The sequence below is a fragment of the Prionailurus viverrinus genome, chromosome B1 (assembly GCF_022837055.1).
Source record: "Prionailurus viverrinus isolate Anna chromosome B1, UM_Priviv_1.0, whole genome shotgun sequence".
In the NCBI taxonomy this organism is placed as follows: Eukaryota; Metazoa; Chordata; class Mammalia; order Carnivora; family Felidae; genus Prionailurus; species Prionailurus viverrinus.
In genome coordinates this window covers 149,320,198-149,390,683 of record NC_062564.1, presented here as the reverse complement: position 1 = coordinate 149,390,683, position 70,486 = coordinate 149,320,198, and the positions used below count along the sequence as shown (strand labels likewise).

The following is a 70,486-nucleotide window of genomic DNA, read 5'->3' as shown; positions in this document are numbered from 1 at the left end:
AAAACACCTTCAGTGGAATCCACATCCCAAGAGTCTGCTGCTTCCAGTGCTGCCACCTCCATAAACCCAGGGGCTGACTCCACAGCCCTCTTAACCTCTGCTTCCACCACTGCACCTGATTTCACCACAAACAGCTCAGAAGCTGAAGCGACCACAACAGATGACACCACTCTCCCAATGATTTATGATTCCACCACTCCAGCTGCCTCTACGACTTCGGCAAACACAGTCCTTGCTACTACTGTTGTCACCACTGCTGTGGCCTCAACTCCCACATATGTTGGAGCCACAGGTGCAACAGCCCTCACAACCCTGGAGACTGGGGCCACTAGCCCTGGTGCTACTTCATTATCAGCCAGTGCTACCACAACTCTTGCTTCTGCTACCATGGAAATATCCAGAACTTCGACCACTGCTTCTAGTTCTGTCACAACCCCAGCTACACGTGGTGCCACAACCACAGGTGCACCAAGTTCTGCAACCACCAGTGCACCTGGTACTGCCACCACAGCTGCATCGAGTTCTGCCATCACACCAATGGATGAGACTACCGCTGAAACAACCAGTGACACAACCACTGAAGCTACTTCCCCAGTGAATGAGGACACCACTGAAACAGCTGATGACACAACCACTGAAGCTACTTCCCCAGCGAATGAGGACACCACTGAAACAGCCGATGACACAACCACCGTAGCTGCCACCACAACTTCACTCAATGGGGTAACAACTGGTGCAACAGACTCCTCCACAATCTCAGAAACAGACTCGTCAATCCCTGCTACTACAACCGCAGGATCCTCAAACCCAAAATCTGTGGGGACAATGACCACCACCACAGCAGTGGCCTCTTCAACCCCATCACTGGATACGACCACCCGTGGTGCAGTCACAACTTCAGCCACTAATGATACAGCTGCAGCTGCCGGCACAACAGTAGCAGGTGTTGCCACTTCAAACCCTGTGACTTCAGCCTCCACTGTTGAACCAGTTGTGCTGACCAGTCTGGGTCAAACTACTACCCAGGCTTCTAGAACTACAACTCTAGGGGAAGAGGCTACCACTGAACCGACCAATGACACAACCACTGAAGCTGCGACAACTGCACCTGCTGATGCCATGACCTCCACAGCTAACCCTCCAACCTCAGCAATAGATTCCACATCTCCAGCCGTGAGTACAACTGATTCGGCTACAACCATAATATCTGGAGTAGTTACCAGCACAGCCAGAGTAGTCTCCATAACTCCAGGGGTTGATGCCACCACAAGTGTCACTACCTCACCTTCCATTGCTGGTACCACACCTCCTTCTAGTGCCACCACAGCTGTGCCAAGTGCTGCTTCTACTACTGAATCTGGTGCACTGGCCAACAGTGAAACCACCGTCCGGACCTCCGATGCTACAACCCCAGGGGATGAGACCACCCCTGAGTTGGCAAATAATACAACCACAGAAGCTGCTACCGCTTCAACTGAAGGTGCCACAACCCGTTCTGCTGACTCCACAACCTTAGAAGTAGGCACTACATCTGTTGCTACTACTGCAATGGCTACATCATCTGCAACCACAATTCCTATGACAGCTACCACTGCAACAGCTGCAAGCTCCACCAGGGCTGCAACTACACCGTCAGCCTCAGAGGCTACCACTACTGCCAGTACAAGCATACCAGCCACCACCCTCCCTGCTGACCCTGGTTCTTCAGCCAGTGAGGCTACAACTCCAGTGGATGAGGACACTACAGAAACTTTAGGTATCACTGCCACTACAACTCCATCAGGTGTCACCTCCACCACTGTACCTGAAGATTTAACCACCGAATTGGACTCTGCCACCACAGAACCCGAAACAGCTGTCTCCACTGATGAGGTCACTGCTGCCACACCAGATGATACTACTCTCGCCGCAACAAGTACCGATGCTGCCGCGACTCCTTCTGCAGAATCCACAGACCCTCCTGAGGTTTCCACACTTGCAGCAGATGCTACCACCCCACCTCCAGAAGGGATTTCCACAGCTCCAGCTATCACAACAGTAGCAGCAACTACCACACCTGAAACTAATGCCATTAGTACTGCCCCAGTGACAACCACCAGTCTCGCAACTACAGTCCCCACAAATACAGGCTCAGCTGGAACCACCTCTGTTGTTGACAGCAGCACACAATCATCACCTGCTACTGTGACCACAACCAGTATACCTACAACTGGCCTTGACACTACTTCCCCATAGTAAGAGCAATGCAGTGGTGCATCTCGAGCATCTTGAAAACAGGTAAATCATGCATGCAAAGAATTAGATGAAGAAATTCAATAGTGCTCTATATTTCTCTAAACACCTTACTTTAATAACTAGTTACTCTTGATATGCATACATTTTTATTCTTTGCAATTCTATGAGAGAAAGCAGTCTCTTATTTTGTATATAGGATATAGAGATGTGGAATTTGCTCAAATTCAGAATACATGGTGGCAAAACCAGGACTAAAATCCAAGTGTCTTCATACTTAAGCCAACAGTCAGAAAGCTTACAATTCTAGAACAGTAAGCCCAGAAGACAGTTTAGTAGATAGTTGAATCGCAGTCACTTGGTTTCTTTTCCAAAATAAAGATTACTGAGTTCCACTAACCTAGAAACTATACAATTTTTAAAGAAAATTCTTGGGAGGTGAGGAGCCTGATGAGGTTATGAATGTAAAAACACGCAGACAGTATTTCATAAAGGGAAACTGGGAAGTATACAAGCTCACACACAAGAATGAGTATCACAATCAATTTACTGTAAATAGTTGAACTTGACTATAGCAAAATTGCCACCTCAGTTAAGCTTAGATGGAATTAATAAGAAAAATCCATGGAGAACAAAACAAAATCAGAAAAATGTATAAAGTAAATTTTTATCAAAATACAACACAATAAGAACACCTAAGTGGCTCAGTCAGTTAAGTGTCTGACTCTTGATTCCACTGAGGTCATAATGTCCAGTTGTGAGATCAAGCCCTCCCTCCATGGAACCTACTTGGGATTCTCTCTCTCCCTCTGTCTCTGCCCCTCCCCCACCCTCTCTCCCTCTCAAAATAAATAAACATTAAAAACAATACAACAAGGGGCACCTGGGTGGCTCAGTCGGTTGAGCGGCCGATTTCAGCTCAGGTCATGATCTCATGGTGCGTGAGTTCAAGCTCCGCATCGGGCTCTGTGCTGACAGCTCAGAGCCTGGAGCCTGTTTCAGATTCTGTGTCTCCCTCTCTCTGACCCTCCCCTCTTCATGCTCTGTCTCTCGCTGTCTCAAAAATAAATAAATGTTAAAAAATTTTTTAATAAAAAAAAAACAATACAACACAATGAACCATGTGATTAGAACCATGATCTAAAACTCTAAAATACAAGGAGCAGGTCTAAGATGATTTTAGCAGAAAGGATTGCTAGAACACATAATATCAAAATTTTTTACAAGGATTTTTGATTTTTTATTTTGTTTTGTTTTTTGGGTTTTTTTTTAAGTTTTTTTAAAGTTGGATAAAACCATTTTAGGTTGTAATAATGATGAACTTGGGCTTGAGTACAGCAGGTAGCTATGCTTTAAACACAGGGCATCTAACTAGATATGTTTTACTTTACAATAGAATCATGAACTATCATAAAAATAAGAGAGTGGTGCTGGGGCAAGGGAGGGTATATAGACTGGAATTTATTTCAAATAATTAATGGAAAATAGTAATTTTAAACTGACTAGGTGATATTTATAGGACTGTAGAAATTAATTTTATATTTCTCAACATTTTTCCTAGGTCATAACTTTCCTAAATATTAAACTTCTCACCTTAACCTCTGCCAATATTGCCTCAAGAAATGACTGCCATCTCACTTCAGAAATAAGACAACTCTAGAAATTCTACTTTCATTCTCTCACTTCTTATGTGTGTTCAATTTTAATTTTTCAGCTTTTGTTCAATAAATCATTTTGAAAATCATTTGTTCCCTGTGCATATTTGTATCACTCTCATCTGTTTGGAAATGAATGAAAAGATTAATATGCCTGTCCCCCTAAAAGGGATTCCAGTTATGAGCAATACTTAAATATAAGGTTGACCTGGGCACCTGAGTGGTTCAGTCTGTTAAGCAGCTGACTTCAGCTCAGGTTATGATCTCGCAGTTCAAGAGTTCGAGCTCCGCATCAGTCTCTGTGCTGAGAGCTCAGAGCCTGGAGCCTGCTTCCGATTGGGTCTTCCTCCCTCTCTGCCCCTCCCCTGCTCATGCTCTATCTCGCTCTCTCAAGAAAGAAAGAAAGGAAGGAAGGAAGGAAGGAAGGAAGGAAGGAAGGAAGGAAGGAAGGAAGGAAGAAAGAAAGAAAGAAAGAAAAAAGAAAAGAAAAATATAAGGTTGACCAAGACCTTAAAATTCTCCTCAGTGTGACTAAATTTTAGACAGGTTTCTTCCTGACTCTGGGTCCCTGGAGGTTTAGAATACTTATTTAGAACACTTGCAATTGTAAATTCTTTCTCTAGTTTTTTGAGATGTAAATATTTTTAAAAGCCTCTTTTCTAATTTTACAACCTAGAAATATCTTTCCTAAGGACCTGGGTGCCAAGGAAGATAGTGCCCCCTTTCCCAGTCTCTGCAGTAGGGTAGGAGCTTATTTAGATAAGCACCAATTAGCAAGCACATACTGTCTAAATCACAGTTAAACATTTGCAGGCTCCAGAATTACATAATTTACTCTACACCTTCCATCAATCCACATCCCCATAACATCCTCCAGGTACTTTTCCACTAGCTCACCCTAGCTCTAAAATACCTCTCACCTTTGTTTCTGCAGAGTTGGCTACTGAAATAGTCTTGAATGAAGTCTTCCTTGCCTGTTTAACTTTATCCTGCAAATTTTGCTTTGACAAGGTAAACATGTGGAATGCAGAAACTATAAACAAAGTTTGGGTGAAAACTTCCATCGGTCAAGCTCCACAAAAACAAAAGAAATGAAAAACAGGGTCAGGCTCACTAACATAATCTGAAATGACTTTCATATTATGTCTACTTTTAACACCATGAAAAATATATATTAAATTTTTGAGGCTGAGAAATTCTGAATTAAGTATAATAAATATAATTTTGAATGTATAGCTGACTTTGAAAGAAAGTAATAGCAAGGAAAACTCCTATAATGCAAAAACAAAATGAAAATATAATCCAGGGAGGAGCTGTACATGGACTCTAAGGTCATCCTCAAGGATGCGGCTGGTCTTGGTAATTCAAGGGCTTCAATTTTAAAACTTAGATGAAGACAAAAGAATGGGCATTGAGCCCACTCCAAACAGTTGGAACTGAGTCTCTCTACATAAACCTGGGACTCTCAGAAAGCCACATCCTTTAAATGGATTCAAAACATTTTGAACACTGGTAGAGGCAATTGAGAAACACTGTGCTATACACACTTGAGTCTAAAAGATTAAAGAGAATTTAAGAGATAATGGATGTAGATTGAGATTGCCTATTTTCCTTCCAATAACATAACAAAGACATAGGAACAGAGGCAATAATCAAAGGTATAAGGACTGAGAACCAGTCATTTCATTCACCTTTTTCTTAAAATAACAAACATGTTGACATTTTTATCACACAAAGAATATGCATAAATCTTCAGCTAATCTTCCCCTTGAGCAGCATCTTATTACAGATCTTCCTCAACTTATGATAGAGTTATGTCCTGATAAAAACCATCATAAATTTAAAATATCATAAGTTGAAAATTCATTTAATACACTGACCCCACCAAACATCAGAGCTTAGCCTAAATGACCTTAAACATGCTCAGAACACTTACATTAGCCTACAGGTGAGCCAAAGCATCTAAACGAAGCCTATTTAATACAAAAATGTTGAAAAGATCCTGTAATTTATTGAATACAAAAGTGAAAAACAGAATGGTTGTATGTGTATACAATGGTTGTGTGTTGGTTGTTTACCCTTGTGACTGCATGGCTGACTCAGAGCTACAGCCCCTGTCACTGTCCAGCATCAAGGGAGAGCATCTCTAGTCCAGGAAAAGATCAAAATTCGAAATTCAAGTACAGTTTCTACTGAATGTGTATCACTTTTGCGCTATCATGATCGAGCCATCATAAATTGAGGACCATCTACATTAATCGCTCTAGTGAATCCATTAGACCAGGCCTGACCCAGAGACACCCTCTTCACAAATAAATCAACATCACAGGAATAATGGCTATCCTGGAAGTTTTAATATTGCCTAGCTTGTCTGTGTATCTAAATACTCTCCAGGTTAATATTTACTTTCCAAAACAATAACAATAATAGTTGACAATCACTGAGCACTAATATGTGCAAAGCATTTTACATATTCATCAAATTTCAATAGATCTTAATCACAACACTATGAAGTTGGTTCTACTGTTAGGCCCTTTTTACATATGAGGAAATTGAGGTTTGGAGAGTTTAAGTGTTTTGTTCAAGGTCAAAGAACTAGAAAGAAGTGGATCTAGCATTTATAAAATACATCGACATTTAATATAAAATAAATGAAGATTAACACACAAGTAATTTAATTGCAGATAACATCTTTGGCTTAGAATAGCTGACTCAATGCATGTGAAGAAGTTGGGTCCTCCCTGAAAGAAATAAGTGTATAAATTAAGGTATTTTTAATACATGGTCCATGGCAAGATGGCTCAGATGATTACACTGGATACTCAAATATTTTCATCCCACTAAAGGACTAAAAAAAAGACAGCTGAATATAAGAGAAAGTACCTCAAAAAATGGCATTAAGAAAATATTACTTAGAATTTCTATTTCCTGAAAATCTGACAAACTTAGATAATAATCTTTGAGAGTATAAACATTAATACCCAGGGCACTGAAAGGAGCAAATCTGATCCCGGAATTTATTCAATATAAAAGAAGAATTGTTTGTGTTAAATTTCCATTTAAAACACACATGAAAAGAAGTGTCTTGTAACATCCATTTCGAAATTACAGAAATTCACATCTAGCCCTTGATGACATGGATATTTAAAAAGGGGGGAAGTACAATCAAAGTGCCCAATCCAATTAATATTTCCAAGGGAGCATACCATGTAACAAGCTACCACCCACATGAAGAAATAGAACCTGACAAGCACACCAAAAGACTGCATGTGCCTCCTTCCAGTCACTGCCCTTGACAAAAAGCAACCGTCATTCTGATATACATTTTTTCATTCTTTTTTTTTTAATTTCAAGTATAATTAACATAGCATTACATTAGTTTCAAGTGTGCAATATAATGATTCAACAGTTCTATACATTTCTCAGTACTCAAGATAAGTGTATTCTTAATCTCCTTTATCAATTCATTCTTTTTTAAAAAACATGTTTATTTTTGAGAAAGGGAGAGTGTGAGAGTGCATGGGCAGGGGAGGGGCACAGAGAGAGGGGGACAGAGGATCTGAAGTGGACTCTATGCTGACAGAAACCCACAAACAGTGAGATCATGACCTTAACTGAAGTCTGACAAACAACTGAGCCACCCAGATGCCCCATCAATTCATTCTTTAGTTCTAAATCCCCACTTCCAATTGCTTTATGAACTGAAAGTATCTATCCAGATCTATCTCAAATACTACACATTGGAAAGGAACATGTTATCTTTGCCTCTCACACCTTTCTGTCCTATGGTCCATCTCTACCATGATCTGTTATGCATCTGGTTACCCAAGCTACAAATCTCAATATTATCCTCAACTCCTCTTAATCCCCACTGTATTCTGTTGATTCTCTCCCAATTATTTTGTTATTTTTTTTAAATAAGTGATATTTTCTTTTCTTGCCCTTTACAGAGACTCATGACCTCTGTCATGATTAATGATCTGAAAATTAGTCTTCCTGTTTCTAATTATTCTCATTCCTCCTTCTCATCATTAAGGCCAATAATGACTGAAATATTCTAGGTACCACAACAAGGTAACACAGCTGGACAGAGTGAGAAATAGGGAAAGCAGAAATTGAGTTCTGAGTGGTAATGGGGCATAATATTCTCTAGGGCCTTTAAGAGTTTAGATTTATTTGTAGTAAGATGAAAAATGACTGGAGGCTTTGAACAGAAGAGTAGCATAATCTGACTAATATTTAAAAGAAACACTATATAAGAGAAAGTGGAAGCAGAAAACTAGTTTAAAAAGCAGCAAAGTGAGAACTGATTGAAATTTGGACCAAGATGGTAGTGGTGTTGCTGGAGAAAAGTCACCAGATTCCAGGTATATTTTGGAGACAGAGCCACCCATATTTGCCTAAGAATTGGATTTGGGGTATAAAATAGAATGAATAGTCAAGGAAGACTCCAAAATTTCTGAACAACTGGAATTATTGACTTGCTATATTAGTTTGTTCAGGCTACTATAACAAAATACTATAGAGTGGGTAGCTTAAACGATAGAAATTTGTGTTCTCACTGTTCTGGAGTCTAGAAATCTAAGATCAAGTTGCCAGCCAATTCAATTTCTGGTGAGAACTCTATCTTGTAGATGGCCACCTTCTCATTATGTCTTTACATGGCCTCACCTCTGACCATGCACATGGAGGAAAAAAAAATTTTTTTCCTTCTTATAAGGTCACCAGACCGAGATTAGGGCTTCACCCTTATGTCTCCAATTAACTTTAATTATCTCTTAAAGACACTATCTGCAAACATAGTCACATTAGGAATTAGGGCTTCACATATAAATTTTAGGGATGCTCAACTCAGTCTCTTAACAGTTGTCAACAAACAAGATGGAGAAACCATAGGAGCTTTTTTATTGGGTGGTATTTTGAGTATATTAGAAGTTTTGTTTGGACATGGCATCTAATTGGCTCTGTCATATAAGAAGTAGGATATAATAGTCTAGAATTTAGGTTAGATGTTTGACCTGGAGATATTAATTTGAGGGGTGCCTGGGTGGCTCAGTCAGTTAAGTGTCCAACTCTTGATTTCAGCTCAGGTCATGATCCCACAGTTCATGAGTTCAAGCCCCAGGTCAGGCTCTGCGCTGACAGCACGGAGTCTACTTGGGATTCACTGTCTCTCTGTATCTCTCTCTTTCATTCAAAAAATAAATAAACATTAAAAAAATAAAATAAAAAGAAATCAAGGAATCGATCCCATTTGCAATTGCACCAAAAACAATTAGATACCTAGGAATAAGCCTAACCAAAGAGGTAAAAGATCTGTACTCTGTAAACTATAAAACATATGTGAAAGAAATTGAAGAAGATACAAAGAAATGGAAAAGTTCATGGATTGGAAGAACAAACATTATTAAAGTGTCTATATTACCCATAGCTATCTACACATTTAATGCAATCCCCATCAAAATACCACCATCATGTTTCATAGAGCTAGAACAAACAATCCTAAAATTTTTATGGAACCAGAAAAGACCCCAAGTAGCCAAAGCAACCCTGAAAAGGAAAAACAAAACTGGAAGCATCTTGATTCCAGATTTCAAACTATATTACAAAGCTATAGTCATCAAGACAGTATGGTACTGAGACAAAAACAGACACATAGGTCAGTGGAACAGAATAGAAAACCCAGTAATAGACCCAAACTATACAGTCAACTAATCTTTGACAAAGCAGGGAAGAATATCCAATGGAAAAAAGACAGTCTTTTCAACAAAGAGTGTTGGGAAAACCAGACAGCAAGATGCAGAAGAATGAAACTGGACCACTATCTTACACAGTATATAAAAATAAATTCAAAATGGATGAAAGGCCTGAGACAGGAAACCATTAAAATTCTAGAGTATAACACAGGCAGCAACCACTTTGACCTTGGCGATAGCGAGTTCATACTAGACACATCTCAAGAGCCAAGGGAAATAAAAGCAAAAATGAACTATTGGGACTTCATCAAAATAAAGGCTTCTGCACAGCAAAGGAAACAATTAATAAAACTAAAAAGCAGCTTACACAATGGGAGAAGATATTTGCAAATGACATATCTGATAAAAGGTTAGGATCCAAAATCTATAAATAACTTACAAATCTCAGCATCCAAAAAAACAAATAATCCAATGAAGAAATGGGCAGAGGACATGAATAGACACTTTTCCAAAGAAGACATCTAGATGGCTGCCAGTCACATGAATAAAGTCTCAGCATCACTCATCATCAGGGAAATATGAATCAATGCCACCATGAGATACCAGCTCATACCTGTCAGCATGGCTAAAATTAACGTCTCAGGAAACAAGTGTTGGTGAGGATGCAGAGAAAGAGAAACCCTCTTGCACCATTGGTGGGAATGCAAACTGGTGCAGCCACTCTGGAGAACTGTATGGAGGTTCCTCAAAAGGTTAAAATGGAACCAACCTATGATCCAGCAATTGCACTATTAGGTATTTACACAAAGGATACAAAAATACAGATTTGGAGGGGTATGTGCACCCTGATATTTATAGCAGCAGCATCAACAATAACCAAACTATGGAAAGAGCCCAAATGTCCATCTACTAATGAATGGATAAAGAAGAGGTGGGATGTTTATATATAATGGAATATTACTCAGTGGCCAGAAAGAATGAAATCTTGCCATTTGCAATGACATGGATGGAGCTAGAGTGTATTAGGCTAACTGAAATAAGTCAGTCAGAGAAAGACAAATACCATATGATTTCACTCACATGTGGAATTGAAGAAACAAAACAGATGAACATATGGGAGGGGGGAAATGAGAGGGAAACAAACCATGAAAGAATCTTAAACATAAAGAACAAACTTAGGGTTGATAGAGGAAGGTGGGTGGAGCATGCACTAGATGGGTGATGAGTATTAAGGAGGGTACTTTTATGATGAACACTGAATGCTGTAAGTGATGAATCACTGAATTCCACACCTGAAAACAACATTGCATTCATTGTATGCCAACTAACTAGAATTTAACTATTTGAAAAGAAAAAAAAAAAGAAGATTGAGAAGGTGAATGAATTCAAACTGACCATTCTGATTACCAGTTAGCATTAACAAGCACTTAGAAGTCATAATCAAGTATTGTTTTCTCTGGGCACAGGAATAAAGTGGATGGAGAGTTACGTTTACTCTGAATTGATGCTTTACAAGCAAGTACAATAAAGCAAGAAAAAGGCAAAGGATTTGATTTATGCAGAAGGGAGAGATTATAGTAATTGTTTATAAAATGTGAACTGGATAAGGAGAACAGTGAGAACTCGGGGAATAACAAAGTGTTAAAAGCTGGTAGGATTCACAGACTGTAGGAATCCATGAGGTTACAGAAATGTTAGAATCAGGGCACCAGATAGAGATTAGAAAGTGAGCTGTTTGTCACAGGAATTATTAGTAATGGTATGTTTTAGTTATGGCCATGAGAATGAATAGTTTAAAAAAAAAAGTAAACAGTAAGCATATAGGAAAAAAGGAGTCAAGGAACTGAGAGAACAAAATATTGAAAGGACCTTCTATGTCATTGAAATCACCATGAATTGACAAAGCAGTGGTATGACAAAAAGTTACAGCATAAAAAAAAGTTACAGTAAGCCAAGAGATGAAATCTGTGATAGTTAATTTTTTGTGTCAGCTTGATTGGGATAAGGGGTGCCCAAATTAAATATTATTTTTGGTTTTGTCTGTGAGGTTGTGTCTGAATGAGAGTAGCATTTGAATCAATGAACTCAGTAAGGTTCATCCAATCCAAAGGATGGGTTCATCCAATCCTTTGAAGGCTTGAATAGAAGAAAAAAGGTTAAGGAAGAAGGAATTTGCTCCCTTTTGCTTCCTACGACTGGATACAGTTGGGACATTTTCTTCTGCCCTTGAACCAGGATATATACTATTAACTGGACTGGAATTACACCACTGGCTTTCATGAATCACCAGCTTGCAAATAGCATATCATGAGACTTTTCAGCATCCATAATCATTTGAACCAATTTCTCATAATAAATATCTCCATATATTTATGTGTGTGTGTGTGTATGTGTATATATATATATATATATATATATATATACACATACACACACACATATACACATATATATGTATAGATACATGTACATATACATACATATGTATATATATGTATATGTACATGTATCTATACATATGTGTGTGTGTGTGTATATATATATATCCATCGGTTCTCTTTCTCTGGAGAACCATAATGAATACAAAGTCTTTACATGAAGAGGGAGAGTGATTTGAGCATCCCTAGATGACTAACTGGATATGTAGTGGAAGATATATAATGATGCAAGAGTCTAAGCTGGTAAAAGTTTGAAAAGAGATGCAAATGGTCTGAAGCATCAATAAGGAACAAGGAAGATTCTTAATTCACCTCCAGGTTCAAAGGTACTGGGATATGGAAAAGCAAAGAGGCAAGACTTAAAATAGTGACAGGTAAAATTGTGTCTTCAGATTGGGGAAGCTAGGTTTGGGATATCATAAGGGATAAAGGACAAAATAAGATTAGTTTCATGATCAGTGTAGAGTTTGGGACTAGGAAGGGGTTGAAGTCTTGGAGCCTTGAATTCACTCCTATATATTGAGATTTGAAGGCCTGTATTATTGCCCTTGAGCACCATGAGTGTAGTGACACGGGGAAGGGAAGACTTATTCACTACAGAGTTCCCAGGACTGCCTGTAGGTCTCTGCTGATCTGACTCTTGTCCCAGGCCATGGATGCTAGGAAGAAGTATGGGAGATCAGACATTCACTCCTTTTAACCCCAGTTGTGTGTGAGCATTCTCATTTCTGTGCCATTTTTCATACTTTTTCCTACACATAATAAGTCCCCCTGACCCCAACTCCAGTCTCAAACACCCAAACTTCAAAGCCAAGAGCCTTTCAAACAATCACTTCTTCTCTGGTAAAACCCCAAAATTATAGTCCTTTGATTATGTGACTCATAGACCAGATTTTGCTTATCTTATTCCCCATCATGTCACTCAGAGCCTCGAGCTGAACCTTAAATAAGCAAGCATTCAATTAATGTTTCAATAAATAAATACATAAATAAATAAATAAATAAATAAATAAATGGCAAGAAACATGGTTATCTGTATATTCCTTTCCTCCTAGAATATATCATAAATTCTTTGAGAATCAGTGTTATATCTTCTACTTCTGTTTTTCCACCAGTGCCTTTCAGACACTAAATAATACTTGTTGAATTGATATGTATCCTCATCCATTAAATATATGGTACCAATAAGCTTGATGATTCAATAAAATAAAACAAGCATTTTATGAAAATTAATTAGAGCCATGCATGTAGGTTTCACTTTTGCCATGTAAGAATGATAACTGCATGTGGATGTCAATAACCGGTTTTCTAATCTGTGGTTCCTCCTTCAATATAACTATTGTAGTGTATGGAAAAGCACTGGTGTTAGCCTACTTATGCATTATAGATGACAACTTCCAGAAATAGTGAGTAGATCATAAACCAGAAAGTATGTGGAAAAATAAATGAACTATTCACCTCAATGAAGGGTAGCAATGGGTTAGAACTTCTTGGACTGAGAAGAAGAAGGAGAAGGAGAAAGAAGGAGGAGGAGGAGGAGGAGGAGGAGGAGGAGGAGGAGGAGAAGGAGGAGGAGAGGGAGAAGGAGAAGGAGACAGAGGAGGAGGTGGGGGAGGAGAAGAGGAGGATAAGGAAGAGGAAGAAGAAAGAAGAAAGAAGAAGGAGGAGGAGGAGGAGGAAGGAGGAGGGAGGAGGAGAAGAAGAAGGAGGAGGAGGGGGAGGACGAAAAGAAGAATTTTAAGGATGAAGTTTCTTAACAAAGCCTTGATTTTATCGTCCCAGGTTCAACTTTGAAAATCATGATGCAGAAATCTTTGCTACCTTAGATTTTATAAAGATGAATTAGTGCCAGCCAGAGATTCTGAATCTGAGTCTGGCAGCCTACTGGAATAAAAAGACCTGCAAATATTATCTCTAATTGAATAAACATTCCATCTTTAAGTACATATTACTGCACTAGCTTTCCAACAATTGCTTCAAGTGCCATAAAGAGCAATATTTAATGTCATGGGAATGGTATTTCCAAGCTACTAAAGTGATAACATTATACTTGTTCAACTCATGACACATTGCTTTTGATCTGAAGGTAATTATGGTGTACATAGAGGCTTTGTACATCAATACTCTGCCTGATTAAAAGAACAATCCAGTGACAATCTGGGATATAACTTGGGGATTCAGTATTTGTTCCAATGCATAATAAAAGAATGTCAGCTACAGAAAAGTATTAAGATGAGCCAGAGAATAGGGACAATAGAGGAAGCCTAAACAAAAAACAAAAGTACAAAAAGCTCAACTTTGTCTTTCTACTTAGTAACATCCATACATCACAACCATTACAGAATTTTAGGGTTACGTGATATGAAAGAAGAAGGTAGGATTAAAAAAATGAAAAATGTAATTGCCGGTAAGTAAATTTTTGAGATGTCTTCAAATGAGAAGAAATAGCAAGCCAATTAAGTTCAGACTGAGTCTCTGTGCCTCATAGAAGTTCTATGTATGCCTTGCATAGCATAAACTGAAAGTCAGTAACAACTTAAGTTCAGATTTTTATGGAGGTTTTAGAATATATACCAATGAATCACCTCAGCAAGTGACACAGCAGGGATGATGGATTTTGGTGGATTCCATGTAAATGGACAATTAGCTTCAGAAACTGGAGTTAACAGCTATATCAGCCAGGAATTTGATGACTGAGGGATCAGCACTGTATCTATATAAATCATGTAGAAAAGAAAAAACAAGATTATACTGGGCATGTTATTTTTTTTTAATTTCTTCTTCTCCTATAAACATATTTTTCAAACACTCAACCAAACACAATTCTGTCCTTACAAAAACCACAGCCTCATGGGGTTTTTGTCACTAATGTAAACTAACTAGTGACAATACATGTTAAATGCAATTATAGTGAAGCAAAATTTTGCTGTGGAAGCAGAAGAAGGAGCAATGTTTTAAAAAAAAACAGGAAAAAGGAGGAAATGACACTAGATGCTAGTGCCGTTTTTTTTACTATTTTTTTATTCTATAATTTCTTTTTTTATTTACATTTTAGTTAATATACAGTGAAATATTGGTTTCAGGAGTAGAATTCAGTGATTCATCACTTACATACAACACCCAGTGCTCATCATAAGTGCCCTCGTTGTGCCCATCGCCCATCTAGCCCATGTCCCACCCACCTCCCTCCATCAACCCACAGTTTGTTCTCTGTCATTAAGAGCTTCTTGTGGTTTGTTTCCCTAGAGAGTTAATTTTTAAAAGACTTCATAATATTTAAAATATGAGCCTTGGCCCTTTCAATTTGTAGATAAGCTAATAGGTTCACTTTGTGCCTGAGAGATACATGCACAAAAGCCAACAGACACCTCCTCTCTTTTCTTTTGTTCTGGGATTAGCTCAGAAGAAATCCCTTATATAAAAAGCTTTTTCTCTTCCCCATTGAAATAAAGAAGGAGGAAGAAAGAGGAGCTTGTGTTTCTGTCTGAGATTTAGATGTTTTCATCATGAAGTTGATCTTCTTCGTGCACTGCTGAGCCAGGCTGATTTGATCAAGAGTCAAAGCTAGAAGGCGGCTGACAGGAAAAACTCCTTTGCAAGGTAATACTTGAATAAATCAGAAGGTTTGGAGCCATTCTTTCCTCAAATACCTACACTTTCTTTAAACTCTTATGTAAAGGGATCTACTTAGATAAATTTTAAACTCTGGCTGAAGAAAGATTCAATAAATTAACTTTTGTCTAAATAGTCCTGAAAAAATGCAACAAATAGATATCATCATGAGAATAAGGGTGAATTTGTATGATGAAGTCCCCACTGAATAACTAACTCTGTCCAAAATGTACTTGCTATTTAAATATTTACTCCTTGATTCTCTGTAAGTTATAAAAAAAAATAGCCAAAATTCTTCCTATTCTTACTGATTGGTTAAAATTGACCTTAGCAAACAGTATTCTATCCCACATATTGTCATTTCTGATAATGCACTAGAATTAGCTGGGCATTGTCTATCTTATTAGCAAGCCATCATTTAGTTAGTGTTTATTTAATTAACTAATAATATTAGAATATAACAGAGATTATTTTTGATGTTTTTTAAATTGTCATTCAAGTTGTCAATGAGCTAATGTAACATAGGACAATCTTGCACTTAGTTGCAGGGAATAGCAGGACAAGATGAAGATTCTAGTCTTAATTGTGACCATCTTGAATTCTGTGGCTTGCTTCACGGTAAGTTTCAGTATTTTGAATAACAGTATCCTTATGAAACTAAAAATTAGATGGAGGGAAAACATGGATTGATATCATTAGCTTATGTTTAATGCAAGAAAGAATATTTTGCTAAACAAAACATCATTGTATTTTTAATGTTCTATTTTCTATTTATAAACTTCCTTCCCTTAAAATAAATAACATACATAATGAAGTAAAGATAACAGAAACTATAATGCATGATAGTATATAATTTAAAGGGCTTCTCTATACTTTTCATACTTTAAGAGATTCTATGCTGAAAGTTTGCTATGGGACACCTGGATTTATATTTGTTATATTTGCAGAGGCTACTTAACCCTAATATGCTAGCTGTTCCTTTTTACATTGATATTGTATATTTCTGATTTGATTAAACTAACAACTAAGGGATAAAAAAGAAAGCAGAGACCTTCAGAATGTTGCTTTATTTGATCAATTTAGCACTGTGACTACTGACTTCAGGTTTTTAGTAAAATATAATCAGCAAGAGGAACCTCACCAAAATGTTATACTTCTTTCCCTTTAGTATTATGGGAATGAGGAAACATACAATCACACAAATCATTTGTCTGCCAATCCACCTTTGTCTGCATCAGAGAGCCACAGAGCAAGTCAACTCTCATCCATCCTCAGAACAAAAAATAATTCTGCACCTACAGATGATCCAAATAGCTACTCTGAGTCTACTGATACAGTAACAAGTCACTCTGGATCTCTTTCAAAGAGAAACCACTCAGAGACTCTTCAAGCTAGGATATATAACTTTCCCCCATTTGGGGACGATATACCAAGTAACCCTTCAACTAACCAGACTTCAGCTAACTTTGTTAATGTTGAGGGTATAGGAGGCAACTCTACTCAGGCAGAGGCTCCAGGGAGCAATGCTTCACCTTCATCTGCTGCTGTGCAGGATACTTCTGCTGTCAGCATCACAAATTCCAGATTTGCCCCCAACTCCACAATAACACAGAGCAGGATGGCTGTTTCTGGGGAAAATAACATCTCGGCCCCTGTGTCCATAACCACCCACCAGTATAAGTCTGATTCCATTGCTATTCCCCACTTTCAGACAGACTCCAAAACAACTCGGAGTCTTGAACGCTTCTTCCCACCCACTGGAAGATCTAAACCATTCTTTGTCCCTAATCCTACTGCACATATACAAAATGCTAAGAATGAGTTCAGTGCCTCTGCAGATGAGAGCACCACTGTCACAACAGATGCAAACAACCTCCTTGGAACTTATACCACTTCTCATGAGGAAGAAGCATGGCCACAGAGTGTATCCTTTACTGGTGCTACCGCTCTTATGAAAGAAAGTGATACAGCCACCATTGCTGCCATAGACATTCTGGAAGATTACACAACTCTGTTTGATGTTCCTGACATGGAGGGTGAAAACGTAATTATAATTGACACTACTTATCTGGAAAAATATGGCAAAACTGTGAGCAGTACTCCAGATGTTCCACAGAAAGACCATTCTATTGTACTTGATGCCAGAGACAAGAAGAATCATCATAGAACTACAGCTAATGCTCAAACACCTAGCATTTCTCTTGCAAAAAATGGCAATGATTTTGAATCTTTTCCTATTCTGATTACTTACAACAAGGCTGATACCAAACCTAGCATGACTGCCACTGACACTGATGAAGCGGCTTCCAATATCAATCCCATTAATACTACAAATTCTCTTCTTCATTATAGAACATACAAGGAAAGCAATAATGCTATCGGTAATTTCTATGAAACCAAGACAATGTTGGAGGTAGCTAAAAATACTATGCAACCAGTGGATTCAATTATTTCCAAAACAGATGGCATCACTTCTACAAAGCATTACACTAATCCTAACTCCATGGAGCCAACAACGAACACCAACATTAACTTTAAAATAACCTGGCCTTTGAATAAAGATACAATAATAAGAGGCAGACACACTGTACAGGTGGAAAACATCACAACACCTAACAATAACAATATTGCTGGAGCAACTGGATCTAAAGTCACTGATTCAGTAATTAAGCTCCATTCTAATATTCCTGCCAGTGTACATTTTAAAACTAACAGGAATAATTTTAAGGCTGTGAGCAGTGATGAAATTGAGGAAGTCATTCCTATGGTCCAAGAAATTGTAAATATGGATCAAGATGATGTAGTTATAGAGGAAGTAATCTTTATTCATCCAGACTCTTCCACAACAGAAATTAGAAGAAAAGTTTACTCTCATAACCCTGATGCAGATTATGCCCAAACATCAAGAAACAAAATCATCTTCCTTTCTGACATCCCTGAAATGTTCAATCCCCTTTCCAAAAATAAAATAAAGCCCTTTACAATAGATAGCACAAACCTCATCACCAAGAGAGCTAACCATAGAACCCCCACCTCAATTACTGCAAATGATGCCAAAGTCAAAATGGATATTGAAAGAACTAGTGTGTTTAAAAGAGCCAATTTTCAGAGCAATATCACTCCTATCATCACTCACCCTGGAACTACCGGACCTGTCTATTTTAGTGAAGACAGTGTAGCTGACAGGACCTCACCATCAAAGCTCAGTATCACTTCTTCAGATAAATCTACTGACTCTGTGGGTGAAACAATTAGTTTCTCAACTAATAATAATCATGCCAGTGGTGGTACAGGTCCCAACCCTGAAACAAACTTTCCTATGAACAAAGGATACATTCTTCCATCAATAGCTGAATCACCTACCCTAATGCCCAAAGCCCAAAATAATCAAGCTCAAAACTCCCTGCTCATTAAAGATGATTCCTTGGCTGATGCTTGGATATCAGATCCTGTGGCTAAAAGTCCTCATCTCATTAATGATGCCATTATACAAAAGTGGAAAACCGATAAAGTACCAGTAAATCCTTTGAATATTCCATTGGAGTCTACTTTCCTTACAGCTAGTTCCACCTCTCCCACCGATGAAAACAGTACCACTGCCAGTGCAGGTAAGAGGACCACAAATATGACTGACAGCTCTGAATTGATGATTAAGAAGGCCAGCATACCAGAAGGAAGGCCCACCATAGCCATTAACTCCTTGCATACAAAAATAGCTGGTTTTCTTATACCAAAACAAAGATTTAGACATTTGTTAGACAAAGAAAGGGATAATGAAGAGGAATCAATTCCCTATGTGGAAGTAAAATCTTCAATGGAAGAAGATGGCATTTTTCAGATAAAAGAAGACCTTCCACCTTCAAATAATTTCAAGTACCCTGAATCAGAAAACAGTGGCTTTGAAAGGAATGGATTTGTGGCTATGGAGAGCACAAAGTCCCTTTCCACATTAAGTAGTAGTATACCTACTGCTGAGGTAACAATAAGTGACGGAGACCTTACCACTCCTGGGGAAGAAAATGTTGATGTTCTATATGAGGTCACTAAACCTGGAAATGGCAAAATATATTTTAATACTATAGCCACCAAAACAGTAACTAATGGTGTAGGGGAAACTGCAGCTATGAAACAGAATGTGGAAGCAGCAGATGGAACTGAATTCCTTCCATCTAGCAATTCTATCCCTCAAAGTAGAAGAGATCACCCTACATTCTCTAACTTATACTACAATATAATCACTGATAATCCTCTCCATATCACCAAAGAGAACCCAAATGTTTCTCAGAACATTAAAAAACATAAACTGTCAATCTTCACAATGCACAATGCAGACCTTAGTGATTATAGAGATGGCTATCAAACCCTTGCTGCCATAACATCAAGCAATGCTAAGAAACTGCTCAATAAAGGCAAAACGTCTGGGACTGAAATAACAAATATCTCTCTTGGCAGTCCTACTATAGTTGATTATATTTCCAAAGAGGATAAAAATACTGAAGCTGTGACAGACTTGGCTTCAATAGCTGCCACCTCGCCAATAAGGAAAGGCATTCTGACCATGAATGAAGTTAATACTCTTAACAATCAACCTAATAAACCAGGAGATGACTTTACCACGTCCAGAAGAGGTCCCAGTGTGTACAGAGATGATGGAACTTTATTAGTAGCTAGTTCCTCTGCATCTATGCAGTCTGTTGCCCCTTTCAATCATCCTCAAGCAACAAACCCTATAAAAAAGATCTCCTCAGCAGATACTATAGTACCAAAGACTTTTCATAATAAGTCCAGCCCTGCAGCTTTGACAATAGCTGTCACTGACACTTCTCAAGATGTTGACACCATGCTTTACAGTGAACAGTATGAATCTAAGGACACTTTTAAGGAAGATATAATAGTGAACTATGAAGCATACCCCCAAAAAGACATAGGTATTATGGCAAAGGAAGAAGATATACTTAAAGAAGAAAATGTGAGGGATAATAATTATGTTACACCTATTGCAGGTGATAATGTTCCTAAAGGCAACAACTTGACATCTAAACATTATTCTCTTAACTCTGATGTATATAATTCCACCAGATTCAAAGGAACAACCAAAACCACAGCTGACCAACTTGAATTTGAGACTCCTGCATCAACCTATATGACTAAAGTCTCAAATGCTCTACTTAGAAAATTTACTCCTCAGTCTCAAGGAAAAGCAATTATAAGAAACACTAACAGTAGTGCTGAACATGGCACATTCTTTAGTGGTGATATTCTTTATCCAATGATGAAAGAAAACGTCCCCAAAGGCTTCTTTTCCCCTGAAAGAAGATCGACCTTTACAACACCAGAGTTTAGAACTCCAATGAAAGATAATCTAAACCCTGCTCTGGAAGACACTGTGTTATTAGGTAAAGAAACCTCCAACAAAAATTATGCATCCTATACTGATGAGCAAACTGATCCAGGAACAGAAAAAGACCAAACTGCCACAGGTAGCACAACAAATTCTCCCACAAGCATTATACCTGTGACCGTCTTCATTCCTATCTCCTCTGAAGACTCAAACGTGAAAAATTATTACCATATATCTGGAACAGGTACTCCTCTATCACTGGGATATGCAAATACACTAAGAGATGATTCCTTTATTCTTAGGCCTGAGACTACTCTGGCAAAGGAAAATAATCTAGATGCTATGGACTTGATCATCATTGAACCTGATAAAAGTGATTATGAATATATTTCAAATGAGCATCCCTTTAAACTAGAGAAGGAAGAGAATAGTTCTATTAAAAAACCTATTCCATTTATACACGGACCAAATGGATTTGTATCTCATACAACCTCCCCGGAAGGTGGGGCCTCAAAGAGTCTTCTGTATAGAATAACTCACCCTGAGTTTGAAACTGAAGAAAAATATCAAACTATTATTCTCAAAGAAGAAAATTCTGACTCCGGTATTGTTGCCACTTCTTTCAAAAACTTCAACACTCAACATCTGAAAACCATGGCACCCTCCCTAATTGATGCTACTGAGACTTTTCCCTCTGAGTTTCAAGAAAGATCATCTGCAGAAAAAACTCTAAGTGAAGATGATACCATCATCATTCTCCCTGAAGTTTCTGACTTAGAAAATAAAAAAAATGAGTATTTCTTTGTACCATACACAGAAACAATTGTTACTATGAGAGAGAGAACTGTATTTGGCACTGTGCCCACAGATCATGCTATGATCACTTACCCCATAAAAAGTCAAGGTCATTCCTACAGCAATGGCATTTCATCCAAAGTTGGTAACACAGCTGCCCCAGAGTTGGCAGACACCATCAAATCAGAAAATTCAAATGTCAATGAAAACAAATTGGACTTAGCTGAAGTGATGCCTTCACAGGATCACATTTACCCCTTGGCTCAGGATATTGCCTCCCAAGCAAAGAATAGCTCCTATGTTGGTGAAGTTACTAAGGGTATAATCAAAAAAGCCTCAATAGTTTCTCCTAATCCTGTTAGGGACACCGAAATGTCAATAAATGTTACCACGATTTCACCTAATGCTCCTGCCTTTGACTCTAAAGAGAGCAATGAAAATAGTGACTCTACCATACCTGAGATAGATGATGTTGTGTCCATAAAATTAAAATCTCTATTAATTCCTAATCAGAAAAGACCTAGAATTGCAGATGCTCTTAGTCAAAATGATGACTTTTTACCTAATAAATCAGTGTCCTTAAAGCCATTGGGTGAACACTTTATTATCACTGACCAAAACTGGGAAATCACCAAGGTGCAAAGTAACCCTCAGCCCTTCTCCATGGTCGCCTCTGTTCTTCTGGAAGATCCTACTACTTTTTCAGATAACCCTATAAATGTAGCCATGGGCATACCCATCACTGAAAATGAGAGCATTTATGATAAAACTGGCGTCATAGCGTCTGTGCCTAATACAGTTCTTCAACCTGTAATCCACAAAAAAGAGCAGATAAATGAAAGTCCTGACTATGCTATAAATCACCATATAAATAAAGCAGTAATCAATCCCTTTGCAAAAGAAATCACTACCTCAGGAACTGGGGCTAATACATTCCTCAGGAAAGATAAGGCTATTGTAGGGGATGAATCCTATATTTCTGAAGCCAAAATTCCAATAATCTTAAAACATGTAAATTCAGCGAACACTAATCCTTTCATTCTTAAGCCTCTTGTTGCTTCTGCTGAACAGAAAGCACCTGGAACTTTAAAAGAAATGTTTTACCCTGCTTCCACAATGAGCACAACAAAGCAGACAAAGGCCAGGGCTAGGGGTTCATTTTCTCTTGGTAATGATAACTTAAAGAGGTCTATCACAAACTCTCATAATAAACCACATCTATCCGTGAAACCAACTCTTCCTTCTACTGATTTTATTGCTGATTTTATTAAAATCAATAATTCTGCATCTAATCCAGTGCTTGTTAAAGGAGAGAGAAACATAAAAGTGACTGATGAGTCTATTATAGCTAGAGATATCATTGTTCTACCTGACAAAGAAATCATTTTGTCTCACAATATTATTTCTACTGATGATATAAGAAACATTATAAATGAAAAAAAGCACGTAGATTCTACAGAAAATGATAATGTAACTCAATATGAAGTCATTCCTTTTACAAAGGACTTTTCAGCAGAGTCAGATGTGGTTTTTCTGGCAGAGGAAAACAATGTAAATAATAGGAATCTAAAGACCACTAGGCTTGATGACAATACCTTTAAATATATATTGGAGAAAAATACCTTTTATGTTGGAGAAAAAGGAGAGAGCTCCACAACAAAGACACCTACCTCTGTTCAAGGGCTCCATAGATATGGATCTCATGCTGTCTTCCCCACTGCACATGTCACTGAGAGTCTCCTGAATGAAAATCCTGTAGAACCCAAAACTAAACAAAAATACCAAATATTGATCTCCAGAAAAGGAAACCCTGACTCTGACAAAGATGACACCTTTCTCAAAGATTATTCTGCCAAATTCAAAAGCAAGTCACCTAGAACCATGACTCCTTTACCCACAGATGGAAATAGAAAAATTTCCCTCAAGCTTCCACCAGATGACTTAGCTCTGGAAAAGGACACCCTAAGTGGAAATGACATCATCATCACTCTTCCAGAAGGCAAACGGATTCAGCATATCAATGCTCCAGATCCAGAATCAATGGAAACTATAGGACAAAGCAGGATGTTCACAGATGAAATGACTGATCTCACCATTAGCAAAATACCGGTAATAAACAAAGACCAACTCTATAGGAGATATGTCACATTCAGTACTCTTTATTACCAAAGGGAACCTGCAATGTCACCCAAATCAGAATATAATCAAGATAAAAATTTCAATGTGGAGAGCTATCATTCACAGAATGCCACTGCTCCTTCAATTACATTCAATGTCAACCTTGATAACAATGAACTTCCCTTTGTTGATGAAAATTCTGGGAATAAAATAAACGGGGCTTCAATTTCTTCTTCACCTGTGAGGACAACTCACACTGTTGCTGATACCACTTATCTTTCCTTTAAGGACAGTTATGAAGGGGGTGATTCTATACAACCTAATGAAAATAATGTTAGGTCTAGAGAATTTCCATTTCTACTAACAACTGAAAGTATCATTCTTATGCCTAAAGTTTTAACGAACAACTTTGTGCTAATGAGTGATAACTTATTGTCTGAACCCTCACAGTCAGTATCAGTAGACTCAGAGACAGGGACTGAATACCTTGACTTCATTCATGGAACTGATATTTCAAAAAATCAGGACATTGAAATCCAAACGGAACTTCAGTCCCACTCATTGGACACAAATATTCCTTCTATTGATTCAGTTACTTTTATCAGGAATTCCACAGATGATGAGGCTTATTCAGCATCCACTATGGAGAGAGAAACTGTCAACATTTCCAAAATTAACACAGATGCTCAACCACTGGGTACAATGATGCAAATTCCTTTGCCTACAGAAATAAGCTCCTTCCCTTCTGAAATCAAAAAAATGCCTAAACTCTCTGCTAAGGAAGACACAGGTGCTAAATTGGATTTAAATCACATTATAAATGCAACAGTTCTCATTCCAATTTTGGAAACACTTCCCCCAACCCTTGAGCCCAACGCTCTTTCCGAGACTAATAACAAGGAGGAGAAACTCAATAGTTATGAAGCAGGCAATTTTGTTTTAGGAGATTCAAGGATATTGAAAGATAATCCTTTCTTTGGTAAATTTAATATTCCTGCTAGACCTCAAGCTCCACCCAATTTAAAAAGAATCCTTTCAGCTGATTCCACCATGTTTCTGGAAAAGACTTTAAAGCCTAAGTATAAAAACTCCACTCCTCCTGATGAAGATGCAGGCACAGCAGGTTTGCTTCATAATGCTCCCACTGGATCCTATGTGCCACTGCGGAAATCAATCCTTTCTCCTGATTTCATAATGTCTGTGAGTTCTGAACTTGACCCAGTTTTCAAAATGAAAAGTGATACTACAACAAACATGTATAATAATATTCCATTTGAGGAAAGAAATACTCCATCTCACAAAGCCACCATTTCACCTAATATTAATACTTCAACAAAAGACATGTTGAATACTGTTTTTCATAAAAGATTTGTGCACAGAAATTCCCTACAGAAAGATATAATCACTGAATATGAAATAGTTCCTATTACAGAAAATATTTCTGACATTACTTCAGATGGTGAAAATATTCCAAATATTGAGGATGTGATAAACACTGTGCCTGACAACAGAGCTCTTAAGTATGTCACAAATCAATATATCCTAGAACCACAGGAAGAAAAATACAATCCTATTATGAAAAAAACTACTTTCACTTACGACCCCAAAATAGTTGGGCTTCATCAACTCTACTCCAGTGCTGATGTCTCTAAACATTTATTTCAAGGAGCCCCAAATGAGATTAAAACTAAAGAAATGTTACAAAATTTGGTATCTAGAGAAAAATATACCAGTTCTGATATTGATGCTGTTTTTCTAAAAAGTTCCACTGACAACTCAAATTCTCAGGCTCCCAAATCTGTGACTCACCCCCTAACTCACACAAGTGAAAGTACTCACAAATTTCGAGGTAAAGCAACTCTTAAAAGGGACACTTTAAGAGGAGATGACACCATCACTGTTTTCCCTGAAGACAAAATGATGGAATACACCCTTATTCCAGACCCAGAAAAAACAGTAATCATGGTAGAGGGAAGGATGTTCCCAGATGAACATACAGATCCCATTGTTATCACCTCTCCATTAAAAAGTAAGAATCAGTTCTTCAGGAAAATCATTTCATCTGCTATGTATAACACTGATGCCCAAGGTAAAGCAGAAAACATCTTATCATCCCAAGCAGACAATGTTAAAGGTAAAACTAATATGGCAGAGATGCAATACTCACGGGATAGCATTATTCCTTTGACTGACTTTAATGTCATCCCTAAGGGCAAACTTTCTTTCATCAATGAAGATACCAAAACTTTAAACAAAAAGGCTTCAATCTCTTCTTTATCTAGGAATACAGTAAACATTGTGGATGACACCACTACTCCCTCCACTGAGAGTAGTTATGAAAGAGGTAACTCTATGCCACCAGAAGACAATATTGGGTCCAGGGGATTCCTAGCTCTACAAATCCAAGAAAAGTCCATGTTCAATCCTAATGCCTCAACTGAAAATCTTGAAATCTCTGACCCAGTGACAAATAACCCCTTGGTTAATTCTTCAATTGCATTGTCAAACATGTTTAAGACAATGATTGAATACCCTAATTCTGTTAATGATGGTGATAGTTCCACTAAAAATAAAACTGATCCCAAGCCCAACTCCTTAACCTCAACAAAACTTCCCATTGGTTCTACTACTTTTTCAGACAATCCCACAAACAATGAGTTTGATTCACTGCCCTCAGTAAATACAGAAACTACTGATGTCTCTAAAACTGAGACAGATAAAATATATTCTGAGCCTCAGAGAACAATCATGAATGCCTTTTCTCCTACAAAAGTCTCTCAACATATGGTCTCTCAAAGAAGAAAAATAGATATTTTTTCTGATCAAGAAGATCCAGCCACTAAATTTGATTTAAGTCACATTGCAAATGCAACCATTCTCAATTCAGCTCTGAGGAAAATCCTTCCCTCAGTAACTGGGTTTAATACTCTGTCAATGAGTAACAACAATGTGGAAGAGGAAGTACATATTTCTAAAGCAGACAATTTTTTTCCAAAAGATGCAAGTACATTGAAAGATAATTCTTTCACTGTTAAATATGATGCTACTTCTACTAAACCTCAAGCACACCACAATTTAAAAGGAATCATTACAGTTGGTTCTGTATTAACCCTTCCAGAAGTATCTAGGTCTAATGATAAAAGCTCTTCACTTGAAGTTGCTACTGGAGAAAGGATCATCACAAACACTCCCATTGGGACATATGACCTACCACCATGGAAGTCAATTATTCCTTCTGATTTCACAACATTCATGAGTTCATCTAAGTATTCTGAACTTGATCCAGTTATCAAGAGGAAAAAAGATACCACAACAAAGACTAATAATAGTATTCCACCTGGAGAAAGAAATACTCCATCTGACAAAATCATTATCTCACCTACTACCATTCTTTCAAAAAAAGACATGAAAAACACTATGAATACTACTACTACTAATAATAATAATAAATTTGGAGATGAGACTTCAATAGGGAAAGATATATCCACTGAAGTAGTTCTTATTACAGAAGACATTTCAGAAAAATTACATGACACCTTTTTGGCAAGGGAAAATATTCCAAGTGATGAGGACATAGTAACTATTATACCCGTTGACAATGCCCTTGAGTATGTTGCAGATAACTATGCCTTTGAACTAGTGAGGGATGGAAATGGTCTCCTTACAAGAAAGACCACACTTAGAAAAGACTCCAAAGTATTTGACTCTCATTCACCCCATGCCAGTGCTGCAGCCTCTGAACATGCATCCCAAGGATCTCTAACTGTTATCAAAACTACCAAAAAATACCAAGGCTTCATTCCCAAAGATAAAAACCTTAATTTTGACAATGATGCTACTGTTCTCAAAAGGTCTTCTGTCAATTTTAATACTAAGGTTCCCAGATCCATGATTCATTCTCTTACTGATTCAAGTTGGATTTTTTTACCTGAGTTTCTAGGTGAAACAATTGTGGAAAATACTTCTCCAATTGGTGATAACACCATCAACATTATCCCTGAAGGCAAAAGAATGGAGTACCTGTTTGATTCAGACCCAGAACTAATGATAAGAATGGGAGGGAGCAAGATATTCACTGATTCCACTGATCCTGCTGTGATCACCTATCCTATAGATTATAAAAACCAATTCAACAGGAAAGGTGTACCGTTTGCTTATTATAATAATGATGTACCCGAAGAAGCAAAAGCCACTATATCAGCCAAATTGGATGCAAATAAACGTAAACCAAACTTGGCAGATATACTTCATTTGCAGAACAACATTATTCCTTTGGCTGAGTTCAATGTCATTCCTGATGATGATCTTCCCTTCATTGGTAAAAATACTGAGAAAGCAACCAAAAGAGCTTCAATCTTTTCCTCATCTATGAATAAGGCAGCCAGGACTATGGCTGATTCCATTGTTTTTCCCACTGAACGTAGTTATGGAGGAGGTGATTCAATGTTACCTGGAAAAGATGTTAAATCTAGAGGATTCCCATCTCTGTTAACACCTGCCATACTTATCCCGAATTCCTCACCTGAAAATCCTGAAACTTTTGGCTTAATGACAGATAAATCTTCATCTGAATCTTTACTAAATAGGTCAGAAATGTTAGAAAGAACAAATGAATATGCCGATGCCATTAATGGAGATGATGTTTCAGGGAGACAGGTCATAATAACTCAAGCTGACATTCATTCCTATCCATTGGCTTGGAATGTTTCTCCAATTGGATCAACTACTTTCTCAGATAGTACCACAGATGATGAGGCTGACTCATTTTTCTCTCTGAATACAGATACTCCTGAGAATTATATACCTAAGACTGACAAAATATATTTCAAATCTCAAAGAGCAATGATGAAAGCATTTTCCCTTACAGAAGACTCTCAAGATAGTGTCTATGAAAGAAAGAAAATAGCTAATCTTTTTGATCAAGAAGATCCAGCTTCTAAGTTGGAATTACATAATTTTACAAATACAACAGTTTTTATCCCAGCTATGAGGAAAATCCTTCCATCAGGAACTGAGCCCAACCCTCTCTACAAGGGTAACAGCAATATGGAAGATTCTTTTACTGTTAAATTTGATGCTACTTCCTTCAAACCTCAAACACCTCCCAATTTAAAAGGAATCTTTTTAGCCAATCCCACATTAACTCTTCCAGAAGAACCTAGGCCTACCTCTCATGATAAAGTTACTAACACAGGAGGGTCCATCACAAACACTCCAACTGGACTACATAGGCTTCGATGGAGGTCAAATTTTCCTCCTTCTTATTTTACGACATCCATGAGGACTTCCAAATATTCTGAACTTGTTCCTGTTACTAGTATGGGAAAATACAGGACCAAAAAGATTGATCATAACATTCCACATGAGAAAATAATTATTCCATATGATAAAGGTATCATTTCACCTATTATCATTACCTCTGAAAAAGACATGGCGAACACTTTACAAGGGAATATATCTGAGCATAAAGACCTTCTAAAGAGAGAGATGGCAGCTGAATATGAAATCATTTATTTTACAGAAGACATTTCAGAAAGAGTGGATAACATTTTTTCTACATATAAAACCACTCCAGCATATTTGGACCATACAGCTATTATGTCTGATGACAGTGGATCTGAATATGTCTCAGATATGCATACTGCAGAGTTAGAAGATAGAGCAGATAATTCCCTGATAAAAATGAGCACACTCATATATGCCCCCAAGACACATGTGTCTCATGCACCACATACCACAGTTACTCCTCCAGACAGTCTATCTAAAATAATATTACCAGTGTTCAAAGCCAGAGAAAACTACCAAGCTACGATTCTGAGACAGGAAAACAGCACTGACACTGATGTCATTGCTTTCAAGGATTCTAATGCCAATGCCAATACCAAAGCTCACAGACCCACAACTCACTTCCTAATTGACGCAAGTGTAAATTTTCCTTCTAGTTTTTCTGACAAAACACCTGTGGGAAAAGGTACCATAAATGATGATGATGGCACCATAATTCCCTCTGAAGGCTTTTATTTAGAACATAAAATAATTGAGCATTCCCTTTCTCCAGACATAAAACTCGTAGCTGATAGCAAGACATTCACAACGGATACTACTAATCATGCTTTTAAAAACAGTGCTAATTTTCTCAGGAGAAACATAGCACCTATCATTTATAAGACATTTACACCCCAGAGAGGAGACACTACCACATCCAGTATATCTGACTTTACTGAAGATCAAACAGGTATAGCTACAGTATATGATTCAAGGTTTAGTAATTTTCCTTCAGCTCAGCCTTCCAGTGATGTCATCTCCAATGTGAAAGAAAACAAAGAAGATGCAATCAAGACGGCTCTTACTTTCTTTTATCCTTTGAAAAAGATGTCTGCCAACATGCAAAATGCTCCTGCTACTTCTACTAAGAACAAAAATAACATTGACCATTATAGCCTTCCATCATCGGGGAGTGTCAGGTCTCTAAAACTTGCATATATGGGACTACCTGAAATTCTCATCCTAACTTCTAAAGTCCCTACTAAAGAAACCGCATCTTCCAAACTTATAAAAGGCACAAACCTCTACTACCCAACAGTGTTAATATCAGAGCCTGTGTCTATAGACTCACCTTACTTCAATAAAGGCATTGTCTCAAAAGGAAAAAATACTAAAAGTCAAATAGTCCCCTTTGTCTATACTGTCCTCCAAGCTGATTCTACAGGTTCTTCAGACAACATGGCTAATGTCAAACCTAGCACATCTGCTACTGTTGTCCCCAAAAGCAAAATTTTTGGTACTGATGAATTTCGTGATCAAAATGCAGAACCCAAGAAAACAACCACCAAGTTTTCCTAATGAATATAGTAAACCAAATTTCTATTACACAAGGAAAATAACTAAAGCTTCTGCAGTGAAAGACACAGCTGAATTGAATCACCTTACAGATGTAAATAGAATAGGAAATGATCCAGTTATTCAGGTGGAAACAAACTCTCTAAAAGATGCTGACCTAAAGTCTTATCTTTTGAATAAAAATGTCATTGCTGATAATAAATCAGTGAACAAGGATTCTGACCGTGTCCCTGTAGCAGCTTACTCAAGCTGTCACATGCCAAAGGATTCCCTCCCAGATGGATCTGGTCCTCAGGGTCACGTCCTTGAGTTCATTACTGGGAACTCAAACTTGCTAACAGAAGTAATTACCACTATTCCTACTGATGAAAAATCTTTATCTTACACAGAGATCATTTCCATGGTAGAAGGAAATTCTCAGTTGGAATTAAATTAGCCAATTTCAGAGCAACACATACTGAACTTCAAACTTCAGAAAGCACAAATGATACACATTAATCCATTGTCAAGATAAAAAATATATATTATTTAGGTTTCAATTCCTATTGTACCACAAGCTAACAAAGAAATTGAAGGAAACATTTCTTCAGTGCTGATATTCTTCAGTCACAGGAACAATTACTCCAAAGGGTATCCCTGAGAAGCCTACAAACAACAAAGCAGAAACGAGGGTCATATCTAACCCTGCTATCTACACCATCTTCCTTGGAAACAACAACAATAACAACAACAACAACAACAAAAATAGTGACACCACAGGCCAACACATCCTTCAATTACAATTTCTTTACTCATGCACCCAGCATTCCAATCACTGGAGGGGCAGAGGCCAAAAATGTGGATGTTGCTATAACCAAATCTCAAGATATAACTGTTCCTCTCACCTCCCTGTTTCTGAAGCTGAGAATTCTCTCATGAATGAAGATATTGAACCTGAAACTTCCTCAGCCGCTACATTCCAACAATGATGATAATCACCTCAACTAAGATCAATAACTCTATTTTCTCCAATAAATTTACAAAATCTGAAGATACACAGACTCTTTTTAAAGTAGGAATTCTAATGTACACATTCAATGCGATCCCAATCAAAATTGCACCAGCATTCTTCTTGAAGCTAGAACAAGAAATCCTAAAATTTGTATGGGACCACAAAAGACCCCTAATAGCCAAAGTAATTTTGAAGAATAAGACCAAAGTGGGAGGCATCACAATCCCAGACTTTAGCCTCTACTACAGAGGTGTAATCAACAAGACAGTATGGTATTGGCACAAAAACAGACACATAGACCAATGGAATAGAATAGAGGACCCAGAATTGGACCCACAGATGTATGGCCAACTAATCTTTGGCAAAGAAGGAAAGAGTATCCAATGGAAAAAAGATGGACTCTTTAGCAAATGGTGCTGGGAGAACTGGACAGCAACATGCAGAAGAATGAAACTAGACCACTTTCTTATACCATACACAAAAATAAATTCAAAATGGATGAAAGACCTAAATGTGAGACAGGAAACCATCAAAACCCTAGAGGAGCAAGCAAGCAACAACCTCTTTGATCTTGGCCACAGCAACTTCTTAATCAACACGTCTCTGGAGGCAAGGGAAACAAAAGCAAAAATGAACTATTGGGACCTCATCAAGATAAAAAGCATCTGCACTGCAAAAGAAACAACCAACAAAACTAAAAGGCAACCGACAGAATGAGAAGATATTTGCAAATGACATATCGGATAAAAGGTTAGTATCTAAAATCTATAAAGAACTTACCAAACTCCACACCCAAAAAACAAATAACCCAGTGAAAAAATGGGCAGAAGACATGAATAGACACTTCTCTAAAGAAGACATCCAGATGGCCAACAGACACATGAAAAGATGCTCAACATCACTCATCATCAGGAAAATACAAATCAAAACCACAATGAGATACCACCTCACACCAGTCAGAGTAGCTAAAATGAACAAATCAGAAAACAACAGATGCTGGCGAGGATGTGGAGAAACGGGAACCCTCTTGCACTCTTGGTAGGAATGCAAACTGGTGCAGCTGCTCTGGGAAACAGTGTGGAGGTTCCTCAAAAAATTAAAAATAGAATTACCCTACAACCCAGCAATAGCACTATCAGGAATTTATCCAAAGGATACAGGAGTGCTGATGCATAGGGGCTCATGTACCCCAATGTTTATAGCAGCACTTTCAACAATAGCCAAATTATGGAAAGAGACTAAATATCCATCAACTGATGAATGGATAAAGATGTGGTTTATATATACAATGGAATATTACTTGGCAATGAGAAAGAATGAAATCTGGCCATTTGTAGCAACATGGATGGAACTGGAGAGTATTATGCTGAGTGAAATAAGTCAGGCAGAGAAAGACAGATTTCATATGTTTTCACTCATATGTGGATCTTGAGAAACTTAACAGAAGACCATGAGGAAAGGAAAGGGGAAAAAAATAGTTACAAACAGAGAGGGTGGGAGGCAAACCATAAGAGACTCTTAAATACAGAGAACAAACTGACAGTGGATGGGGGCGTGGGAGAGAGGGAAAGTGGGTGATGGGCATTGAGGAGGGCACTTGTTGGGATGAGCACTGGGTGTTTTATGTAAGTGATAAACCATGGGAATCTACCCCAAAAACCAAGAGCACATTTTACACACTATATGTTAGCCAACTTGACAATAAATTATATTAAAATTAATAAATTAATTAAAATTAAAATAATAATAATAATAATAATAAAGTAGGAATTTTAATGTCCATAGGAGACACCACTTGTCTCAGTTAATTCTTTGAAAATTGCACATTACATTTCATCTGATAGATCTGAAGATATTCTCCATACAAAGACAGTCTTAATGGTGGGCATCAGTATGACATCAGCATTTTCAAAGTCTGTATCTGAGGACTCTTTCTAGTCAAGTATCGCTGAAAATCCTAAACTGTCAGATAACATTCCTGAGGCCTTATTGCAAACTCACCCTCTTGCTAACAACTTCCTTTTTTTTTTTTTTTTCACTTAACAAAAGGGTTTTTTTTCATCCTGGACCTGAAGAAATTGCTACTTAAATATAAACTTGATGCTCTTCTGAGAAAAGACAAACTGTTTCCATTAGTGTAATAGACACTACAATAATAGAGGAAAGTATTATTCAGATAAAGTGAACCTCACCTATAGAATCTGATCCTCTATCCTTAAGTCAGCTAGTATCTTTGGTGGTAATGACCTATTGGTCCAATAAGAGTGTCCTATGTTCCCCAGAGCAGATGATTCCAGTTCCACTCTCAAAATTGCTAAAATTCCAGCAGTCCCACCAGGATTTTCACCATATGCTTCTTTCTCTTTGATAGATGACACACACTTTCCATGTAAAGTGTCCATGTAAAGAGGTCAATGGTTAAAAAAAAAACACAAGATAATGGTAATAATATTCTCTATAGCCAAGAAAAGTCTTTGTATGCTATAATCAATGTGATCCCACCTCACAGTTATATTAGTAGAAGCAGAGTTGATGTGAGCACAATAGTAATCCCTGAAATTAAAGACTATTTGACAAATTAGTGTCTACAAAGATGGTATCATTTCACCTGACATTTCTAACCAGGAACTAAATGCCTATAAAAATGAATATTTTGCTCCTTATTCTAACTCTATTCAATATAAGAAATAGCAAGTACTCCAACCTGACTTCTAGCAATTATACAGTTAACACCTCCTTTTTCCCACTTTTTGTACACAGAATAAAAGAATTCCTGCCACAAAGACACCAATCTTCTGTTTATACCATGCTTATTCTGAATTAAACCTCATAAACACTAGATAAGGGGGAGGGGGTGGAGTAGAGGTTAAATCAACCCAGTTAATCAACCCAGAGAATAGGTTTACCTTCTCATTTCCTTTCCTGCCACTGCAAATGACTTAGAAATAAAGAGCCATGCCTGTCATTAACTTAAAAGACTTTCCTCCTTGTCCCTGATGCTGACAGCATTTCTTATGTCAATAGAGACACTGAGACCCTTCATAGTGACATCTCCTTGAAGCGAAAACATAGCTGGAGAAGCTACCTGTGTCTTTAAAATGAAAAATTCCCATCTTAAAACCTATCATAGTTCTACAGAGAGTGGTCATGTATATGTCTATACCAGGCCAATCAACTAAGAAAAGACACTGTAAACTTGGAGGTTGAGTCCAAATCTAATGAAGAGAAAGCATTTGCTCTTGAGATGGAAACCACTGCTCTGACTGATACTGCTGCCCTTTTTCATATTTAGTTGTATCTGAGTCTGAAAATTCTCTTTCTTCTAATAACACTTGGAAAATATTAACACCAGACTATAATCTCCTTTCATCTAAATAGCTAAGTATTAAGAATGATAACAAAATGACAATGGTTGAATTAACTAACATCATTATAGGAAACATTCCCTCTGAAATTTGAGGATAAAATTCTTAAGGCTAATACAGTTATTCCACATTTTGATTTTGTTTCTGGGTGAATTATGACATATAATGCCAACTCCCTGGCATTAGGTTGAAGTAACACACTCTACAGAAAAATATTCCTGAAGAAATTAAATCTACAAGACCTGATATCGTCCTTGTTAAGCGTGTTAATTCACAAAAAAAGTAAGAATTGTAATGAAGAAGAAAATTACAGGAACCCTAAATATTATTTACTTATTATCTTTACTGAAAAAGTGAGAATTCACTCTCTGAAGAGGAAAACTAATTGAAATCCTTGCTACCTAATTACCTTCTGCATGCTACATTCATTGCCAAAACTGCCATCAATGTTTTTAGACATTTAAATAACCATAAATCTCAAGAGAAGACACTTCACCTCAAAAACATACTGTTAACTTACTTGAATGACAGGCCACTTGAAACTAATGCTGATAATCTCATGGCTTCCAGAGTTCTCCCCACTGACCCTCAACCCACAAAGTACCTGGCAGACTCTGCTATGTCTGTTTCAAGTGACACTAGCTCCATATTGGAAGGCACATCCCTTATAAACAAAAAAGACAAATCCAGCTGTGAATGTTGATTTCACAATCAGAGAGGATTCTACTGCCTTTTAATCTAATATCCATACTCTTGAAACTAGTTGCCCAATCAGAGCACAGAAACAACCTCCAAGGAGAGCCAGTGCCATTGGCTCTATGGTTGATGCAACAATCACCATGATGACCAATGCTTCAATCACTATCATGAACATCACTCTCCTGCCTAGGGAAACCACTGGGCCCAGAGAAAGACCTGTGAGTGTGCATGGTGCCATTTTGTCCCATGGCTGAAGATGGTTTGCCAAAAATTTGCTCTCATCCTCCAACAGAAAGCAGCAAAACAACAACTGAAGCAACCATTTTATTTGGGGATGACAACACTATTCCTAAATCAGAAACAACTATGACCTCAGAAGGAGACCACATTACTTCATTAAATGACAATACAATAGAAAGTGATTTTTCAACAACAGGCAACAAGTTTACATCTCTGAAGGAAAAACTAAAATCAGAAGATGATGCTGAGTCTCATCTTATTAGGTCATCAACCCATCTGGAGAAAGAAATTACTAGTCTGATAGGCACAACAAACTCCACAGCTAATGACTCTATTACTGAAAACTGCATTCCAGTGAAAATTGGTAATATCTCATCACCAAGTGCTACTGTTTCTTTAATAGATTTTTCCACTAACATAGCAAAAGAAGATATTCTCTTGGATACCACTGGCCCAGGGAATGAATATGTCTCTATAACTTCTGAAGTCTCTGGAACATTGAAGGATGGCACCGCTAGCATTGTGGACACCCCTGCCCTTCCAGCTAAGAAGGATGAACCCGATGTTAACAATTACAGTTCCTCAGTTAAATCCAATGTCACTGCTGATGAGGCTGTCCAGATCACCACCTCGTCTATTCCTGAGGCTGAAATCTCTTCTGCTACTGAAAAAGACTTCACCACTATTCCAGATATAGCTGCCCTTACAGAAGAGAAAATGACTGAAATTGACCTCAACATTCCAGAGGATGACCCCAATGCTGTGCCTAAACTAACAGATTCTGATGAGGAAAAGTTCATCACTGTGTTTGAGCTCACTACCACTGTTGAAAGGTGCGAAGATAACCCAGAAGATGTTCTGATAACTGATGAAGAGTCTAAGGATGAAGTCAATGTTTGGATGGCGAAAGATATTACAAATGAAGCAGAGAACCATCCCATTTTGCTTACTGCTGTTGAATCTAGATATGACTTTGTAGTCCCTATATCAGTAGATGTGAACCTCATGGAAGATTCATCTATTACGACAAAAGATCTGTCTGAAAATAATACAATGGAATATGTAACTAAGGACAGTGAGCCACTTTCAAGAACTACCTCTGATCTAGATACCCTAAGCCACGAGGACGATGCTTTTACTACTGAAATGGGTGTCTTTAAGCTACTGAAGGAAGAACCAGATGAGTTCCTTATTTGAAAGCAACAAAACATATGCCACATAGACTTGAGTAATAGCCTGGAAAGCTAGTTTTAACATCTAAGAAGTTTGTTCAGCAAAAATCTTATTAAGTTAAAGAATGTGAGAATTTAAGGCAAGTATTAGACTCAGAAAAATGCAGACGTTTAGCAATAGAGGTCATGCAGTAGAATATATTTATGGAAACTTAAAAACTCAAATACAAGAGTTCCCCTTGTATCAAAAGGTTTAATTTAGTTATCTATTTACCTTAATATAAAAGTCTTTAATCTCAGCCTTCAGGGATATGAAGAGAGAGCAATAAAGAAAGCTCACTTCCTACTACATTTAATGATGTATGTCACTTTAGTTAACCCTGAATAGCACATTTTAGTGTGAGTTGAAGAGAACTGAATTAACTTATCTCAGAAAAACTGTTGTATTAAAAGTTTTGAAATGCTAATTCTAAATGGATTTTTTTCATGCAACAATGATTCTCTTCTATTAAAAAATATATTTGCAATAATTAAGACTATTCAGTAATTGTTTAGCACCCACCTGTAAGAAATGTAAGAAATCTTATAGGGTTCCTGGCTTGTGTTGGACGCAAACTAAGAAAAAATGATTATTTCATAAACATGTAAATTTGTCAGAAACAATATTTGTATAAATGTATGAATCAATTTAATTTTCTTTCTGTAAAATTTCTTTCCTGAATTTTTGTCAATTTTTTTCAGGTCTTAATCATTGATATCATACTCTTCTTGTGCTTTTGGTTAGCAGTTCAAGGACATGTATCTTCATTTTTTTTCTGTCACAGACTTTTAAAATGGGTCTGTTTTCATCTTGCTGATTTTCCTTCAATAAATCTTTTGACAGCAACTGATTTACTGTGTGTAGATGTGTTTGATATTCCAGTACAGAATTCTGAAATTACGAGAAACATATAAGCACAGTTGACCTTTGAACGACACGGGGATAAGAGAGGTAAATTCCTCTGCGAGTCAGAAATCCACCTGTAACTTTTGAGTCCCCCAGAGCTAAGCTACTAATAGTCTACTGTTGACTGGAATCCTTATCAATAATATAAATAATCAATTAGCGCATATTTTGTGTATCTGTTATATGCTGCATTCATACAATAAAGTATGGCAAGAAAAAAGAAAATTTTATTTAAAAAAAACACATGGAAGAGAAAATACACTTACAATACTATACCATAAAAAATCCGTAGATAAGTGGTCCTGCACAGTTCAAACACGTGCTATTCAAGGGTCAGCTGTAAAATTAAAGTCCATTGTTTGTTTAAAGAACAACTTACGGGTATCTCAGTGATTCAGTCATTTAAGTGTCCAACTTTGGCTCAGGTCATAATCATGCAGTTTGTGAGTCTGAGCCCTTCGTGGGGCTCTATGCTGACAGCTCAGAGCCTAGAGCCTGCTTCAGATTCTGTGTCTCCCTCTCTTTCTCTCTGCCCCTCCCTGCTCGCACTCTGTCTCTCTCTCTCTCACTCTCTCTCTCAAAAATAAACATCTTTTTAAAAATTAAAAAAAAAAAAAAAAAAAAGAACAGCTTAGCTCCGGACACCAAGGACAGAATTATTATACAGAGGCTCATAATTTTATTAAATTTTTAAAAAAGAAAAAGTCAAAACAGTAGGTAAATAGTAAGTGGTACACTCGGGGTGGGGGAGGAGGAGGGATTTACACCATTAGATAGAATATAGACTAGCATAATTACAGTAGCATGTTAAAACTCAGAAACACATTTTAACTAAAAAATTTATTACATGGTAAAGTGAACTTCAAAACCATGAAATATGATAAGTAATTAAGCCTTCCTTGACAGTTGACTATTTGAGAAAAATTAAGCGACAGTGTTAAGACCACAATCTAAAATAAATTCTACATGGACAAGAAGCTTAAATATAAAACCATAAAAAAGTGTAGAAGGAAACATGTATATTTATTCAAATGGAGTCAAAAAATTTAAGCATATAAGAAATGGAAAAAAGAAGATTCATAGATTTGATACCATAAATAGCTAAAATTCTGTACAAAAGAAAATCAACATAAAATCAAAAAGCAAATGATAACTGTGGAAAAATAATTGCATTATACATGGCAGTGAAAAGATTACTATCCTTATTCTATGAAGAACTCCTAAAAAGAAAGCATTTTAAATGAGCAGTAGAGATAAATAATTCATGAAATACAAATTGCCAGTAAACATAAGAAAAAGTCAATGATTATAGTACTTAAAGAAAGTGAAACTATTACATATATTTTGTAATATATATATATTTATTTATTTATATATATCCATTTGACAATTGACAATGATAATTTTAAATATTCATTGTTGGCTAGTGCAAATTTCTCCACCCTTTCTGGGAGGCAGTTTAAAAGTACACGCAACATGTATTAAAAATATTTAAACTTTTTGGCCTATTTTGCAACTAAGAACTTTCTTAAAATTTTCTTTAAAATAGCTGACAGTTGGGGCGCCTGGGTGGCGCAGTCGGTTAAGCGTCCGACTTCAGCCAGGTCACGATCTCGCGGTCCGGGAGTTCGAGCCCCACATCAGGCTCTGGGCTGATGGCTCAGAGCCTGGAGCCTGTTTCCGATTCTGTGTCTCCCTCTCTCTCTGCCCCTCCCCCGTTCATGCTCTGTCTCTCTCTGTCCCAAAAATAAAAATAAACGTTGAAAAAAAAATAAATAAAATAAAAAAAATAATAAATAAAATAGCTGACAGTTATTACAGGTTTTGTTGGGTTCACATTTAGAATAACACTGGCTTTTCATGACAATCCTATAAGAAAGAACAATATTATACCCATTTTACCGATAAAGAAACTGAGTCAGCAAATCTATATAACATGCCCAAGCCTCATAGTTACTATGTAGTAAAGGCTTCAAACCAGGCAGTCCTTCATAGCTCATGCTCTCTTAATCACTATGCTCTCCTGGCTCTCACAGTTTTACAAAAAAAGGATGTTGGCAACGGCATTCATTTAATTCTATATGTTTATAAAAGAAAACACTAAAAGTAATAATCTAAAATTCCAGTGACATGGAACTGGTTACATTTCTGTATACCCATATAAAGCAATAGTATGTATTTTTTAAATGGTCTATAAAAGATTTAATCACATAGGGGAAAAGGGAAATTTCACACTGAACTTCTAAATGAAGTTTAAATGCATTATTTCATTCTCTGCTTTTGTGCATTTACAAATGCATGAAATCCAAAATATAAAGTGTACACCAGGGGGATGAATGATTGTCAACATCATTTTTCATTTATAAAATATTTTTTCTGTACCTGCTATGGTCCAAATACCTCAAAAGCCTCTTGTGGATGCTATACTGAACCAAATGACAAAGCCTCCCCCATCATGGAAATTAATCCACTGGAAAAGAGAAATATTAAACAAATAGTCTCAATCACATATGAAGCAATGCCAACTACAGACTGTGTTGGGTATTACAAACAAAAATAATAAGAGATTATAGCTGCAGACTTCACATAAGTTTAGATCCAGGGAAGTTGTCTCTGAGAAAATGAGATTTAAACAAAGACTGACAAATATGAAGAGTTGAGGACACAACACACCCGAAGCCCTGAGGCTAGAAATGGCCCAAGTTTCTCAAGGAAATGAACAGATCATGTGATTGGAACACGTGTCAGTTGAGAAAGACTTCAAGTTGAAACTGAGAAAGTAGGCAAGAACCAAATTATATGGTGCTTGTTGAAAGCTATTTAAGGTTTTAATCATTTTTTTCCTCAAATCAACCTTAGAATTGAGATAGGCAGCAAGCTGAAAGCATCATTATTTTATAAACTGCAACCATAGTTTCTTTCAGGGGCTTTGTTTAAAAAATAGGGTGTACCAGGATGGCTCAGTCAGTTGAGTGTCTGACTCTTGATTCCAGCTCAGGTTGTGGACCCAGGGTCATGACATCAAGCCCCCCACATCAGGCTCTGCACTGAGCATGGAGCCTGCTTAGGATTCTTTCTCTCCCTCTGCCCCTCTCCCCCACTCACACATGCTCGCTCTCTCTCTCTTTCACTAAAAAGAAAAAGGAAGAAGGGAAGGAAGGAAGGAAGGAAGGATGGAAGGAAGGAAGGAAGGAAGGAAAAAATAGTTTGGTGTTACCTTTGACTGAGAGAGAGTGAGGCATAAGCTGGACTAGAACAGCTAAGCAATTAAAAAGATAATGTGTGCTAGAAGACAAGATAATGGGAATTTACAGATAGGACTGGACAAAGACAGGAAGAACAGAGCATGTTGGCAACTGGCTAGAGTTCAGAAATAAGAGTGTCCAGTGTTGTGTGTCAAGCAAACCTTTATAATTAAAAAAAAAAAAATACAGTGGCTAGTGAGATTATTGGTGGTCAGAGGACATCAGACTTTTCAAAAAATGGGTACTTAATAATCAATTTTAAATTGTGCACCTTCACAGTAAAGTTTCTCCTTACCATGAAATTTCATTAAACATCTCAAAGAAACAAGGTCTTGAATGCTATTCTTGAATAAAGGAATTGGTGACCCTAAGGACCACAGCTAAGATAGGGAATTAAGGAATAAGTGTGAAACAGTCTTTAATCTCAAATGTACTAAATAGTGATGATTCTAGAAAGGAGTTTGGGGCATACAGTGGGTGGGCATTTCAGATAGTCTTATTTTACTGATGACCAAAGTAAAAACAGAAAAGCCACTGGACCAGGGTAACCAAGCCAGTAAGTGGCAGAGCTTAGCTCTCCACACCTGTAGAACTCTAAAGCCCAAGGTCACACAGCTTTGTGTGAATTGTTGAAGAATGAATCACTCAGCTTATAACCCTACTTCTTTCTCTATTTCCACTGCCACTCCCTTCTTTAAGCCTGCCTTCAATCCTGTAACTGGCAATCCACCTCTTGTCTTCTTTCCCACCAATTAATTATGCCCTGAAGTCCTCATCTTTCTTCTAAAGCCCTTTACTTGCTATCTTTACTTACTGTCTTTATGATAAAGTCCAAACTCTTCAGCAAGGCACACAAGCCTCTCTACATGATTTCCCTCCACCCATCTTTTCCTCATCGCACCTTTACTTCTCCTGACCTCCTTTCACACACTACACTCTATCTATATAAAATACTAAATGTATACTCTCTGACAGCTGGGATCCATGACTACTGAGCTGAAGAGTACCTAGTACATACTCAATAAATGTCTATAAATGAAGAAATGTGAGGAATTAAAGTTTTCTTAATGTGAGTGACAATTACTGTTTTTGACCTAGCTTCTAACCCCTGCCTGCTATAAAATTTTATTTGTAATACAACTCTTTTACTTCCACACGTTTCAGTGAGATAGACCCCCCCCCCCCAATTCCATCAAAGACCTAATTGCTCAGTGTCCCATACACCTTACCATGGTCATTCAAGAATAAGCACGTAAATCAATCAGAGCAAAGAGAACACATTTGTGGAAAATAAACTTCTGAAAGAAATGTCAGTCTGGAAACATGTAGTGCAAGGAGCTTCTGGAGCCATCTAGGGATCACAAGGAGGCATGCTGCTGAAAATAAAGCCAACACTGCAGAAATAAGAGCCAAAAAATATAAAGAACTGAGTTGTAGTCACATCATATGTCAAACCCTCATATAATAAGCCTGGCCTGCTTATCTATCTGAGACAATACATTTTACATTCTAGTTAAATGAGTTTGGGTTGAAGTTTTCTGTTGGTTAAAACTGAAGTATCCTACTAAGAATACAAACAGTTTCAAGTTCCTGTGTCTTTATTCTTCATACTCTCTGTCCCCAGAATTCTCTGCAGTTTCACATGGTAAATATTTAATCATCTTTCATGACTCACCTCAAGTACTAGCTTCTCTAACCACCTCTAGATGTAATAACCTGTGTATCCCATTCACCATATATATTCTTCAATAATATCACTTATACTTTATTGTATTTGATAAAAGATTCTCCTAAGTCACAAGATATCCTATTTATAGTTTGCTTTGACACAAGATACCTCTGTCCAAAGTTCCTCTCTGTCCTAACGTAACCCCTGTTCAAACCCTCATATATTCACAAGCCTCACTGTAACCCTTACCCACAGCTCCTCCTACCCTGTGCCATAAACCTATTTTTCGTGTCTTAAGGATTTCCTGATCCAATATGAGAGACAAACAGGGAGAGAGAAAGGGAATGAGAGAGAGAAAGAGAGAGAGAGAGAGAGAGAACCAGTTTCAAAATGAAATGACCCTGACCATAAAGAAAGTTCTCCTAAAGAGATGTTCTACATAAGGATACATTAAAGAACATTTGTAACTTCGAGGTACCAAGAAGACTGGGGAACTGGGCCAGTATGTGTTTAATATATGTGCATTACCCAATTCTTCCACCTGTTGCAGATTAGAAGCAAATAAATGATACATGAACTAAACTTTGAGTCTGCAGTCTATTTCCACAATACCACTGGTATGTTCTTTTGCATTTTTCACATACACTTCAAAGATAACAGAAGTCTAAATTGAAACTGGCATTCCCCTTCCTTCATTTTTCTCTTCTAATATTTTCTGTCTCAAACAAAAGATACCATCTGCACAGTTGTCCAAGCTGGAAACTGGCACTCCTCCTTCACACCCCTCTCCCTTTTCCCACGTGCAACAACAAAAACAAAGTTTTCACCTCTGGGGTCTTCAGGAATCCACTTGCCTCCATTCCCATTGCCTCTTCTTTATTCCAAGTTTTATCAAGCAAGAACATCATTTTATATCACAAATGTATCATGCCACTTCCAGCTTCATACTCAAAATGCTCTAGTGACTTTCCACCAACTTCAGAATAAAGTCCAAAATCATTATGTTATTTGTCAGATTCTCCACAACCAGGACATTGCTAATCTATGCGGCCTCACGACATCCTACTGTCAACTTATACTCTTAAATCTTACCTATATAGATCTGTTGGTTTCTTTAGAGCATCAAGCTATGTTTTGTGTCGGTATCACTAAACATGCTATACTCTTCCTGACACTTGTTAAAATTCCCAAAATATCATTTCCTCCAACCAGATAGGCCTCTGTATTTTCCCATCATATTGTCTCATAGCACAAAATATCTTGCTTTATGTAACACACATAATTTTTCAAGTTACCTGTTGTATTGATTTGCTAGGAAAGCTGTAAATAAATTACCACAAACTAGATGACTTAGAACAATAGAAATGTATTCTCTTCACGGTTCTGAAGATTAGAAGTCTGAAGTCAAGGTGTCAGCAGGGCTTCTGCTCTCTGAAAGTTCAAGGGGAAGATCTTTTCTTGCTTCTTCTAGCTTCTGGTGGTTGCTAGCTGTCCTTGACATTCTGGCTTATGAACACATCATTACAATCTCTGCCTCCCTCATCACATGATATTCTCTTGTGTGTCTCCATGTTCAAATTTCTCTCCACTTATAAAGATACCAGTCATCGGATTAAGACCCTTAATCCAGCATGACCTCCTCTTAATTTTGTTACATCTTCAAAGACCCCAAATTTAATAAGGTCATGTTATCAGGTTCTGGGAGTTAGGACTCCAACATATTTGGAGGTAAGGGAAAGACATAATTCAACTCACAACACCTGCTTAAAGTTTGTCTCCCTTACTAAACTGTATGTTTGATAATGAAGAAGACCACATAATTTATCATCAAAACCAAACTACTTGTGAGACTGAAAGAAGACAGTATTAATAATGGCTCCACAACAACAGTCATAGAGTGTCCTGAATAAACAGCGCTGATCACCCCATTCTAAGAAAAGAGATCATACCCCTCTTGTCCACTGCTCACTTCTGACAGCTTTGAACACAGTAGATGCTCAATAAACATCTACTAAATGAATGAATTAAATGAAAGAGTGAATAGTGATTTCATTTATGAGGCTATGAATGCTCTTGGAGGAAAGATGGCATAAGCTGGATACTCAGAAATAAATAATGAGTTTACCAGGACAAGAAGGGGATTACTGGGTTCAAGCTGAGGGGAGGAAGGGCAAGGGCAAAAATCCAGAAGCATAAAAGTAGAGTTGACCCTTGAATAACATAGGTTTGAGTTCCACAGGTCAATTTACATGGGGTTTTTTTGTTGTTAGTGGTTTGTTTATTTTTGTTTTTGTTTTCGTTTTTGTTTTTTGGTAAATACAGTACAGTACTATAAATGTATTTTCTCTTCCTTATGATTTCCTTAATAACATTTTATTTGGTCTAGCTTACTTTATTGTAAGAATACAATAAAGTATATCATGCATATAACATACAAAATATGTGTCAATAGACTAATTATATTATCAGTAATACTTCACCAGTAGGTTATTAGCAGTTAAGTTTGGGGGGAGTCAAAAGTTATACATGGATTTTCGACTATGTAGGATGCTGGGACCCCTAACCCGCACATTGTTCAAGGTCCAACTGTACTTGGTGGGCTCAATAATACTCAGGTAAGTTTAAAGCACAGAGACTCTGGGAGAGAATGGTAACAGATATACCAAGTTGTACCTGATATTATAGCCTCACAAAAGCAAAAATAATCAAACTGTGTCAGACTATGTGTATTGGTCAGGTTCTCCAGAGAAACAGAACCAATGATTGATGGATAGATGGATGGATAGATGTATGGATGGATATAGAAAATTTTTAAAAATTGGCTCATGTAATTCTGGAGACTGTGGAGTTTGAAACCCACAACACTAGCTGGCAGGCTAGAAATTCAGGTTGAGTTGATGTTACAATCTTGGGTCCAAAATCCACAGAGCAATACTGCAGGCTGGAACCTCTGATACAGATTCCCTGTTTCAGTCTCTAGGCAGAATTCCTTCTTTTTTAGGAAACTTCAGTCTTTGCTCTTAATGCCTTTGACTGAAAAAATGAGGCTCATCCACGTTAGGAATGGTAATCAGCTTTAGTTAAAGTGAACGGATCATAAACGTTAGTCACATCCATAAAATACCTTCACAGAAACATCTAGACTAGTATTCGACAGTCACCATAACCTAGGCAAATTAACATAAAATTAGCCATCACACCATGTGTTAGCAACTTAGACTTAAAATTTCACATAACAACTCATTCCTGAGCTAGTTTCACAGGAATTAATGGCTTTTTTTTTTTGCAGGAGCTAAAAAGACTTCCAAGGTAAAATGCATTGCTAAAATGTTGGGGTGAATATCCTGGAGTCTTTAAATGAGAATATGTATATGAAGCGGTCATTGAGCTGTATTTTCAAGGAGCTGCAGTAAATATCCCTAGGAACTGGGCTGCCGGGGTGGCTCAGTCGGTAAAGCATCTGACTCTTGATTTCGGCTCAGGTCATGATCTCATGGTTCAGTTCATGAGTTCAAGACCCACATCAGGCTCCCCACAGAGAGTATGAAGCCGGCTGGGGATTCTCTCTCTCTCCTTCTCTCTGCCCCTCCCCTGCTTACACTCTCTGTCTTTCTCAAAATAAAAAAATTAAAAACTTTAAATAGACTTAGGAGATAATGCTCTATATAACATGGGTTGAGAGATGCTATTGTATAAAATGGAAAACATCAAAAGTTTTAAGGGGCTAATACCTTAATTGTGTTTTAGAAAGATTATTTTAGTGGAAATGTAAAAGTTGTATTGGGTATGTAGAGGAAGCAAGAAGTAGAGAGAGATGAAACTAGAGTAGGAATCAGTAAGAATAGTTATCAGTATCAATTATCAGTATGATTATCAGTATCAATTATCAATATGAGTATATTCCATTTGTACCATCAACCAGAATGGTAATAAAATGAGCACAGCCTTAACTACACAGACACTACAACATGAAAATTTTAGGTAGAAAGATGAAAGCTCGAGTATGAGCTCCAATTGGTAGTTGTTCTTAACCAAGTTGGCTGCCTCTCTTTAATGAGAACAAGCATCCTATAAGTTGAAATCCTCACATTTTCTCTCACTCTACAGAATTGTTTTTATTTTCATTTTTTGTTTGTCATATTCATTTGAGACAGAGACAGAGACAGAGAGACAGCAGGGGAGGGGGAGAGGAAGAGGAACAGAGAGAGGGAGAGAGAATACTAAGCAGGCTCTGCACTGTCTGCATAGAATCCAACATGGGACTTGAACTCACAAACCATGAGATCATGACCTGAGCAGAAACCAAGAGTCTGACACTTAATGACTGAGCCACCCAGGCACCCGTCTCATTCTACAGAATTTTGGATTAGATATAATTTACAACAAAATCAGAAAAGGAAAGGAAGTTCATGATATCTATTAACTTGGTCAAAAACACTATTTATCACCTAAATTTTTGCCAGAAAATCTATCAGTTGATAAAGACACAAAAATGCCTAAGATAATTCTCTGTCCATAGCTTATTCAGTATCATAATTAATCAAAAATTTTCCTAACAGAAGTCAAACATACTTAAAAATATCTTGCTGCAGGGAAAAGTAAAAGCTGTAAAGATCAACAAATTTGGGTTAAAATATTGGTTGTTAAAACTATGACCTAGCTATTTTCTCAAGTCACAGTTTCTTCATATATATATTCTATGTAAAAGCACACAGATCTAGGTCTGCATCTTGATTTGGATTTAGGTTGCCTTCATTGTAATAAGCTATCCTTAAAATATATCTATATCTGTGTGTGTACATATATATACATATGTACATATATATACATATATATATACATACACATATATATATGTATATAGATAGATAGATAGATAGATAGATAGATAGATAGATCTATCATGTAAACAAACTGAAAAACCAATAACCAAGGAGACAGTGTGTCCAGTGCCCTCAAATTCACTGTTAGGAGAAAAAGTCTGGAGGTTCTCACTTGACCTTCAATTCATCACTGGGTAAATTAATGCCCAGAAGACATACAATTGTTAACTTCTAACTTGAAAGAAAACTATTACAAATCCCATTACCCACCAGTAGACCATTCAGGTGTAAGTACATGATGTTTACCTATCTTTGTCATGATGTATGACATTTTCAAGTAAGTAAAACTTACATGAAAGCAAATGTCAACTTACTATAATGCTCACATTTTGTATTATTTACTAACTGGTACATTTCTTCTGAGCAAGATAATTACTGTGGCACACAACATATCTTACTTGACAATTTAATTAAGGAATTATTAATCTTAATGTCAGCATGTTAAGTGGTGTCAAAATGGTTCACTAACTACCTTTTTCTCATTTTTATGTCCAGAAAAGGCAAGAAAAGAATGCCGTTAGAATCTCTAAAAATTAACTTTCAGGAATGAAGTACTTTATCCTACAAAGCTAAAGATGAACACAAAAGAAGCGACCATCTTCAAATACTTTCTGCCAGATCAGAGTCCACAACATTATCACACAATAGTAAGGCAAATATAAACAGCAGTCTTAATTATGAAAGTGCTCACAGACCTAGGGTTTATATTCAAGTTTCAATAATTACTGCTTTGTTACTAAAATGTCAAGTTATTTGAGAAAACACTATCTGAAAGAAATTGCCTCAGAGCATTATATTTAAATTATGAAGAATAAGCCTTCAATTTTTCTGATGCACAGTTAATCAGCCGTGATGTTTCAAAAAAAAAAAGAAAAGGAGAAATGTCAGCTTTTGAAGATTATAACACTCCATTTTTTGCTTCAGGAAAAAATTTGGATTAGCCCCGAAGCAAATGCTAAAATAATAATAATAAGAATAATAAGTTTGACAGCAACAAAATAGAAAGGATAATAGGGGGAAAAATCCTTTATAAGGCATGAATTACTTGTACTCTTTCTCCAAGCTTCCAGACTTCAAAACCTGAGGTAAGGCTGACATTGCTGGACAGGCAGAAAGAGGATCCCTTGCTATGGTATCATTTTTAAAATTTCGAAGACTTAAATCAGTTTTCCTTAGATTTTGATTATATCTTGTTTCTAATTATTATAATCATCATTTTCCATATCTCAAACTGTTTTCCATATAATTCTAATAGACAATGCATTTGAAAGAAAATATGATAGGGGAGCCTGGGTAGCTCAGTCAGCTGAGTGTCTGACCGGTTCAGGTCACGATCTCACGGCTTGTGGGTTCCAACCCCGTGTAGGGCTCTACACTGACGCTCAGAGCTTGGAGCCTGCTTCAGATTCTGTGTCTCCTCTCTCTCTGCCCCCACCCCCTTTAGCACTCTGTCTCTCTCTCTCTCTCTAAATAACGAACATGATAAAAAAATTTTTTTTAAATGAAAGAAAATGTGATAAATAGAAAATAAATTGAGTTGCTTTAATAAATCATCAATCTATAGGTTCTAGTCACTTATACATTAATAAAATGTTAACAATTTCAGTAAAAAATAATAATAAAAATAGCTTGTCCTCTGGAATCCCAGTTTTAAAATGATTCCTTTTTTAGACATGAATCCATATTATAATTTTGTACCTACAATAACAAAACTGTTTTCAGTGGCATGAACATATATGTGTGTGTGTATATGTATAAATATATATATATACATATATATATATATATATATATACACACACACACATTATATATGTATGTACATATATATGTATATATATTATATTTTACTAATTTTGCAAGAAATCAATGGGCCTGCCTTTTTTAATTTTTATCAATTGAATGTTTCCATTCTATTTATCTCTTATTACAAAGGGAAAGGCAGGTAAATATCTAAATGTTCCTTATATTTTACTTGAGATTGTGACTGTTTCACATATGGAGATACACTTATTAATTTGGTTTTCAATTCTTATTCTTGGGTTTATTGAGTTGTGACAATTTCATCATAAATTAATGACTCCATTTTAAAGGCAGAAAATGGGCCTCAGATAGGTTAAACAATGTGACCAGGGTTTGACAACTGAAGCTCAATTCCAATGACTATTGATCCAGTGATCTTTCCCTTATAATCAAAAGGAGATGTCCTACTTAATAAAATCATTGCTAAAGATAGTAGTAATTCTCCATCAATTGGATTGTGGCTATCATGGTTTCTTTTTTTTTTTTTTAATGTTTATTTATTTTGGAGAGAGACAGAAAGATAGAGAGCAAGTGGGGGAGGGGCAGGGAGAGAGGGAGACACAGAATCTGAAACAGTCTCCAGGCTCTGAGCTCTCAGCACAGAGTCCCAGCTGGTGTTCAGACTCAGGAACCAAGAGATCATGACCTGAGTCGCAGTCGGACGTTTAACCAACTGAGTCACCCAGGCACTCCAACGGCTATCTTGTCTTTAAAGCAGTAACTTAAAGATTAGAAAAGTGGTCACATTTGAACATGATATTTTGCAAGCATAAACAATTAGTCACTGATTCCTCTACGTAGCTACTTTTCTTCTTTGGGAGAAGAATTAGTTAAATGGATAGTGACAAAAAATATATATATGATTCATTACTGAAGTATGATATATAAATGTAAAGTTATGAAGAAAAAATAACTTTTTTTAAGTTTATTTATTTATCTAGAGAGAGAGAGAGAGAGCAGGAGAGAGGCAGACAGAGAAGAAGAGACAGAATTTCAAGCAGGCTCTGTACTGTCAGCCCAGAGCCCAAGGAGGGGCTGGAACTCACAAACCTTGAGATCATGACCTGAGCTGAGATCAAGAGTCAGACACCCAACCAACTGAGCTACCCAGGTTCCCCAAGAAAAGATAACTTTATAATAGACCTCAAAGAACTTCAATTGGAGAGGTTTGGATTTGGTGGATTTGGTTCTTTTGCATTTACTATCAATAGGAGAATCTAGAAATAATAATCATATCAAAAGAAAATAAAAGATTTAGCAGAAATGTCAAATTTCTAAAAGTTACTCATGAATAATAAAAATAATACTAATGGCAATATTAATATGAATATCTCATATTTCTGCTTGTCATATTTTTAAGTTATAAATTAATGTTAAAAATTTTTTGTCTAAAATCTATGCAAGTATGTAAAGTCTATGTAAGTCTATGTAAGTAGGTAAGGTCAAAATCAGAGCCAGAAGATTATTTTAATGGCAATTTCTTGATTTCTTTTAGGTGTTTAAATTATAAAACCAACAAAACACTGTAAAATTTTAATAACAAAATACACATACATATTGAACCATCATATCACACTTATTGTATCCTTCATTTACATTTCCTCTCTTGTCCATTTGAATAATTTATACAGCGTGCTATTTAAACTTTTCACTTGTGTTATTTGAATAATTTACATAAGTATGGTAGTTAAACTTTTCACTTATTATAACAAGCATTTTTTAAATTTCTATAAAGTCTTCATGATTATCAGTATCCAAATTTTCTTACCTATAAGTAACATTAAAATGATTTAAATTTTTTCCTATTGGTTAATTTACTGAAGATCATTCTGAAGACAGATTATTTAGGTTAAAGATACAAACATTTTCATCTTTTGCATATTTCCATACTGTTTTTCAAAAAAATTATCTCAGTTAATAGAACCAATGGCTGTGTGCAAAGATATCAGCTTCACCGTCTTGATCATAATTTGGTTTTAGGTTCTCAAATAACTCTTCAGTAATTATAAAATAGTAGCTCAAAAAATAAGTTCTCTATGTTTTCTTGACAATAAGACAAGGGTTAACTTCTGTCTACATTTTTATCTATATTGGTATTGCCATGGTAATTCCTTATTCGTAAACTTTGCACATATTTGTTGGACTATTCTTCTTATAAATTTGATAATTTTTTATTATACCATATATATAACATATGCCATAGACATGCTTTAACATATATAAATGTTTTTCCTTTGGTTAAAATTTAGCAAAAACAAAATGATATTTTTTTATTCTTCTACCAATAAAGTATCACCTTTTTCTGCCTACTTCTAGAAGACCCTAAGACAAAATGAAGGCTCTCATTTTGATCGGTGCCATCTTGATTGTCACTGCTTGCTTCTCGGTAAATAGCAAATATCTTCACCTATGTTAATTTCCTTATTTAGTTCTTAATCATAAGGTGTACATTCAGTTCATTGTTTTATGTTAACCTAACTTTAATCCACACAAACCTTGTTTAATTTTATTTTTGCCTAAAATCTTAATTTAACTTTCTTTGTAACCTTTTTGTTGACCTTCAGATTCAATCAACATTTTTATTTTTTTCCACACATTTTTAGTCTTTAGAATTGCCAACATGTGTAAGTAGGATATTGTAGTGTTGTGATTTTAAATTATGTATTCTGATTCCACTTCTGCAATAGCATTCCTGAATAACATTTAGTCTTTGGTAAGCGCCTCAAAAAGAAGGATGTCTGAAGAAGAAAACTGATTATAGGGAACACTATAAACTACATTTCTAACCATATAAGGGATTTCACATGGATAAAAAAAAATTAAGAAATTCTAGACATGATATATAACTTTCCAATCAAAAGCATGTGCTTGCTATCCCCTTAACATTTTTAGATTTGTTTACCTAAGGTAAACAATGTACCTTGCACCTACATTACATTATCTAAAGGGTAGGTTACACTGTCTAAGGCTTATTGCTGCAAACCTAATCCAGTATCATTTCATCAACAACCAATGTCTTACGGGCACTGCTAACACAGTGCCTCTTCCCTGTTGTTCCATGCTAAAATGTAACAGCGAGGAATTTCCATCCAGTGAAAAACCTTGTTCCAGAGCTCTTTGGATCACCCACTTTCTCTCCCAAAAAGACAGGCTGATTTTTCCTTATGTCAAGTTTATAAAGATACTGTAGTGGTCCCCAGGCTTGGCACCTGAGTAAATGGTAGCTATTATGATGAAAGGAGCCAAATCTTGCACTACCTGTAAACTACAGACTGGTTGGCAACAATCCATGAGAATGTAGAGGAAGAGGAGCACTTCTGCCTAAAGACCTCTAGAAAAACTGATTGTCCTTATCCTATGAACTGTGTGCTGTAAACTATTACGAGGTCACTCACATTTAACAATGACACTCAAAATTCTAAAACTGTACTCCATTCTACTCACCTAACCCAACCACATATTACTCTCAAACAACTTACAATCAGTATTCTTGAAATACCATATATGCTCTGGGTCTAATTTTTTTTATATACATTTGTATTCTCTATTTCCATTTTAGCCAGCTGATGCACATAAGCGGAAAAGCTTCAGGGTAAGTTTTGTTTATATTTCTAGTTATCTTTTTATATTTTCATTCATAATCAAAAGTCAGTTATGTCTGAAGAGTTGATAAGGTGCAAATATTTTCTTTTATTCCCAACCTAAGAGAGTCCTTCAGCAGAAATAGTTCTGTGAACACCGAAACCTTGCCTCCAGTTGCCTGCCTCTTTGATACATATAAATCTGCAGTGGGAGCAGAGCAACTTAGCACGTAAAAAGCAAAGTTCACCTAGACTTCAGTACCAAAACCTATCTACATTTGTTTGTTCAATGTAAATGTCTTTCTCTTTATAAATGTTAATTTTTTTTTAGTAGGGAACATTTCCTATGATCCTAAAAATGCAAAAACCTAGGTTTTTTTCCTCAAAAACAATGGTTTTTCATGGGGAAAAAAAATTCAGAATCATCTGGAAAGACTTTTCCAAATCACAAATCCCTGTTTCCACTCTCTGCCATTTTTTTAAATTCTCATAATCCCCATTTTGTGTCCCAGTGGAAGTGGGCTGCATGGCAGGGTGTGTTACCTGAAAATACTGTCACATCATCCTGTTACATCCCCTGCTCTCCCTTTGCCCCTTCTAAGACAAGTACCCTAAATGAATCCTTAAAATCCAAAACATTCTCCTGCTTCTAATGCAGAACAAACAATGGAATAAGTTTTAGTGACACAAATTGTGCTGATATTTAGAAAAAAATTCTAGACCTACCTTGAAAGTTTATGATAATTTTGGCAACTTATTTCTCCTTCATCATAAAGTCAAGTGTCCAACTATTTCTTAGAATTTATTCACTTTGGTAACTAATGTTTCATGAAGAGGCATGAGGAGAGTCATATTTAGAATCCCAAGAATCAACTTCTGCCTGTGAAGACAAAATGAGAAGGGTTTAAATGGAAGTCTGAAGGGAATATCAGGTTAAAAGCCCATGTAACTAAAGACAATTAAAATTGTCCCTGGCCTTGCTATAATGAGGTTTTCACTGGGTAGGTATGCACTGCCTGATCTAAGGTACTTCCAGCTCTTAATGTCTGCAATTCTGTGCAAGTGAGTGAACAACGTGGATTCATGGAATGCTCTATCAATCTCACATTTGGGGTCTATGAACACAGAGCAATGCAAAGCTTCCATAGTTTCCTTTTATTCTCTATTCAGAGCAATAAAGTGCATTATGTTTTTTTCTAGGATAAAAATCAGAACAGCAGAGACCCCAAAAGGGTCTCCATGAAACTCTAAAACACTAGTATGAATAAATGATACACACACACACACACACATACACACACTTCCATGATAAAGTAAGTTTGGGAAATATTACATATCCCTTGGATATGCTAAATATTCATAGCATATTATATTAATAACTCTAATAAATCCTATAGTAAAGAAATGTGTTTACCCAAATCTTTTCCACAGTCATTTGACCACCAAAATTTTTTCAACATTTTGGCTATAATGGATCACATGCTGGGAAAATCTATAATAAAACTACCAGGCTTTAAGAATAGCAGAGATACAGTTTACTTTATATTTCACAAAACGTCATAACTCAAAACCCTCTACTTGGTAGGAACACCAATCAAATTACTTATGGAATAAAGTTAGAATATTTACCCAAATTTCAGTGATAATATAGACATATTTTTAAAGCCTGAGTTCAGGTTTATGCATCTCACCTGTATAAAACAATTGTGTTTCATATTCTCTCTTAAGTTTAGTGAAAGTTCCGAAGAGCATTTAAAACTACTTAAACAATTAAGTTCTAAGCTGTCAAGAGGATATTTTGCAAAATCTGAAACGGCTCCTGGAAGTCCATATGGTCACCACGGTCATCATGAACCCCACAGAGGTCGCCATCCCCCTCACTCCCCCCACCATCACCAAAGCCCACCTGGTCCACCACCCAGACCTATATCACCACCTGAGAACATTGTAAATCCTCAAGCACCATCAGCCCCTTCTAGTGCTGCCCCAATCCTAATTTATACCACCACCACTGCTGCTGCCAACACCACCACTGCCACTGTTTCTGCGGGAAAAACTGCAGGCGTGACATCCACCACCACGGCTCCCAACACCCCCCAACCTGAAGACATCACCAATGCCCCTGTGGCTGGCACTACCACTGCCCCAGCAGCTAACCCTACTACTGTCAACCAGCAACAAGTAATTCAGTAAATTCCACAACAGTCCAAGATTACAAACGTACCAAACCACAAGGAGACCAAGGCAAATCAAGGTAAACGATACTTTCCAAAATGTTTTCTAACTAAATGAGTAACTTTACAATGTGCCTAAATAAGGGCAGGTGGGTTTTTCCCACATCAAAAGAAATAAAAAGAAAATGACATGGCAATGAGAAAGAATGAAATATGGCCTTTTGTGGCAACGTGGATGGAACTGGAAAGTGTTATGCGAAGTGAAATAAGTCATACAGAGAAGGACAGATTCCATATGTTTTCACTCCTACGTGGATCCTGAGAAACTTAACAGAAGACCATGGGGGAGGGGAAGGAAAGAAAATGGTTAGAGAGGGAGGGAACCAAAACATAAGAGACTCCTAAAAACTAAGAACAAACTGAGGGTTTATGGAGGGTGGGAGGGAGGGGTGGGTGGGTGATGGGTATTGAGGAGGGCACCTGTTGGGATGAGCACTGGGTGTTGTATGGAAACGAATTTGACAATGAATTTCATATTTAAAAACAAAAGAAAACTAGTTTTTTAACTCTGCCATATGGATTAAAAACTCTTAATACTTTTTTTATTTCAAAAACTAAATTTGGTTTCCTTGAGTTGATAGGTTATATCTGTAAATGCAATGCTAGCAGATTCCTACAAAAGAAAGAAAGATTTTGAAAGATCACTAATATGTATTTTGACCTTCTGTTTCCAGTGCTAAAATGTGTTTTATTTCCCTGAAATAATCACTTATAATTAGGGCATTTGTAAATAAAAGTTAGTGTATACTTCAAAGTTTATTAAATCTGGGGTGCCTGGGTGGTTCAATCGGTTAAGCGTCCGACTTCAGCTCAGGTCATGATCTCATAGTCCGTGAGTTCGAGCCCTGCATCGGTCTCTGTGCTGACAGCTCAGAGCCTAGAGCCTCCTTCAGATTCTGTGTCTCCCTCTCTCTCTGCCCCTCCCCTGCTCATGCTCTGTCTCTCTCTGTCTCAAAAAAAAAAAAAAAGTTTATTAAACCCCACAAAGTATGTACTTGACATAAAGGAATGCTTCCTCCTTCTTTCAGGACCTACCAACTCTAATAGGCACACGAAATATATATATATATGAAATATTTTAGCAAATACTACAATTAGCCTTGAGAACAGAAATATAAACTAAATCACAACCCATAGAAAACCTCTCTTGCTATATTGACCGAAACATACACATCATGATATAACATGATCCTTAACAAATATTGAAGATATTGGAGAATATCACATATTGCTCCTATTTCTGAATATAGGTGCTCCTAATTACAAATAGAAATGAGAATTATCCCTATTATGTGACAAAAATAATAATCATGGATACCAACTGTAGAACACTTAGAATAGTTCCAGGGCTGTTACTGCACTAAAAAGTCTTTGTATTGATTCCCATTTAATACTCATAGCAACCCTGTAAAGCTAATATCATTGTCTGCTTTTTAGAGATGAGGAAACTGAAGCTATGAGAATTTATGAGACTTTCCAAAGACCGCAAGGTATAAATGGCAGATTAGTCTTCAAACTCATATCCATTTAACTCTGAAGTTCCAGCTTCTAACATTCTTCCCAGCATTCAGTTATTTTAAAACAACTGGATGGAGCTAGACAGTATTACACTAAGTGAAATAAGTCAGTCAAAGAAAGTCAAATGCCACATGATTTCATTCATATGTGGACAAAAGACAAAGACAGGGGAGAGACAGAGAGGCAAACAAGAAATAGTCACAACTATAGAGATCAAACTGATGGTTACCAGAGGAAGGGTGATAGGTGAACTAGGTGATGAGGATTAAGGAGTGCACTTGTGATGAGCCTGGATGTTGTATGGAATTGTTTAGTCACTATATCGTACACCTGAAGCTAATACTATACTGTATGTTAAATAACTGGAATTTAAATAAAAACTTTAAAAAATTGGAGAAGAAAGAGCTTATGTACTTTTAATTAATGGCTCATGGTATTTTGTTTTGTTTTTACAGATCCTGAAAAACTGAATATTGATATACTGTGATCACCCTCTCTCACCATTTCAATTTTAACAAAAATACAAGAAAAGAAACAAAAACAAATGGATGTGGGTTCTTACTACTTCTTCTTTAGTCTTGCTATACTGTACGCATTTCCAAAGATAATTATATGTATGCATTTGACCACATGTGTCTTGGTCTCCTCTTTATTTCTCAGTTGAGTGACAAAAGTATTACCGGCACTTCCACTCTTTCAGATGGACCCATAACACACAAAGCATGTGTCTAGAAAAAAATGTAAATATTTCATAGGCAAAAAAGATTCAAAAAGCATAGAAAGAATAAGTTAATTTTCTACAGATCTACAGATATTCTTTTTCTGAATATCTGAAACACTATCCCTTCATCTAAAGAGGAATTTTCTCCAGAGATTGTTCGACTAACACTTTGTACCATTCCATGAATCTTTTCTTTTCTTTTCTTTTCTTTTCTTTTCTTTCCTTTCCTTTCCTTTTCTTTTCTTTTCTTTTCTTTTCTTTTCTTCTTTTCTTTTCCTTTCCTTTCTTTTCTTTTCTTTTCTTTTCTTTTTTTTTAGAGAGAGAGAGAGAGAGAGAGAGAGCATGAGCAGGGGAGGGACAGAGAGAGAGAGGGAAAGAGAGACTCCCAAGCAGGCTCCACGCTGTCAGCTCAGAGCCCGACATGGGGCTCCAACTATAAACTGTGAGATGATGAACTGAACTGAAACCAAGAGTTAGAGGCTGAACCCACTGAGCCACCCAGGAACCCCTCCATGAATCATTTCACCCAAAAATATATTAGATCAATTTCTAGTTGACAAATTAATTCATTCAAGTGATTTAGTAAAATTTACCTATATCTAGGTCAGGGAACAAAAGAACACAAATATAAGTAACTCAATCACTTACTCATCAAAGGTTCAAGTGGCAAAGATAGAAATAAGGCAATTAACTCTAAACTGTATAAGGAATCGGTAGTAAACATTATATGCAAAAGTACAAACAATAATGAGCAAACAGGGGAGGAGATATTTATTCCCCTTCAGGAAGAGCAAATACTTATAGAAAACCTACAATAGATAAGCTATTATAAGAGACACAAAAAATCTCAAAATCTTGGTATTGAAAGGTTGAAAGTGACTCACTAGCTAAGGAGATGCAATCCATCCTGAAGGAGTAGAAAGTAAAGGCCAAGACTGTGCATAACTATGACGAGGGCCATAAAGAAATGATCCCCAAAATGTTTTATGGAATTTCACTGAGGAGATTTCTTTTTAAGTTTCATGAAGAAATGAAAAGCAAAGGAATGATTTCAAGTGGCAGAAAAAAATATAGTAGCTTCACCACTGATAAAAACACAGCAAATGCATGGAGGTAAGAGAGAAAATAGCATTCATATCCATGCCCTCCAAATATTTACTAAGTGAACAGAATATTCCAGGCCTGTCATTCTAGGAATTCAAAAATGGGTAAGATACATACCACACTGTCAGGTTGCTCCTAATCCCACCAAACAGAAATTGGCCATGAATATAGGACATACCTAGAAAAATAGATATTATAATGGAAAGTGATCATCATATTATCAGATTAGGAGTTCAGATTAATTCTAAAGAAGAGAGAATCAGTAAAGATTTTACCACAGAAAATTGCTATAAAAATATATCTATAGAAAATATAGCTCATAACATTTGATTTCTTACATGTGCCAAACCCTAAGAGCTTGATGTACAAAAACCATAACACTATAGGAAAATAATATTGACACTCTAGGGATAGGAAAACTGAGGGACATAGAGGTTAATCAAATACCCAAGGGCAGATAGTGGCTAAATAAAGAGCAGGCATTCAAACCTAAGTAGTCTAGCCCATGCTCTTCACTTCTGCCAAAAATGTCTAGGAACTATGGAATGAAGAAATAAGGAATCTATAGCGATGGGCCAGTCAGCTTTGTGTTCTACGTATCCTACAGTCTTATAAGGAAAAGTTTCATTCAACTAGGACTGTGCAAACTCCACATTAATGTAATTCATAGTGTCTTTATTATCAGCAATAGTTTAGAGCACACATCTTTTTAACCACAAGTTTTTCTATATATTTATTATACTACGAAAGCAACAGGAGATAAAGGAGGAGGAGGAGGAGGAGACTTGAGGGGTGCAGAACTAGAGAGAGAGAAGAAAAAAGGAGGAGGAGGAGCCATAAAGGCATAATCATAAGAGAAACCCATATTTAGACCAGAAGGAAGAAAAGCAAGGACAGTCGACAGAAAAGGAGAAATCAGAGGTGAGAGAACTAAAAAAATTTCTCATAAAAGCCAAGAGTAGAAAAATATTTAAACACTTTTTTTATTATTATTTTAGAGAGAGAGAGAGCACATGCACACACTCATGAGAGAGAGAGAGAGAGAGAGAGAGAGAGGTGGGAGAGGGCCAGAGAGAGAGAATTCTAAGCAGGCTCGATGCCGTAGAGTCCAATGCAGGGCTTGATCCCATGACCCTGGGGTCATGACCCAAGCCAAAATCAAGAGTCCAATGCTCAACCAAGTGAGCCACTCAGGAACCCCTAAATGCTTCTTAAAAGGCAGGGAAGGAGAAAAAAAGAGAAGTATAGGGAGTACATGAACAACAAATTGCTTAGAAATGAATCTCAATGTTGTGCAAATTATAAAAAGAGGTAAAAACTGAGTAAGCAATAAAAGAGGCTTTGCACTAAAAATACCAAAAGAGGAATGTCTGGTTGGTTCAGTCGGTTAAGCGTCCAACTTTAACTCAGGTCATGACCTCATGGTTCATGGTTCCAGCCCCATAGTGGGCTCTCTGCTGTCAGTGCAGAGCCCACTTTGATCTCCTGTCCACCTCTCTCTCTACCCCTTCCCCACTGGTTCTCTCTCTCTCAAATTAAATAAATAATTAAAAAAAAAAAAAGATGACCATAAGCTTTCTATTGTTTTCAGCATACAGATCGTTTACATCTTTGGTTAGGTTTATTCCTAGGTATTTTATGATTCTTGGTGCAATTGTGAATGGGATCAGTTTCTTTGTCTTTTAGTTGCTTCATTATTAGTGCATAAGAATGCAGCTGATTTCTGTATATTAATTTTGTACCCTGCAACCTTGCTGAATTCATGTATCAATTCTAGCAGACTTTTGGTGGAGTCTATCAGGTTTCCTATGTAGAGTATCATGTCATCTGCAAAAAGTGAAAGCTTGACTTCATCTTTGCCAATTTCGATCCCTTTGATTTCCTTTTGTTGTCTGATTGCTGGTGCTAGAACTTCCAACACTATGTTAAACAACAGCAGTGAGAGTAGACATACCTGTCGTGTTCTTGATCTCATGGAGAAAGCTCTCAGTTTTTCCCCATTGAGGATGATATTAGCTATGGGCTTTTCATAAATGGCTTTTAGATGTTTAAGTATGTTCCTTCTATCCCGACTTTCTCAAAGGTTTTCATTAAGAAAAGATGCTGAATTTTGTCAAGTGCTTTTTCTGCACTGATTGACAGGATCATATGGTTCTTACCTTTTCTTTTATTAATGTGATTATCACATTGATTGATTTGCCAATATTGAGCCAGCCCTGCAGCCCAGGAATGAATCCCACTTGATCATGGTGAATAATTCTTTTTATATGCTGTTGAATTTGATTTGCTAGTATCTTGTTGAGAATTTATGCATCCATATTCATCAGGGATATTGGTCTGTACTTCTCTTTTTTTGCTGTGTCTCTGTCTGGTTTGGGAATCGAAGTAATGCTGGCTTCATAGAATGAGTCTAGAAGATGTAAAAGATCTGTATGCTGCAAACTATAGAAAGCTAATGAAGGAAATTGAACAAGATACAAAGAAATGGAAAAACATTCCATGTTCATGAATTGGAAGAATATTGTTAAAATGTCAATACTACCCAAAGCAATCTACACATTCAATGCAATCCCAATCAAAAGTGCACCAGCATTCCTCTTGAAGCTAGAACAAGCAATCCTAACATTTGTATGGAACCACAAAAGACCCTGAATAGCCAAAGTAATGTTGAAGAAGAAGACAAAAGCAGGAGGCATCACAATCCCAGACTTGAGTTTCTACTACAAAGCTGTCATCATCAAGACAGCATGGTATTGGCACAAAAACAGACACATAGACCAATGGAATAGAATACAGACTCCAGAACTGGACCCACAAATGTATGGATAACTAATCTTTGACAAAGCAGGAAAGAATATCCAATGGAAAAAAGACAGTCTCTTTAACAAATGGTGCTGGGAGAACTGGACAGCAACATGCAGAAGAATCAAACTAGGCAACCTTCTTACATCATTCACAAAAATAAACTCAAAATGGATGAAGGACCTGAATGTAAGACAGGAAACCATCAAAACCCTAGAGGAGAAAGCAGGAAAAAAACCTCTCTGACCGCAGCCGCAGCAATTTCTTATTCAACACATCTCCAAAGGCAAGGGAATTAAAAGCAAAAATGAACTATCTGGACCTCATGAAGATAAAAAGCTTCTGCACTGCAAAGGAAACAATCAACAAAACTAAAAGGCAACTGACGGAGTGGGAAAAGATATTTGCAAATGACCTATCAGATAAAGGGCTAGTATCCAAAATCTATAAAGAGCTCACCAAACTCCACACCCGAAAAACAAATAATCCAGTGAAAAAAATGGGCAGAAGACGTGAATAGACACTTCTCTAAAGAAGACATCCAGATGGCCAACAGGCACATGAAAAGATGCTCAAGGTCACTCCTCATCAAGGAAATACAAATCAAAACCACACTGAGATATGACCTCACACCAGTCAGAGTAGCTAAAATGAACAAATCAGGAGACTAGAGATGCTGGAGAAGGATGTGGAGAAATGGGAATCCTCTTGCACTCTTGGTGGGATTGCAAAATGGTGCAGCTGCTCTGGAAAACAGTGTGGAGGTTCCTCAAAAAATTAAAAATATATCCACCCTGTGACCCAGGAATAACACTGCTAGGAATTTACCCAACGGATACAGGAGTGCTGATGCATAGGGGCACTTGTACCCCAATGTTTATAGCAGCACTTTCAACAATAACCAAATTATGGAAAGAGACTAAATGTCCATCAACTGATGAATGGATAAAGAAGTTTTGGTTTATATATACAATGGAATACTACTTGGCAATGAGAAAGAATGAAATATGGCCTTTTGTAGCAATGGTGATGGAACTGGAGAGTGTTATGCTAAGTGAAATAAGTCATATGGAGAAGGACAGATACCATATGTTTTCACTCTTATGTGGATCCTGAGAAACTTAACAGAAGACCATGGGGGAGGGGAAGGGGAAAAAAATAGTTACAGAGATGGAAGGAGGCAAAGCATGAGAGACTCTTAAAAACTGAGAATAAACTGAGGGTTGATGGGGGGTGGGAGGGAGGGGAAAGTGGGTGATGGGCATTGAGGAGGGCACCTGTTGGGATGAGCACTGGGTGTTGAATGGAAACCAATTTGACAATAAATTTCATATTAAAAAAAAAAAAGACGACCAAAAGAGATAAGCTGATGGCTTGAAAAAGTAATCCAGTCAAGAGCATAATTTTGTATTAGGAAAGATGAATTAGGAATTGTGTCCAGTTGAAAATGAGAAATTTAATGTTTAATTTTAAAAGGTGATAATCAATAAAATTGCATCTCAGAGAAAGCAGAAGGAATTAGGCTTTCTAGGAAGAAACCTGATTTTTTTTAAGTGTGTATTTAAATTCTAGTTAGTTAACATACAGTATAAATTTGATTTCAGGAGTAGAATTTAGTGATTCATAACTTGTATATAACACCTAGTGCTCATCACATTTAGCCATCCCCCACCACCTCCCCTACAGCAGCCCTGTTTGTTCTCTACAGTTAAGAGGTTCTTATGGTTTGTTTCCCCCTATTTTTTTTCCTCCCTTCCCTTATGTTCATCTGTTAGGTTCTTAAATTCCACATATGAGTAAAAGTATATGGTAGATGTCTTTCTCTGACTGGCTTATTTTGCTTAGCATAATACACTCTAGCTCCATCTATATCATTGTAAATGGCAAGGTTTCATTCTTTTTGATGGCTGAGTAATATTCCATTTGATATATTTATATATATAAGTTTTCCATTTTATATATACACACACATACCACATCTTCTGTATCCATTCATTAATTAATGGATAACAGGAAATCAAATTCAACAGTACATTAAAAGAATTATTCACCACGATCAAGTGGGATTTATTCCTGGGCTGCAAGGGTGGTTCAATATTCACAAATCAAACAGTGTAATACATTATATTGATAAAAGGAAGGTTAAGAACCATATGATCCTCTCAATAGATGCAGAAAAAGCATTTGACAGAATACAGTATCCTTACTTGATAAAAACCCTCAACAAAGTAGGGATAGAAGGAACATACCTCAACATCATAAAGGCCATCCACAAAAGACCCACAACTAATATCATCCTCAATGGGTAAACTGCTTCTTTACAAGAGATAAATGGACTCTCTCGAGTGGAAGCTAGTGATTTTTCCTCAACTTTCAACCACATGGAAATGAGGCAGATATATCATTCTCTTAGCTGCAACCTCCCTACTGTGGTAGATGGTGCTAGTAGTGTTCCTAATAATTTACTTCCACCCCTTATAAAAACAGGGTTTCACATTTTCACTCATTGCCATGAGGCTTGCAGGGCATCTCTCCTTCTCTGCGTAATATACCTCCCTATCTCATTGTCAGGCTTGGCCCTATGACCTGCTTTGGCTGCTGAAATGCGAACTCAAGTCACAGTAGGCAAATTAACAACAGGAATCCCATCACATCTGCTCTTTTTCTGTTTTCCTTTATACTCAAGAGCTGCATGTCCTAAATAGAAACTTTCTTCAACCTGGTCCTGGAATGGGAAGATACGGACAGTGGAGTTGCAAAAGCATTCTGCCAACAGTTGCCAACACTTGACATGAAAGAAATATTTATTTTTGTTAGACATTAGGATTTTGGTGGTGGTGGTTGTTGCTTCAATAAATACGCCAACTAGCACAGAGACCATTACTCTTCATTCTTCTAAAAAATTTTTCCCAATTAAATGAAACCTGTGCCATTTAGCCACTCCTCCTTCTTCACTTCTTTATTACTGCTATCAATTAAGCTCTTAGCCACCGCTCTCACTCTCTGAAGAAATTTGGACCGACCCCATTGCCACTACAGTTCTGGGAAATGTCACAGTTCACACTGACCATCCATTAAAATCCAGATTGCTCCATTCTTTGATCACTTCTTTTTTTTTAATCTCCTCATCTTTAATGATCCTCACTTCCCTTCAGTTGTACAAGTAACCTGGACCTTCCTATCATCACATTGATACATCACCTATAAAGTCATATATCAAGACATACCTGATCAAAATATCTTTGATCAAAACTTCCCATCTCCCAGATATTGTACTCAATTATTCTCACTATATCAACTCTTTAAACTTTTTAAACTCTCCAGTTCCTGGACAGTTGCCATCTTCTCAGAGTCCCCTCTTCAACTTTCTTTCATATCCAGCTGAGATTTTTATAGTCCATCAATCTAAACACTAGCTTGCAAATATCTTCAACTTTATTTTTATTTTTTTCTAATTGCTCACAAATCGGATATAATCCCAGTATTTGATTAATAGAAATAATTACTTCCTCTGCATGTATACAAAATCTACCCAGTGAGGCTCTGGAAAAATGCAAAACTTTAGACAGAAAGAACACTAAAATTTGAGGCCTCCAAACTCAAAGGGCCCCTCAAGTCTGCCTTGAAATCCTACAGTTTCCCCAGTTTTCCTCTCTAGTTCTCCATTTGGTCTACTGCAAATATTCTCCATGTAACAGATCTATAAACTCAAACCCATCTCACTTGCAGTTGAAATATTCCTGACAATACCTACTCATTTTCTTCGTGGCGGAAGCTCCATCTGTTGTTACCTTTTCAGGGTTCCCTACAAGCCCTGTTTTTGTTATTTACCCATACTACTATTAAATCCTCCAGCCTGGGTTCAGTGTTAACTACATAAATCCCATTCTCCTTTTCGTTGACTTGGCTCACATGCCTCTACTGTCCTGAAATAGCCTTCCAGGTATCTGCATATGTCTTAGTCAAGTTTAACCCTCTTGTCTGAATTACCAACTTCCTTCTATAATTTTATCTAATTCATAGGCATTAGCCTTGATACTGTTCTCTACTTCACCTCCCGATACCCATATTCCATAAAAAGACCTGTTGAATACACCCCTTCAAAATCTCTTGACTCTGTCCATTTCTCTGTAGTCCTATTGCCACATCCCTAGGCCATCTGGATAACCGTAACAGCTTTCTAGTAGGCCTTTCTTCCACCAGTTTCACATCTCACTATCCACTCTCAATATAGCTCTAATACTTAGCGTAAGCAAAATCAAAAATACCTGTTAAAGAACTAAACCTGAATATGTCAATTAAGTGGTGAAATCAGGAGTTATTCTTCATCTAGAATAGTGGTTGTCTATTGGGAGTGATTTTGCCCCTGAGAGGACACTTGGCAATGTCTAGAACATTTTTAGCCGTTATAACTGGGAGAATACTACTGGCATCTACTGGGTAGAATCCAGGGATTCACAAGACAGTCCTCCACAACAAAGAATTACCTGGCCCAAAATATCAAGTGTCTAGATTGAGAAACCCTATTGTGGACTAACCCCAATTTTAGATTCTTTAAAATTAAAAACTGAGGCAGAAAGTTGGGGACATAAGTATGTTTCTTGAATTAACAGCCCCAATTTTTCACAACTCCCTTTATAGAAGCCCAACAGTTGTATGCTCTTGCACTGTCTTCAGTCTTCACCATTAGCATATTTTGGACATTGGAACAACATTGTATCACCCAAACTTGAGAAAGGCAGAGATCTGAAAAAAAAACATTTACACATTTCTGTTTTTCTTCTGAATTTCTCACTTCACTATGAGAACATGCCCAGACCACTAGAGGGATAGGAGAGACATGTGGAAAACAGCTGAGCTGCGCTAGCCAGAGCCATCCTAGACCCACCAGCCCCCACCCAACTCACCAGCTGGTGAGACACATAAGCAAGCCCAGACAAGATCAATAACGCCCAGCCAGACCAAGAAAACTACTAAATAAACATGTAGACTTTTAAGAAATACTAAACAGTTGCTGTGCTAAGCGTTCAAGTTTCTGCAGTGGTTTCTTACACAGAAAAAGTTAACTGATACACCAAAAGACCTAAAAGTCAATCTATATCTCAGAGTTCCATTTTCCCCTAATCAGGGCCCTGAGCTGTATATTACAGATCTGTCTCGGTTGAGAGTTCAACCTTCTCTGGACCTCTGCTGTTCTAATAATTGAGTCTTGAGTGTGCCCCTCAAATTTTTTCTGCCTTTTTAACTGCAGGAGATTGGAGTTTCTTCATTTTTTTGAGAGAGAGGGTGAGAGCCTGCAAGTGCACATGCTAGTGAGTGGGGGAGGGGCAAATAGAGCCGGAGAATCCCCTTGTCAGCACCGAGCCCACAGCCTGATGCAGGGCTCAACAAGACACCATTTTCCCCCAAAATATGAAATTGTTATGTAAGGCATTTGCACTAGCTTTTAGGCTATGACATATGTAACTTTCATCATGTTTTAATATATTTTATTTTTAGAGTCCTTAATCATTTTGTAAACAACAAATTCTTACAAGTAGACTATATAAATAATCTTTTTAGGAATAAATTTTATGAAAACAAAACAAACAAAAAAGAAATAAATCTTATTAAATAAGCCTGATATGGCCTTAGTACTAACTCTGCCCCTCTTTGAGGCTCTTTCTGTATTCAAAAACCAGAATGTTAATTTTTTCTTGACTAGGTCTTAAACTTATTTGGCACATTAAATGAGAAAGTAAATAGAACACAATCTAGTAACTAACAAACGTATTACAGGTTAAAATTTTTTAAGTATTGGAGCTAGTTTACAGAGAAAACTTGTATGCAACCATATTTTTAAAAAGTAAAATATGAAAAAGGAAATATATTTTGAAAATTAAGATGAAGCCAGGAATATTCCCCAAGAGAGATCTTGTAAGGGGAACTAAATTCATCTGGTTACATGACTGGGAGTTATCAATCCAGCAAAATTCAAATTAAACAGCAATTGTATACTTATTTACATTCAATGCTGGAGATATTCTGGTTAAACTGTAAAGATCACTTTTTACTATAGAATAATATGCTTCCTGCTTGAAAATAAATGAGAAATTTTCTCAAGACACTGAGTAGGAAGGAAAAGTACTTCTCAAGCAATTACTGTGTTTTATTTTAGGGACATTGTGAATTTTTTAGCTGATTGAATTTTTCTTTGAACTTTGGCTAATGAAAGCTCGGGGAAAAGTCTGTAATAAACTTCCAGAACTTTCTGGTCTGGGTCTGATGCAGTATCTATGCTGTACAATTCAGTTACAGCTTTTCTTCAATCTGCAAAGTCTGTTATTAATGCCACACAACAAATTCTAACCAATCCTCCACAACAAATATTTCCACAAAAAAATTTTTAAGCAATCTGTAATTTCAAAAGCATGATACATATTTAAAGTGTTATTAATCCAGAAGCCAAATCATCTACTTCTAAATAATCTTTAAAAAACATGTTCATATGCTTTCCAAGGCGTTCAAAGAAAGAGTTATTACTAGAGCTGCAAAACAGGACAGTGGACTTAAATATATTGCTGTATGACAGTTTAATTCTGCTAAATCTAATTATATCAGGAAAATATTTTCTGCCTGTCACATAAGGCTCTGCATTAACAATAGTGTGACTCCACTGTCACCTTGAACTTCCTATGGCCAGAAACTTTAGCTTTTTTTGGTACTATTCTAGAAAGTTTTCATTCCGAATATTTTAAAGCCATGAATTAATTGAAGATTAACTGGAGTGACCATTTCTATTTCTTAACAGACATGTGCTTCTGTTGGCTTGTGTTGCTCTAATTTTTTGCTGATGGCAACCCATTGGGAAATTGTTTTTCAGTTTTGCCAATGTTCATACTATGTCCTCCAGAGCCAATGATCCATTACAGTGGAGTTCACACCTGGAGTCAAAACATTTGGCTGATAAATATGTTGGCATCAAAACAAGAAAGAAGAGATACTCATCTTTTGACAAACTGAATCATTCTCAGACAAAAAAGTGGTTTATTGAACTTTCCATGTTAATTTAAAGATAGAATCATCTTCACTATTTGCGCATATAATTGTTCAGTAACTAATCAGGGCCTAAGATTAGCAAACCAGTAATACACTTTATTGCACATAATTATGTCACTAAAATTTTTAAGACAATGAAATGCAACAAAGCAAATGAAATTAAGTACAGTATTTTAAAACTAAGATCAGCTCTCAAAGTAGGCCTTCTTTGTTTCTATACCACCTATGACTCCCAAAATATTTTTTTAATTTTTTTAACGTTTATTTATTATTGAGAGACAGAGAGACACAGAGCATGAGCAGGGGCGGGATAGAGAGAGGAGACACAGAATCCGAAGCAGGCTCCAGGCTCTGAGCTGTCAACACAGAGCCCAAAGGGGGCTCAAACTCACAAACTGCAAGATCATGACCTGAGCCAAAGTCGGTCACCTAACTAACTGAGCCACCCAGGCTCAGTGTGTTTAAAGACTTTTAAAACTCTAAACCTTTAAATATCCTGTGACTTTAACAACTAGCATTATGTCTGACACCCAGTGGGTATTCAAAAGTGTTGAATAAGTAGGTGAACAAAGGTGAATAACTAAATTCCATGACACAAAAATTAGAAATATTCACATTTTACAAATAAAGGAATTGAGGCACAATGAGGTAAAATAACTAGTCCAATATTATCCAGCAAATAAATGTTGGTAGTGTGCTTTGAAGTAAAATAACCTGACTATAAATGCACTTGATTAATCTCTGCAGCATACTATAACATATGATGTTGGTTAAGTTTATGAGGGTTATTGAGATTTGGGAGGCAATGTGGAATATTGGTTAACCCATTATTTAGGCTTTGAAGTGAGCAGACATAGGTTCATTATTATCCATTGTAAAACAAAGATGATAATAGTACTCAGTGATCCTGCCACATCCTATATGGTAAAGGCTTAATAAATAATAGCTATTACATTATTATACAACAATCTGTAAGAACCAGAGATTACATTATTATTTCTCAAAGCCTGGGTATATCAAAAATATAAAGCTGTGGCTTTCCCATAGATATCCATCTCAAAGTAAAACTCTCTCTGTATAATTTTCCACATAATCAAAAACTTCATGGCATCATATTTTTGTTTAATTTCTCAAGTTAGTAATAGCAAGTACCAATGTGACTTTTTTAAAGACAATCTCAGACTACTGTTTTAGTTCTTCATTAGAAAAAGGAAATGCCCTAAAAAATTTCCACTTAAGGATCTTTTATATAAATATATTGACATAATTACAGACACAGAAAATTAAAATAAAGATTGAAAAACTGCATGAATCTTGACTATTTTCCTTCCACCACTAGATTTTTTTCTTGCTATTTTCCAATCTCAGATCAAATCTTAATCCAAGAATTCATTTTTCTCATCTTTAAAAAACATTTACTAAATTAAGCCATTGTTGTATAAATTGGAAAAAGAATATATAGGACCAGATAGGTACAAATGTCCAAGTATAAAACAGTAATACAATTTCATTATTTCAACTGAAAGAAGAATAGAAATGTGAAACCAACAAGATATAGCACAGTGGTCAAAACAGTCAAGCAATATATTTGATATACCCTGTCCATAACTGGCCAGAGTACTTGTATGTGATATTTGGTAACATCTATTTAATAATGACTTATAATTCTAATTCTGTTTTTTTTTCCTCCAAAATGTGTCTAGACTGTGTTAGAGTTCAATTTTAAAATTATGGTTTTTTTTTATTTC

At 36.7% G+C, this 70,486-nt stretch overlaps 2 protein-coding genes and 1 long non-coding RNA gene across 4 annotated transcripts; 2 read left to right on the top strand and 1 right to left on the bottom strand.

The window, feature by feature from the left end:
* Positions 1 to 14,607: 14,607 nt before the first annotated feature.
* LOC125164641 (uncharacterized) lies at positions 14,608 to 59,075 on the bottom strand. Its single transcript, XR_007151841.1, has 3 exons — positions 59,016 to 59,075; positions 54,048 to 54,201; positions 14,608 to 14,734 (listed from the first exon to the last, which is right to left on the bottom strand). It is a non-coding gene; the product is annotated as an uncharacterized LOC125164641 (long non-coding RNA).
* Positions 35,979 to 37,332, top strand: CABS1 (calcium binding protein, spermatid associated 1). The gene has a single exon (XM_047857475.1). The coding sequence runs from the start codon at positions 36,011 to 36,013 to the stop codon at positions 37,217 to 37,219; it is 1,209 nt and encodes a 402-aa protein (XP_047713431.1). The 5' UTR covers positions 35,979 to 36,010; the 3' UTR covers positions 37,220 to 37,332.
* On the top strand, positions 48,439 to 57,638 carry MUC7 (mucin 7, secreted). Of its 2 annotated transcripts, none has more exons than XM_047857476.1 (5): positions 48,439 to 48,584; positions 52,057 to 52,126; positions 53,300 to 53,332; positions 55,050 to 55,575; positions 57,529 to 57,638. In XM_047857476.1, exons 2-4 carry the CDS (start codon positions 52,073 to 52,075, stop codon positions 55,512 to 55,514), a joined length of 552 nt encoding a protein of 183 aa, XP_047713432.1. In that variant the 5' UTR covers positions 48,439 to 48,584; positions 52,057 to 52,072; the 3' UTR covers positions 55,515 to 55,575; positions 57,529 to 57,638. The 2 variants fall into 2 exon arrangements, with proteins under 2 accessions (XP_047713432.1, XP_047713433.1); XM_047857477.1 differs by lacking the exon at positions 48,439 to 48,584 and adding an exon at positions 48,963 to 49,022.
* Positions 59,076 to 70,486: the final 11,411 nt, after the last annotated feature.

Bases quoted from the DNA above. Each gene is read 5' to 3' on its own strand.
- CABS1 (XM_047857475.1), top strand. From the start codon at position 36,011: ATGGTGCCATTTTGTCCCATGGCTGAAGATGGTTTGCCAAAAATTTGC.
- MUC7 (XM_047857476.1), top strand. From the start codon at position 52,073: ATGAAGGCTCTCATTTTGATCGGTGCCATCTTGATTGTCACTGCTTGC. The intron at 52,127-53,299 runs GTAAATAGCAAA...TTTCCATTTTAG, and splicing joins TTGTCACTGCTTGCTTCTCG to CCAGCTGATGCACATAAGCG. The intron at 53,333-55,049 runs GTAAGTTTTGTT...TTCTCTCTTAAG, and splicing joins ATAAGCGGAAAAGCTTCAGG to TTTAGTGAAAGTTCCGAAGA.